Source organism: Bos indicus x Bos taurus, chromosome 16, assembly GCF_003369695.1.
Source record: "Bos indicus x Bos taurus breed Angus x Brahman F1 hybrid chromosome 16, Bos_hybrid_MaternalHap_v2.0, whole genome shotgun sequence".
NCBI lineage: Eukaryota > Metazoa > Chordata > Mammalia > Artiodactyla > Bovidae > Bos > Bos indicus x Bos taurus.
Genome location: NC_040091.1, coordinates 8248700 through 8320788, shown reverse-complemented (window position 1 = coordinate 8320788; position 72089 = coordinate 8248700). Strand labels below are relative to the sequence as shown.

Genomic DNA, 72089 nt, shown 5'->3' with positions numbered 1-72089 from the left:
TTATCACCAACCTAGATAGCATATTAAACAGCAGAGGCATTATATTGCCAACAAAGTTCCGTGTAGTCGAGGGTATGGTTTTTCTAGTAGTCATGTATGGATGTGAGAGTTGGACTATAAATAAAGCTGAGCACCGAAGAATTGATACTTTTGAGCTCTTGAGAGTCACTTGGAGTGCAAGGAGAACCAAGCAGTCCTTCCTAAAGGAAATCAGTCCTGAATATTCATTGGAAGGACTGATGTTGAAGCTGAAACTCCAATACTTGGGCCACCTGGTGTGAAGAGCTGATTCATTTGAAAAGACCCTGATGCTGGGAAAGATTGAAGGTGGGAGGAGAAGGGGATAACAGAGGATGAAATGGTTAGAAGGCATTACCAATTCAATGGGCATGAGTTTGAGTAAACTCAGGAATTGGTGATGGTAGGGAGGCCTGGCATGCTGCAGTCCATGGGGGTCACAAAGAGTCCAACATAACTCAGCGACTGAACTAAACTGAACTGAGCTAAACCATTATAAATTGGCCAAAATTTCTCTGAGGCTTTGGAAAAAAATAATGTTACTATTGCCTCCCTCTGAGAATATTTTGCATTCCCTGCGAGCTGAGCATAACCAGACCTGTGAGAGCACAGAATATCTTTCACCTTCAAGTATGGGGTGTTCCTTCAACAAAAACAGCTCATTTTCTTAGTTTCTTATGGAATAATGAACATGCCTGTTATTTTTTTTTTTCCTATTTTCTCTGATGATGAAAACACATTCAAAAATAAGACAGCACCCAATATTTGTAGTTGGAAAAAATAGTGTAATCTTCAACAAAATTATTAATTTGGAGTTTTTTAATGAGACTTTAAAAGTGTGACATAATCCACAGGAAGAAAAAATGATGTAAGACTCTATTAAGATAAAGATGTAGGAGACATGGGCTTGATATCCTTCAAGAAGAAATGACAACCCACTCCAGCATTCTTGCTTAGAAAATTCCATGGACTGAAGATTCTGGCAGTCTGCAGTCCATGGGCTTGCAAAAAGTTAGACACCACTGAGTGAGCACAGGGCACATTTAGAAAAAAAAAAAAAGACAAGATGCAGCCCAGGCAAAAATAGCTGGAAGATGCCCATTTGTTAAAGGCGTTCAGTTCAGTTAAGTTGCTCAGTCATGTGCGACTCTTTGCAACCCCAGGAACTGCAACACGCCAGGCCTCCCTGTCCATCACCTACTCCCAGAGATTACTCAAACTCATGCCCATTGAGTTGGTGATGCCATCCAGATATTTCATACTCTGTCATTCGCCTTTCCTCCTGCCTTCAATCTTTCCCAGCATCAATAGCTTTTCCACTGAGTCAGTTCTTCACATCAAGTGGCCAAAGTATTGGAGCTTCAGCTTCAACATCAGTCCTTCCAATGAACACCCAGAACTGATTTCCTTTAGGATTGAATGGTTTGATTTCCTTTCAGTCCAAGGGACTCTCAAGAGTCTTCTCCATCACCAAAGTCCAAAATCATGTACTTTTTGGCACTCACCTTTCTTTATAGTCCAACTCTCTCATCCATACATGACTGCTGGAAAAGCCATAGCTTTGACTATATAGACATTTGTTGGCAAAGTTTGATAACAGGGTAGTATCCAAAATATTCACCAGCATTGCTGGTGGCCAGGGCACTGAGGTGATGGGTGTGGTGGAGCTGGGAATGCTGATGGCTGACAGTGCAGGTGGTGGCTGCTGGGGATTTCAAGAAGCTTGTTGAGGCCAATCTTCTCTTTGTTACCTTCTGCTAGCAACAGGCCTGTGGCCTTGTGAAAAGCCTCAGACAGTTCCAAGGCGGATACTGGCCTGGTCATTTTGCTGGATCCAGGCTGTACTGCCTGAATGGTCATGTGGAGTCTGGATTTTTCCCTTGCTGCACTTCTTCCTCTACACAAAGATGCTTAGAAAACTGTCTCAATTTCCAGACCTGGTTCTTATACTTCATCACTCTGCTTGTCGAGGAAGGTGCAATCTGGCTGCTGCAGCCATCATGGATATGGTGAGCATGGGTTTCTGCAATTTGCTGCTAGAAGCTTCTCCATCATAATGGGGACATATATTGCTCATCTGGAGCAGAGGCTGGAGGCAGGGGCTTGGAAACCTTTCATTATTTGATATTAAAATGGCTCTATATGCATGGTGGGCTATTTGTTTAGTGTATGTACTTTGTTTTAAATATTCCTCTCAAGGCTGCTTTAATCTTATCTCTGCCATTTGATTTATTTTTTCATTTTCTGTTATTGCAAAGTATTTCATGTGTGCTTATTTGTGTCTGACTGTTTGTAATTCCATGGACTGTAGTCCACGAGGCTCTGCCCATGGGATTCTCCAGGCAAGAATCTGGAGTGGATAGCCTTTCCTTCTTCAGGGGATCTTCCTGGCCCAGGGATCAAACCTGGGACTCCTGCATTGCAGGTGGATTCTTTACTGTCTGAGTCACCAAAGAAGTTTCACCAAAGAAACTACTTCCGTAAATATTTTCTCTTTGATATGTGAATGAATTAGACCTATTGTTTAGTATTTTGAGATTTCCTAATTATCTTACTGTTGATTAATAATTTAATTCCACTGTGGATAGAGAACACATTTTGTATGATTTCAATTCGTGTAAATTTTTGGAGGTTGTTTTATGGCCCAGGATACAGTGTGTCATATTTTAAATTTGTCAATACTTGAATACATCTTCTGTTCCTTTTCTTGGAGGGTTCTGTGAATTTTGGTTGGATCCTGGTGATGAAATGTGTCCTTGAGATCTTCTATATAATTATTGAATCTCTCTCTAGCTCTCCTATCAATGGTTTTGAAAGGAATATGAAAATCTGTAACTTTAACCAAATATGGGCATCTGTATTTCTCCTTTCAGTTCAATCAGATTTTGCTCTGCATATTTTTCATCTCTATGACTGAGTCCATGCCCACATAAGATTTCCCCATTTTTCTGATGGATTGACACTGTTTACATGATGTAATCTCTCTCCCCACCCAGTGACTTTCTTTGCTCTGAAGCTGAATTTATTTGCTATTAAGATAACTACTTTGGCTTTCCTTTGATTAATGTGTTCAGTGGAAGGAATGATGCTAAAGTTTAAACTCCAATACTTTGGCCACCTCATGTGAAAAGTTGACTCGTTGGAAAAAACTCTGATGCTGGGAAGGATTGGGGGCAGGAGGAGAAGGGGACGACAGAGGATGAGATGGCTGGATGGCATCAAGGACTCGATGCACATGAATTTGGGTGAACTCCAGGAGCTGGTGATGGACAGGGAGGCCTGGCGTGCTGCGATTCATGGGGCTGCAAAGAGTCAGGCATGACTGAGCGACTGAACTGAACTGAACTGAACTGAACTGATAGTGTTTATGAAGGGCTTCCCTGGTAGCTCAGCTTGTAAAGAATCTGCCTGCAATGTGGAAAACCCAGGTTCTATTCCTGGGTTGGGAAGATCCTCTAGAAGAGGGTATGGCAACCCACTTCAGTATTCTTACCTGGAGAATCCCCAAGGACAGAAGAGCCTGGTGGACTATAGTCCATGGGTTCACAAAGAGTCAGACATGACTGAGCGACTAAGCACAGCACACACCTAGTTTCTGAGGGTTTTTGTTTGTACAGTTTTTTTAATGACTGCTTTTCTTTGACTGCATTCAAGGTTTTTCTTTCTTTTTAGTTTTTAGAAGCTTTATTATGAAGGATCTTGTTATGCATGTCTTTAGGTTTTTTCTATTTGGAGTTCACTCAACTTAGACTTGTAGGTTTATAGGTTTTTGTTTCTTTTTTTCCCCAAATTGAAACATTTTCAACCATTATTATTTGAATGTTTTTTAAAGTATATACTATGTATATACGTCTCTTCTCACAGTCTACTGCTGTCATCACTTTACCAGCTTGTTTGAGAAGTTGAAGGCTTCCTTCCATTTATGTACTTTTACCCTCCTTTTCTTAATTAATCATCCTAAATGTTCCCTGTGCATTTATATAGAACCACATCAGGCAGTATTATAATTTTAACTTCAACCACCAAAAGTAATGTAGAAGACTCATGAGAAAGGTATCTGTTATATTCATTACTCATTTGCTAATTGTTATCTTTCTCTTTTCCTGGTATTCTAGATTCTATCATTCTTTTTCTATTTAGAAAACTTCCTGCCATTCCTTTAGGGTAAGGCTGTTGGTAACAAATTCTCTTTAGTTTTCCTTTATCTGAAAATATCTTGATTTATTCCCAAAGTGTATTTTCACTGCATATGGGATTCTGTTGGCAGTTCTGTTCTTTCAACATATAAAAAATACTTCCTTCTGGCCTCCATCATTCCTGATGAGAAATCTACTATTTTCTAATTTAATTCCCATGTAGGTAAACTATCATTTTTGTTTGACTGCATTCAAGATTTTTCTCTTTAGTTTTCAGAAGCTTAATTATAAAGGATTTTGTTATGTATGTCTTTAGGTTTTTTCCTGTTTGGAGTTCACTCAACTTAAACTTGTAGGTTTAGAGGTTTTGTTTTTGTTTTTGTTTTTAATTTTTTTTCCAAATTGGAATGTTTTTGACCATTATTATTTGCAATGCTTTTTATTTTTTTTGTTTTATTATTATTTTAATATAAATGTATTTATTTTAACTGGAGGCTAATTACTTTACAATATTGTATTGGTTTTCCCATATATCAACATGAATCCACCAATGCTTTTTAAATATCACCTTTTTCTCCTTTCTTACAGGTCTCTAAAAGTCTGACAGGTCACTGATGTCCTTTTCTGTTATTCTCTATTTTTTAAATTAGGTAATTTCTAGTTATATTTCCTAACTTCCAATTACCTTTTTTTTTTTTTTCTGTTCTTTTCTTGAGCCAATCAAATGAGATTTTTACTTCTGATATGCTGTTTTTCAATTCTAACTGCTGTATTTTGTTCTTTGATATATTCTCTTATATACTAATACTTTCTTATCTTATTTTTACAAGGGTTCTCCCCCCCCTTTATTGCAAGCATGTTTGTAATTACTCCTTGAACAATTTTTGTGATGACTACTTTAAAATTTTTGTGAAACAGTTCAATATCCCTTTCTTCTTCGAGTTGGCATCTATGATTGATTCATCTCATTCAGTTTGTGATCCTCCTGGTTCTACTTAAGAGAAGATTGAAACCTGGACCTTTCTGCATCATGTTGTAAGACTCTGGATCTTATTTGACCTCATGTTTAAGCTGGCTTCTGCTACAAGCACTTTGGGAAGGAAAGGGGGTACTTCACTGTCCCTAGGTGAAGCTAGAATTCCAGATTCACTACTGGTTTCAGTTGATACCGAGTTAGAAGAGAATTCCACATTACACTTGGGCAGGCCTGGGAACTTGGGATCCCCACCTGGTCTACACAGACAGTGCTTCAGAGGTACAGAGGTAACCTTGTTTCCACTGGGTGATGCTGAAAAGCCTTATTGTTTTCTAGCTCTCTCCCAGATACAACCTCCATGGGGGAGGTTAAGGGCAGCACATTGTATCCAGGTGGGTCTGGAGTTCAAGCTCCCCACATGGTCTCCACTGATATCACAGTGGGAAAAGAATCTTGATGCTGGTAATTGGATGTCAAAGAACAATTTCTTTCCTGGGACTTCTCTGAAAAGACTCTAGCAGTAGCCTTGAGAAGTAAATGAGAGCCTCAAAAGAATGTAGAAATGTAGGCTTATGATTCAGCTCTTGCTGGCATGGGTGGAGAGAATCATGCTGTTTCCTGCGCTGGTTTACTGCAGTAGAGCTGTTACTGACTCATGTTCCTGTCTTGCTATGTTTTACCTATGCTGTCCCTTTATCTATCAAGGGGGTAGGTTTTGTTAGAGGTGCTTGTGTCCTCTGCCCTTTGGCAGGTAACTGGATTCTTCAAGTCCAAGTTTGGACTATATGAAGTAAAAAGAAAACCCAAAGAACTCATCCCCATGTTATTCTGTAGACCCTCAAGTTTCTGCCCCTTTCAGTCATCTTATGTTTGATTTGTATATAATTATTCAGGACTTTCCATTCTACTTAAGAAGAAAGATATGACAGTTCATCTTTTCAGAAGTAGAAGTTCATCTCTTTATTTTTAGTCTATCTTAGTCTTTGTATTTAAAGTAGGTTTTTATAGACCTCATACAGTTATTGTTTATAAGCTCAGAAAATCTCTGTATTAACTATTAATTAGTATCTTTAGACCATTTATATGTAAAGTTGGATTAACACAAACCATGTTGGTAAATGGTTTTTATTTATTGATAGAGGCTTCCTTTGCTCTTATATCTAGTTTTAATTGAGCATTTTATGATTCCACTTTATCGCCTTTCTAGCATAGTGTTGCCTAGATTTTTACAATGTTCATTTTTTACTAATATAACAGTTCATTTCTATTAGTAGAGATACCTTACAACAGAATGTTCCTAATCCTTTCCTCTCATCCTTTGAGTCATTGATGTCATTCATTTTATTAATAATTTGCATGTAACCAATTGTTTCTATTTATGATTTAAAATTGGAGAAGGAAATGGCAACCCACTCCAGTATTCTTACCTGGAAAATCCCATGGACAGAGGAGCCTGGCAGACTACAGTTCGTGGGGTTGCAAAGGGTCAGACACAACTGAAGCAACTTAGCATGCATGCATACATGATTTAAAATAATATTGTATTCAGTGAAATACCTACTTAGGGTCAACAGGATGTTTTTACTAGCTAAGTTTTGGAAATATTTCTCCAAACTACTTTTGAATTTTATTTTGATAAGTGTTTGGGGATCTTATTGACTTGTAACAAATACTATAATTTTTAATGGTTTTGCTTTTATCATGAAAAACTCTGAATCATTTGAGTGGTTTCTCTGGGTACTCTCTGCCATCATTTCTCCAGGAAATGTACTCACTTTAACTATTAATTGGAATGGTTAATTGTTGTGTATGAAACACAAGCATGGCAATTTATTGGTGAGATGCTGTAGGTCTTAGTCTTCACTATGGTCTCACAAATTATAATCCATAACAAAACATTTTCCTAAGGATTTCAAGCCTAAAAAGATGATTCTCCCTGCAGAATCTAATGATCTGTCAATCATGGTCATTCTGCTGGCTGAGTAACATAGGAGAAAGGGAAAATGAGTGGACACTCTTGAGTGACATCTCTTCTATACTATTTTAAAAATATATTTGTCTGTAAACTTTTTTGTAAATCGTGATTATATTTGAAAGGTGAGCATTATTTATAATTTGTAAAATTTCAGATACATATTCAATTATGTAAAGTGTAAGTGACATTGAAAATAATCCCCTAGTTTTATCTTCAAAGTATTTATTTTCATGTTTTAAACCAGCCAATTATGTTAGAGAAATTATTTAAAAAGCTAATTTCATGATTGGAGAAATTATCCTAAATGTAAGATGTCCTCTAATTTTGTAAGAAACTAGCCTGCAGATTTTCATTCCCTTAGGCAATGAGGATCTCATTACTGAGACCACCCATGGATGGTGTGATTGAAATTTTGAACCTGTGCATAATCACCTCCTCATTTTGATCTTTTGATGCAAATCTTTAGACAATCATGGAATTATACTAAAAAAGCCTAGGAAGCTCAATTTTACCCCTAAATTGTTCACATTTCATTTTAGCCCCAAGTAAATCTGAAGCACTGCTAATATGCCTATCTTCTCTCAAGGTTTAAAGCATTGTACTCTAAACTTTCTGTGATTGACATATTATTTTATTTTACACATTCTAGGAAGCTTGAGTATCAGGTAATATCATACGTGGAAAACTCTGATTTTAAATAATGTGTTATCTTTTTGATTGATTTTAAAGTCTTAACTTTTTTTCATGCTTACCAATTCTCTTTTAAATTTACTTTTTAATTGAAGGATAATTGCTTATCATCCTATGTTATTTTTGTCAATGTGTTATTAGTTTGCAAATTAGTGGGATTTTTCTTCATTACCTGCTGAGATGAGAATATTATTTAAAATATATATTTTTTGTTTTATATTAAACCAAATTAGCTTTATATTAAAAGAATTGAGTTGTACCTCTTAACATGCCAAAATATTATTTTAAATGAGGAAAATCATCTTCTACAGACACCAGAGATTACTCTCCCATTTGTTATAATTTCCCTTAATTATTATAGATAGAATTGTGAAATTTTATATTTAAATTAAAAAAAATTGCTTTTAAAACAATCATCACATGTTGGTTTGTTAAGAAATATTTTCAAAATTGTCAATTAGCTGTATTAAAGATTATTATGTAAATGTAGGTTACATTAAAAGTTTAATTACTTTTCAATTCAGACTCAGAATCATTTACTATAATAAAGTCTGTATTATATAAACAACATAAGTGATAGCAGTTTTTATAATTATTATTAAGATAAAATAATTAAATGTAATAAATAACTTCCCTGGTGGCTCAATGGTAAATAATCCTCCTCCCAGTGTAGGAGACTTGAGTTTGATTTCTGGGTTGGAAAGATCCCATGGAGAAGTAAGTGGAAACTCACTCTAGTATTCTTGCCTGGAAAATTCCATAGATAGTGGAGCCTACAATGTCAAAGAATATTCAAACTACCACACAATTGTACTCATTAAACATGCTAGCAAGGTAATGATCAAAATCCTTCAAGCTAGGCATCAGTGTTACATGAACTGAGAACTTCCAGATGTACAAGCTGAATTTAGAAAAGGCAGAGCAACTAGAGATCAAATTGCTAACATACGCTGGATCATAGAGAAAGCAAGGGATTCCAGAAAAATATCTGCTTCGTTGAGCTAAAGCCTTTGACTGTGTGGATCACAACAAACTGTGGAATATTCTTCAAGAGATGGGAATACCAGACCACCTTACCTACCTCCTGAGAAACCTCCATGCAGGTCAAGACACAACAGTTAGAACTGGACATGGGACAATGGACTTGTTCAAAATTGGGAAAGGAGTACGTCGAAGCTGTATATTGTCACCCTGCTTATTTAATTTCTATGCAATGTACATCATGCGAAATGCTGGACTAGATGAAGCCCAAGTGGGAATTAAGATTTCTGGGAGAAATATCAATAACATCAAATATGCAGATGACATCACCCTTATGGCAGAAAGCAAAGAGGAACTGAAGAACCTCTTAATGAAGGCAAAATAGGAGAGTGAAAAACTGGCTTAAACCTCAACATTCAAAAAACCGAGATCATGGTATCTGGTCCCATTACCTCATGGCCAATAGATAGGGGGAGAAAAATGGAAACAGTGACAGACTTTATTTCCTTGAGCTCCAAAATGACTGTGGACAGTGACTGCAGCCATGAAATTAAAAAACACTTGCTCCTTGGAAGAAAAGCTGTGACAAACCTATACAGCATTTTAAAAAACAGAGACATCACTTTGCGAACAAAGGTCTGTATATAGTCCAAGCTATGGTTTTTCCAGTAGTCATGCATGGATGTGAGAGTTGGAACATAAAGAAGGCTGAATGCCAAAAAATGGGTGCTTTTGAACTGTGGTGTTGGACAAGACTCTTGAGAGTCCTTTGGACTACAAGGAGAGCAAACCAATCAATCTAAAAGGAAATTAACCCTGATCATAGGAAGAACTGATGCTGAAGGTCCAATACTTTGTCAATCTGTGTAAAGAGCTGACTCATTGGAAGAGAACCTGATGCCAAAAAAAGAGTGAGGGCAAGCAGAGAAGGGGGCAACAGAGGATGAAATTTTGAATGCATCATTGACTCAGTGGACTTGAATTTGAGCAAACTCAGGGAGAGAGTGAAGGACATGAAAGCCTGGTGTGCTTCAGGTCTTAGGGTTGCCAAATGTGGGACACAGTGTGTGACTGAACAAAAACATGTCAGATCTTAGCTCACTGGCCAGGGATTGAACCTACACAACCTGCATTAAGAGGCAAAATCTTAACCACTGGACCACCAGGGAAATCCCCATTTTGAGTTATTTTTTGTGAATTTTGTTAGCTCTCTTTCTAAATTCATTGCTTTTCATGGGGATATCAAGTTGTTCCATCTTAAAGAAACTTTCTTTGCTCCATGTTATTACCTTTGAAGTGAAAGTGAAATTGTTAGTCACTCAGCCCTGTCTGAATCTTTGCAACACCATGGACTGTATCCCGGCAGGCTTCTCTGTCTGTGGAAGGAATTCTCTAGGCAAGAATACTGGAATGGGTAACCATTCCCTTCTCCAGAGGATCTTCCTGACCCAGGGATGAAACCTTGGTCTTCCACATTATAGGCAGATACTTTATCATCTGAGACACTAGTAAAAGTTCAGTAGTCTCTGTTTATCAGGGTCTATTTCTGTACTTCCTATTCTGTACCATTGATCTCTTGGTCCATTCTTTTGCCAGTAACACACTGTCCTAATTACTGTAGCTTTATATTAAATCTTCAAGTTGGTTTACTGTCACTCTTTCAGCTTTGTTCTTCTCATTTAATATTGTGTTGGCTAATCTGGGTCTTTTGCCTCTCCATATGCACTTTTGTGGCTTCCCTGGTGGTGCAGGCTGTAAAAAATATGCCTGCAATATGAGAGACCTGGATTTGATCCCTGGGTTGAGCAGATCCCTTGGTGAAGGGAACGGCTACCCACTCTAGTATTCTTGTCTGGAGAATTCTATGGGCAGAGGAGCCTGGCAGGGTACAGTCCATCAGGTTGCAAAGAGTAAAGAGTCAGACACTACTGAGCAACTTTCACTCATGTACTTTCATGATGCAGTGGTAAAGAAAACACCTGCCAATGCAGGAGACATAAGAGACATGGGTTCTATCCCTGGGTCAGAAAGATTCCTTTGAGTAGGAAATGGCAACCCACTCCAGTTCTTGCCTGGAAAATTTCGTAGACAGAGGATCCTGGCAAGGTGGCTTGCAGTCCATGGGGTTGCAAAGATTCAGACACAAATGAGCATAAGCATGGATGGAATGTAAGTGGTATTGTGCTTTTACTTAAAATCTCACTTGTTCATTGATGAAACATAGAAAAGCAATTGGTTTTGTATACTAATCTTTATTCTGCCACCTTGCTATAATTGCTTATTAGTTTCAGAAGCTTTTTTCCATCCTTTCTGATACTCTAAATTGACAATTAGAGTCATCTGTGAACAAAGAGAGTTTTATTTCCTCCTTCCCAATCAGAAAAATACTTTTTCTTCATGTCTTATTATCCAGGACTTCCAATACAATGTTAAAAAGGAGTGATGAGAAGGTACATCCTTAACTTTATACATGATCTTAGTAGAAAAGCTTCAAGTTTCTCATGCTTAACCATGATGTTAGCTCTAGATTTTGTTGTAAATAGTCTTTATCAAGCTGAGAATGTATCCCTATAGTACTAGTTTGTTGTCGTTGTTTAGTTGCTTAGTCATGTCAGACTCTTTGTGACCCCATAAACTGCAGCATGCCAGGCTTCCCTGTTCTTCACCATCTTCCGGAGTTTACTCAAACTCATGTTCATTGAGTTGGTGAGGCCATCCAACCATCTCATCCTCTGTTGTTCCTTTCTACTCCTGCCTTCAGTCTTTCCCAGCATCAAGGCCTTTTCCAGTGAGTCGGCTCTTTGCATCAGGTAGCCAAAGTATTGGAGACTCAGCATCAGTCCTTCCAAAGAATATTCAGGGTTGATTTCCTTTAGGATTGACTGGTTTGAAATCCTTGCTGTCCAAGGGACTGAACCTTTTTATGATTAATAGGTGTTGGATTTTTTTCAAATGCTTCTCCTCATCTATCAATATGAGAATTTAGTTTTCTTTCTCGACCTGTTAATATAAGTGATTATTTTAATTTTTAATAATTGAATTAGCCTTGCATTCCTGGGATAAATCTCACTGGGTCATAATTTATAGTTATTTTTATATATCATTAGATTATATTTGCCATAGATGTAATTTGAAAATTTTACATCTATGTTCATGAGAGATGCTGGGTATAATTTTCTTGTGAAATTTGTAATTTTAGTGTCATGCTGACCTCATAGAAAGTGTTAAAAAGCAATTTTTCTGTTTATAACCTCTGAAAGAACTGAGAGAGAATTGCTACAATTTCATCCTTAAATATTTGGTAGAATTCACCAATGAACCGAATTGTTCCTTGTGCTTTCCGTTTTCGAAAACTGTTAATTATTGATTCATTTTTAATAATTTAAGCCTATTCAGTAATCTATTTATTTATTTATTTATTTATTTTGAGTTTTGATAGATTAACTTGCTAGGAATTAGTCCATCTTATCCAGGTTATCAAGTATGTGGGCATAGTTATTTCATTTTATTATTTGTCTCATTTCTGTTGTATCTGCAGTAAACTTCCTTCTTTTACTTCTGATATTATGAAAATAAATTTCTATCTGCTCGCTTTTTTTCTTTGTTAGCCTAAGAGCACATTAATTTTATCAATATTTTCCAAAATATCATCTTCTCATTCCATTGATTTTATTTTCAACTTATACTCAGTTTAAACTTTATTCCTCTTATTTTTCTCCCTCTCTCTCTTTTTTTTTTTCATTGTTTTGTGGTGCAAAGTTCTCCTGTTGTTGGAGTTAAAATTTTTCCTCATTTCTTCTATGTACATTTAATACTATAAATGTTCCTCTAAGCACTTCTTTCTTCCATCCCTCAATTTCTGATAAGTAGTTTTTGCTTTTTAAGTTAATTTAAAATATTTTTAATTTTTTTCTTGAAATTTTATTTGACCTGTGTGTTATTTAGACCTGTGTTGTGTACCTGCCATGTATTTGAGGCTTGTCCAGTTATCTTCCTATTACTATTTATTTCTGGTTTAATGTCAAGTAGTCTGAGAGCAAACATTACATTATTTTTATTATTTTAAATTTTCTGTGTTCTTTGGCCCACAGTGTGGTCTGTCTTTGCGAATTTTTATGTGTGCTTGAGAAAAATGTTTATTCTGCTATAGTTGGATGAAGTGGTCTTTGTATGTAAATTTTATCCAGTTAATTGAGTGTGTTGGGGTTTAAAAATTTTTTTGGCATATACTGCTTTACAATATCCTGTTAGTTTCTGCTGTACAATGAAGTGAATCAGATATTTGCATACATATATCCTCTCTTTTTTTAGATCTCCTCCCAATTTAGATCACCAAAGAGCACTAAATAGAATTCAGAGTGGAGGTGATAGCATTCCAGTTGAGCTATTCCAAATCCTGAAAGATGATGCTGTGAAAGTGCTGCACTCAATATGCCAGCAAATTTGGAAAACTCAGCAGTGGCCACAGGACTGGAAAAGGTCAGTTTTCATTCCAATCCCAAAGAAAGGCAATGCCAAAGAATGCTCAAACTACTGCACACTTGCACTCATCTCACACACTAGTAAAGTAATGCTCAAAAATCTCCAAGCCAGGCTTCAGCAATACGTGAACCGTGAACTTCCTGATGTTTAAGCTGGTTTTAGAAAAGACAGAGGAACCAGAGATCAAATTGCCAACATCTGCTGGATCATGGAAAAAGCAAGAGAGTTCCAGAGAAACATCTATTTCTGCTTTATTGACTATGCCAAAGCCTTTAACTGTGTGGATCACAATAAACTGTGGAGAAATCTGAAAGAGATGGGAATATCAGACCACCTGATCTGCCTCTTGAGAAATCTGTATGCAGGTCAGGAAGCAACAGTTAGAACTGGACATGGGACAACAGACTGGTTCCAAAGAGGAAAAGGAGTACATCAAGGCTGTATATTGTCACCCTGTTTATTTAACTTATATGCAGAGTACATCATGAGAAACGCTGGACTGGAAGAAGCACAAGCTGGAATCAAGATTGCTGGGAGAAATATGAATAACCTCAGATATGCAGATAACACCACCCTTATGGCAAAAAGTGAAGAGGAATTCAAAAGCCTCTTGATGAAAGTGAAAGTGGAGAGTGAAAAAGTTGGCTCAAAGCTCAACATTCAGAAAACGAAGATCATTGCATCCAGTCCCATCACTTCATGGGAAATAGATGGAGAAACAGTGGAAACTGTCAGACTTTATTTTTGGGGGGCTCCAAAATCACTGCAGATGGTTACTGCCACCATGAAATTAAAAGACTCTTACTCCTTGGAAGGAAAGTTATGATCAACCTAGACAGCATATTCAAAAGCAGAGACATTACTTTGCCAACAAAAGTTCATCCAGTCAAGGCTGTGGTTTTTCCTGTGGTCATGTATGGATGTGATATTTGGACTGTGAAGAAGGCTGAGCACCGAAGAATTGATGCTTCTGAACTGTGGTGTTGGAGAAGACTCTTGAGAGTCCCTTGGACTACAAGGAGATCCACCCAGTCCATTCTGAAGGAGATCAGCCCTGGCATCTTTGGAAGGAATGATGCTAAAGCTGAAACTGCAGTACTTTGGCCACCGCATGGAAAGAGTTGACTCATTGGAAAAGACTCTGATGCTGGGAGGGATTGGGGGCAGGCAGAGAAAGGGACAACAGAGGATGAGATGGCTGGATGGCATCACTGAGTCGATGGACGTGAGTCTGGGTGAACTCTGGGAATTGGTGATGGACAGGGAGGCCTGGCATGCTGCGATTCATGGTGTCGCAAAGAGTCGGACACAACTGAGCGACTGAACTGAACTGAACTGAAAATCCTACTTTTTAATTTCTAGAGGAGAAAAAAAAAAAGATGAAAAGGAGTTTTGAACAGAGAGAAACATAAAGAATAGTGAAAATTCCCAGTTCTTATAGAGCTATTAAATAGCTGAAAGACAACACAGTCTCTCTGTCCTTCCTCCTCTGCCCCCGCCACCCTCGCTACAATATTGCTTGCTTTAAAGGTAGGTTTGGGAGATGCAATTCTCTCCAGGGTGGGAGGGATTAGGAGCAAGAGGAGAAGGGGACGACAGAGGATGAGATTGGCTGGATGGCATCATTGACTAGATGGACGTGATCTGAGTGAACTCCGGGAGTTGTTGATGGACAGGGAGGCCTGGCGTGCTGCGATTCATGGGGTTGCAAAGAGTTGGACAAGACTGAGCGACTGATCTGATCTGATCTGATATAGTAGGATCCCATTAGTTATATATTTTTTACCAGTTCAGTTCATTCAGTCATGTCTGACTCTTCTTGACTCCATGAACTGCAGCCCAGCTTCCCTGTCCATCATCAACTTCTGGAGTTTGCTCAAACTCATATCAATCGAGCAGGTGATGCCATCAACCCTCTCATCCTCTCGTCCCCTTCTATTTCTGCCTTCAGTCTTTCCTGGCATCAGATTCTACTCCAATGAGTCAGTTATTTGTATCAGGTGGCCAAAATATTTGAGTTTCAGCTTCAACATCAATCATTTCGATGAATATTCAGGACTGATTTCATTTAGGATTGACTGGTTTGATCTCTTTGCAGTCCGAGGACCTCTGAAGAGTCTTCTCCAACACCACGGTACAAAAGCATCAATTCTTCAGGGCTCAGCCTTCTTTATGGTCCAACTCTCATATCCATACATGAATATGGGGAAATATATAGCTTTGACTAGACAGACCTCTGTCAGCAAAGTAATATCTCTGTTTTTAATATGTTGTCTAGGTTAGTCATAATTTTCTTCCAGGGAACAAGGTTTTTATTTTTATTTTTTTAATTTCATGCCTGCAGTCACCATCTGCAGTGATTTTGGAGCCCCCCAAAATAATGGGGGGCTCTCACTCTTTTCATCGTTTCCCAATCTATTTGTCACCAAGTGATAGGACCAGATGCCATGATTCTAGTTTTTTGAATTTTGAGTATTAAGCCAGCTTTTTCACTCTTCTCTTTCACTTTAATCAAGTTCCTTTCGTCTTTAGGTCTTCTTTGCTTTCTGCCATAAGGGTGGTGTCATATGCATATATAAGGTTATTGATATTTCTCCTGAAAATCTTGATTCCAACTGGTGCTTCATCCAGCCTGGCATTTTGTATGATGTACCTTGCATATATGTTAAACCGGGTGAAATATACAGCCTTGACATAATTCTTTCCCAAAATGGAACCAGTCTGTTGTTTCATGTTTGGTTCTAACTGTTGATTCTTCACCTGCATACATATTTCTCAAGAGGCAGGTAAGGTGGTCTGGTATTCCCATCTCTTGACAAATTTCCCACAGTTTGTTGTGATCCACAGAATCAAATGCTTTGGCATAGTCAATAAAGAAAAAGTAGACTTTTTTCTGGAATTCTCTTTCTTAATGGGACAACAGGTGCTGGCAATTTGATCTCTTGTTCCTGTGCCTTTCCTAAATCCATCTTGAACATCTGGAAGCTCTTGGTTCACATATTGTTGAAGCCTTTCTTAGAGAATTTTGAGCATTATTTTGCTAGTGTGTGAAATGAGTGCAATTGTACAGTAGTTTCAACATTATTTGGCATTGCTTTTCTTTGGTATTGGAATGAAAACAGACTTTTTCCAGTCCTGTGGTTACTGCTGGGTTTTCCAAATTTACTGGCATATTCAGTGCAGCACTTTCACAGCATCATCTTTTAGGATTTGAAATAGCTCAACTGAAATTCCGTCACCTCTACTAGCTTTGTTCATAGTGATGCTTCCTAAGGTCAACTTGACTTTACATTCCAGGTGTCTGGCTCTAGGTGATAATCACACCCTCGTGGTTATCTGGGTCATTAGATCATTTTTTGTATAGTTTTTCTGTGTATTCTTGCCACCTCTTCTTAATATCTTCTTCTTGTGTTAGGTCCATACTGTTTCTGTTCTTTATTGTGCCCATATTTGCATGAAAATTTCCCTTGATATCTTTAATTTCTTGCAGAGATCTCTAGTCTTTCCCATTCTATTTTTTTTTTAACTCCTTTCATTGATCACTGAGGAAGGCTTTTTTTTTTTTTTTATCTATCCTTGCTATTCTTCAATTTAAGTCTAAATTTTGCAATTAGGAATTCATGAACTGAGCCACAGTCAGCTCCTGGTCTTGTTTTTGCTTACTGTATAGATCTTCTCCATCTTAAGATGCAAAAATATAATACAATCAATCTGATTTTGTAATTAACCATTTGTTGATGTCCATATGTAGAGTTGTCTCTTGCGTTCTTGGAAGAGGGTATTTGCTCATTGGAAAAGACCTTGATGCTGGGAAATATTGAAGACAGGAGGAGAATGGGACGACAGAGGATAAGATGGTTGGATGGCATCACCATCTTGATGGTGATGAGCTCCTTTGAGCAAGTTCTGGGAGTTGGTGTGGATAGCCTGTTATGCTGCAGGCCATGGGGTCTCAAAGTGTTGGATACAACTGAGACACTGAATTGAAGTTAACTGAACTCGTCCCAGATGGTTCCATCTGGGGCTGTTTGTTTGTAGCTTCCTCTCTTGTCTGTGGACACCCTAACTTAAAAATTTATATTAACTTTGGAGAAGGGTGGGATTGGAGGGTTTTAGACAAACACTTGAAGCAGTTCTGGCTACAGTGTGACCTTCCCAGATCTTTGGTCTGGTGGCAGATATTAATTTGGAAAAATTATAAATTTTTGTTTAAAATATTTATTTTTTCTCTTTTTTTTCCTCTTTCTGGGACTTGCATGCATATCTTCTGCAGTTGTCCCACAGTCTTTGGAATTATCATCAGTTTTTTTCAGTCATTGTTTTCTTTGCTTTTTAGTTTCTGAGGATTCTATTGATATAGTCTCAAGCACAGAGAGTCACTCCTTACCTATGCACAGTCACCTAAAAATCCCATTGGAGGTAGTATTTTTCTGCCCCACCCCCACTTTTTTAATCTTTATCATTTATTTTGATATTATTTTTAGAATTTCCATTGCCTGCTTATATTGTGCATCCATTTTTCCATGCATCTTGTTTATCCATCTTCTTTTATAAGAAATGGAGTAGTCCTCACAGTCCAAAAAGAGACCGAAATGCAATACTTGGGTGCAAGCTCAAAAATGACAGAATGATCTCTGTTCATTTCCAAGGCAAACCATTCAAAACCACAGTAATCCAAATCTATGCCCAAAACAGTAATGCAGAAGAAGCTTAAGTTGAACTGTTCTATGAAGACCTACAAGAACTTTTAGAACCAACACCATAAAAAGATGTCCTTTTCATTATAGGGGACTGGAATGGAAAATATAGGAAGTCAAGAGATACCTGGAATAATATGCAAGTTTAGCCCTGGAGTACAACATGAAACAGTGCAAAGGCTAACAGAGTTTTGCTAAGAGTATTCACTGGTCATAGCAAACATCTTCTTCCAACAACATATGAAAATAATCTACACATGTACATAACTAGATGGTCAATACTGAAATAAGATTGATTATATTCTTCACAGCTAAAGGTAGAGAAACTCTAAACAGTCAGCAAAAAGAAGACGGAGCTGACGGTGGCTCAGATCATGAACTCCTTATTGCAAAATTCAGACTTAAATTGAAGAATGTAGGGAAAACCACTAGACCATTCAGGTATGACCTAAATCAAATCCCTTACAATTACTCAGTGGAAGTGACAAACAGATTCAAGGGATTAGATTGGATAGAGTTCCAGAAGAACTATGGGTGGAGGATCATTACATTGTACAGGAGGCAGTGATCAAGGCAATCACCAAGAAAAAGAAATGCGAAAAGTTAAAATGGTTGTTTGAGGCAGCCTTACAAATAGCTGAAAAAATAAGAGAAGCTAAAGGCAAAGGAGAAAAGGAAATATATACACATTTGCATGCAGTGTTCCAAAGAATAGCAAGGAGACAAGAAAGCCTTCCTCAGTGATCAATGCAAAAAAGTAGAGAAAAACAATAGAATGGGAAAGACGAGAAATCTCCTCAAGAAAACTGGAGATATCAAGGGAACATTTCATGCAAATATGGGCACGATAAAGGACAGAAATGGTATGGACCTAACTGAAGCAGAAAATATTAATAAGAGGTGACAAGAATACACAGAAGAACTATACAAAAAAGATCTTCATGACCCAGATAATCACAATGGTGTGATCACTCACCTGGAGCCAGACATCCTGAAATGCGAAGTCAAGCGGCCCTTAGGATGCATCATGACAAACATCACTAGTGGAGTTAATGGAATTCCAGTTGAGCTATCTCAAAACCTAAAAAATGATGCTGAGAAAGTGCTACACTCTATATGTTAGCAAATTTGGAAAACTCAGCAGTGTCCACAGGACTGGAAAAGGTCAGTTTTCATTGGAATCCCAAAGAAAGGCATTGCGAAAGTTCAAACTGATGCACAATTGCACTCATTTCATACGCTAACAAAGTAATGCTCAAAATTCTCCAAGCAAGACTTCAATAGTACATGCACCATCAACTTCCAGATGTTCAAACTGTATTCAGAAAAGGCAGAGGAACCAGAGATCAAATTACCAACATCCGCTGGATTGTCAAAAAAGCAAGAGAGTTCCAGAAAAATGTCTACCTCTTCTTTATTGACTACGATAAAGTCTTTGATTCCGTGTATCACAACAAACTGTGGAAAATTTGTCAAGAGATGGGAATACCAGACCACCTTGACTGTTCCCTGAGAAATCTGTATGCAGGTGAAGAATCAACAGTTAGAACCAAACATGGAACAACGGATTGGTTCCAAATTGGGAAAGGAGTATGTCAAGGCTGTATATTGTTACCCTGTTTATTTAACTTATATGTAGAGTACATCATGTGAAATGCCAGGCTGGATGAAGCAAAAGATGGAATCAAGATTGCTGGAAGAAATATCAGTAACCTCTGATATGCAGATGACACCACCCTTATGGCAGAAAGTGAAGAAGAACTAAAGAGCCTGTTGATGAAAGTGAAAGAGGAGAGTCAAAAAGTTGGCTTAAAACTCAACTACCAAAAAAATAAGATCATGGCATCTGGCCCCATCACTTCATGGCAAATAGTTGGGAAACAGTGCAAACAGTGAGAGGCTTTATTAAGGGGGGGGGGGGGCGCTCCAAAATCACTGCAGATAGTGAGTGCAGCCATTAAATTAAAAGACATTTGCTCCTAGGAAGAAAAGCTATGACAAACTTAACATATTAAAAGGCAGAGACATTACTTTGTTGACAAAGGTCCGTCTAGTCAAAGCTATGGTTTTCCATACGGATGTGAGAGTTGGACTATAATGAAAGCTGAGCCCCAACGTATTGATGCTTTTGAACTGTGGTGTTGGAGAAGACTCTTGAGAGTCCCTTGCACTGCAAGGAGATCTAACCAGTCAATCCTAAAGGAAATCAGTCCTGAATATTCATTGGAAGGATTGATGCTGAAGCCAAAACTCCAATACGTTGGCTACCTGATGAGAACAAATGACTCATTGGGAAAGACCCTGATGCTGAGGAAGATTGAAAGAAGGAGAAGGGGATGACAGAGGATGAGATGGTTGGATGGCATCACTGACTCAATGGACATTAGTTTGAACATGGTCCAGGAATTGGTGATTGACAGGGAAGCCTGGCATGCTGCAGTCTATGGGGTTACAAAGACTTAGAGGTGGCTGAGTGATTGAACTGAACTGAACTGACTTTATCCATTAGAGGCCACAGTTTATTAATCATACTTGTTTCCAATTCCCAGTAAATGTATCAATATTTCTGCCATGCCTGGTTCTGACAACTGCCTTTTTTTTCTTTGCCTTTTAGTATGCATTCCATTTTTTTTCATGGTAGCCAGATGTGACGTCCTGTAAAAAGAAACTGCTCTAAGTAGACCTTTAGTAAAGTGCTAATGTGCTGTGAGATGAGAGAAAGCATTTTGTTCTCCTAGAATTGTAGTTTGGTCACTCAGTCATGTACAACTCTTTGTGACCCCAAGGACTGTAGCTCACGAGGCTTCTCTGTCCTTGGTATATCCCAGGTAAGAATATTGCTATGTGTTACCATTTCCTTCTCCAGGGGATCTTCATCACCCAGAGGTTGAAGCTGTGTCTCCTGTATTGTCAGGCAAAATCTTTACCATTGAGCCACCAAGGAAGCCTCTCCATGTCAGCTAGGCTCTGATAAAACCCCAGAGAGTTAGGCTCTGGTTAACTAGTTTCCTCTGAGGACAGGCCTTATTACACAGCATTCAATGTTCTGGCATTTCTCAAGATGGTTCCTTTCCTCAGCCTCCTAATGGAAGTTGAAGGGATTTTTCTCTGATATGTAGAATGGGAACCTGGTTAAGCTTCTAGAGGTAAATTTCACCATATTATGGAGTTTGTTCCTTTGAGAATTGTCTGCATTGAGTCTCCAGCAATTTATTAATTATAGTGGAGATTTTCTTGTGTTGGCACTGGTTCCTGCAGCAGTTCACCTCCCTAGTTTCCAGGGTAAGATGTGCCTGCCCCTGTGCATCTGCCTGTCTCTTCTGTCCAGAAGTTAGTAGTTTTTCCTATGTTCTATCTTGTATTTGATCCAAGAAGAGTGTTGATTTTTTTCAGTCTATTCAGTATTTTACCTGTTAGGGTAGCATGATAAATTCCAAGCTATGTGTAGGCAGAACTGGAAACTGGAGGTTCATCTATTGTTATTGAAAAATTAATCTGTGCAACAATTGAAAAATAATTCCACTAAGGCTATTCTTCAAATGGGCTTTGAGAAAAAAAATATGTTTTGCTTAATTTATCATAGACAATTGTTAAAAAAAATAAAATAAAGCTTTTATTTCCTACATTGGAAACTAAAGAGACATATACACATTGACATAAAAATAGATACGGTGCTTCAAATAAGTTTACAAGAATAATGATGAATGAGTGCCGGGAGCCGGTGAGGCATTCCACTCATGACAAAGGTCATGAGGAAGGAGACTCGGCATACGCAAAGGCGGGATCGAGCCTCAGGAGTCCCCCCGGATATTCTCGAGCATGTTCCCCCCAAAACTAGAGTCTGCCTACTTTATTGCTTTGTGCTCTCACCTCTGACTTTACTGGGGACTGTCCCCTACCACCATCTCGCTCTCTGTCAAAGAGTTAACTTACAGCTCCAATTAATAAAAGTTCCTGGGCAATTAGGAGTGTTTAAATTCAAACGCCTCAGATGGCTCTCTAAGTCATCTGACAAGTTTACCCGGACTCCTGCAGCTATGCATATGATTGTTTACAGTCTCCCAGCCTTGAGAGGCACGGGAAGCTTAAGATATTCAAATAGTTTAGAACCTCTCAGAGAGGTAAAAACTGTCAGAATAAACTAGTAAAGTATTTCATTGATGAGCCAATGTTTGTTGCCAAGTTTTCACATCCCCTGAATTGTATCCTTGAATGTGTATTAATTAATATAGTTGGTCTGTAGAAAAAAATAAGTAGTGGCCTTGGTGTTAGTAACTTTAGACCCTTAAGGTAATAAATTCTTTCCTTTGTTGTAAACCCGTTGCACATCCACCCTATAGGAATGCAATTTTATCTTCGGAAGATGGCGCCAGTCAAGCAAAATGAGTTTCAAAAGTCCTGACATGCAAATCATGAAAGAGCTAGGGTAATATTGATCTCCTTTGACTAGTGGAATGAGCAGACGTACAAAAACAGAATCCTTAAAGACAATGACAAGGGGGCGACAGAGAATGAGATGGCTGGATGGCATCACTGACTCGATGGACATAAGTCTGAGTGAACTCCGGGAATTGGTGATGGACAGGGAGGCCTGGCGTGCTGTGATTCGTGGGGTCGCAAAGAGTCGGACAGGACTGAGCAACTGAACTGAACTGAACTGAAAGACAATGACATGAGGACAGATGCAAGGACTAAATTTGCAGTTCCTTACTCAACGAAGACTGAGTTGTATCTTAGGGGGGGAGATCTTTGTGGTGGACACAAGGGTGACTGCCTTATGACAATTCATTAAGTTCCACCTCTGTTGAGAGTGCTTTTCTGTACACATGTGTGCTTTAATAGAAAAATTATTTTAAAAAAGTATATTTTAAAAATTTAATGAAAAACCTTACATATAAATATTGAACATACAGATAAATGCACAACATATAGATAACACTGTAGAAAATACTAATACTAAATCTATACAACAAAACAACTGAGGCTGTACTAAATGAGGACCCTCAGGAGAGAAGCAGGGAGGCCTCTTATGATCTGGTCCAGATGAGGCTCTTGGTGCTGTGGGGGCTGTATCCCCTGTGGGGTCCAGGATGGGGTCCAGGTCCAGGTCTTCATGGATTCAGATCAGAGCCTGCAACAGCAACACAGGTGATGGAGTCCCTGGGAGGTGCAGAGTCAGACAGAAGAGGGCTCCCTGAGGAGGGTGTGCATGACCCAGAAGACTTCCCAGGATCTAGACTTGGCTTTGGAGCTCAGATCTGCAGGGCACTGGGCCTATTTGATTCTCCTTCCTGAGTGTGTTTTCTGTCAGCAGGGAGTGTTTAGAAATGTCCCACAGGAGCGAGTACACCTGGGCATCCGGCCGGCAACCCTCAACTGATGGGTACCCTGGACAGTGAGACTCAGTCAGAGGAACAGGGGACTCTGGGATCCAGGGCTGAATGCTTGGGTCCTCCCTTCTCTCTAGCCCCTGGGAGGAGCAGGAGGTCAGATGTCATGGGGGGTATGAGAACATATCCACCCATCCTACACTCAGTACAACTGCTCCTGAGACCTGAGCATTGGAAATGGACAGACACCTAGGGTCTATATTTTCCCTAATAATCATTTCCAAGCCCCAGCCAAACTCTCCTGAGGTTTATGATTTTAAACTGTTATTATATTGTTGTAATAAAAAGGTGCATTTTATGTTTAGCATGTTGCAACACTAACCTTTGACAGAAGACACTGATTTTTAAATTATAATAAAATAAGATGTGTTGTTAATGACAGAATCAGAAAAAAATAAAAGGAACATAAGCAACTTGAATCTTGCCACTCATCCCAAGTGTGCTGCTCAGTTCAGTCATGTCTGACTCTGTGCAGCCTAGGATTATAGTCCACCAGGCTCCTCAAGTCACTGGGATTCTCCAGGCAAGAATACTGGCTTGGGTTACCATTTCCTTTCCTCAGGGGATCTTCTCTACCAAGAGATTGAACCTGAGTCTCTTGTGTCTCCTGCATTGATAGGTGGCTCCCTTACCACTACCAGCATCCCAAATGGCACTGTATTGCTTTCTGGTGTGTCTTCAGTTGGACACATACACAGAAGAATCTGCAGAACCTCCAACTTCAGATTAAGAAATGGTGCCTGAAGTGACCAAGGACTCCAGGTTCAAGAACCTGAGGGACCCCAGACTGGACACCTGACTGAGGAAACCTCTCAGGCTGGCTGGGACCCTCAGGACCAGGGAGCACCCACAGGGATGTGGAGCTGCCAGGTGACTCCTGCCTACACGAACTCTGGGCACCTGTGTCTCCTTCACTCTGTTCCCAGGAGCCCAGGACTGGGGAGCGTGGGGCCTCCCCAACCTCTCTCTGCAGCTGGTGATGAACTAGGGGTATCCCCTGCTGCCTTTGGGGGGTTGGGTGGGCAGAGCTGGGTCCTGCAGAGGGGGATGAGGAAGCCTCCAGTGGGGATCTTCAAAGAGAACAGTGGCTCCTTGACTCAGGCACACAGTGGCTCCACAGTGCCCCCCAGCCTCCCTGCAAATGTAACAGCTGCCGGAGGAGCCAGCCCAGAAACCTCAGGGGCATCTGGGGACAGGACCTGTACCCTGGGGAGACGTGCTCAGGGCATCTTCCTCTCATCTGCATGGACGGACTGTTACCACCCTCTTGTCTCCACTTTTGTGGTCACACTCAGCAACAGACCCCAGTGTTTTTGCTGGTGATTCTGAAGCCCCACCAAGTGAGTTGAGGACATGATGCAGACATGTGCCCTTCTCTGCCTCACCTTTTCACCCAGGTCCCACATTCATTCTTGCTTTTCTTGGTCTTCTTTATTATCTTTGATACCCCCAAAAACATTCCTCCAGCAAACAAGCAAAGAGTTTTCTGAAATCTGAAAGAAAGAGATCAGTCAGGCAGGTCCAAGCTCTTTCAGGGCAGGAAAGCAACTTTATGGGGTAACCCAGGGCAGGGCAGACTTAATGCAGGCACTTCAACTGCATGGATCCAGACATACTAACTCCAGCCTCCACTCCTTCTCAGGCCAGTCATAGTGACAAAACCAGGTTGAAGGGTGCAGACATGAGGTCAGGAGCTGGGGCAATGCTATGAGAGTAGGGGAAGAGAGCTGAAGACAGATTCACAGGTTTTATATAAGCTCCCAGGATCCCCCGTGCCTATAAGAAACCAGGTGCTCCAGGAGGATAATCACAAAAAGACGGAAAGTGGAGATGGGGAAGGGTTACAAGGAAGAGTCTATGGATCAGAAAAAGAGAAAACTTTTAAAAATATGAAAGAAGGAAGAAATGACCTCTGTATTCTTGCTCTCTATCTCTGAATCTTTATTATCTTCCATGCATTTTTCTGATGTCTGAGGGTAGTAGTCATGTGGAGAGTCTGTGGGAAAGCAAAGGAGAGACTTAGAGTCAGGATGTGACTGGAGGACCCTGGTGCCCCTCAGAGCCTGACCCTGGGACCCCTGGTGCCTTTTCTCCAGGGACAACCCAGGGCTTCAGTGTTTCACCTCTTCAGTGAAAAAGTGGGTCTCTGAACTGCAGCTTCCTGTCACCACTCTCAACTTGTCTACATGCGAACAGGAATGAGGCCATGTCAACCTGTTCCTCCTCCAGGCGGTCACTGTCTCCATGCATCTCTGCCCATGACCTCACTTCCCTCCTTCTCCCCCTGTTTCTCCTCTACTTCCTTCCTCATTTCTCTCCTATTATCACTGTTCCTTTCCTTGCTCCTTGAAACTCCATCAACCCTAGAGTTCTCCAACATGGGAACATTGGAAGAAGGATCATGGGTGTATGGCCACTGTCTTCTATCAGCCCATTATTTAATTAAATAATCCATCCCTGCCAGGGAGGACTGGGCATGGACCTGAGAGTGTTTTGAGCCCTGGGGGAGGGAAGGACAAAATTTCACATAACAGAGACTCTCCTGTTGCCTTTGGTGATCTGAGTTACCTGGGGGATACTTAATGCTCACAGCAACACCTTAAGTTTTATAGACCCTTAGGACAGAGGCAAACACTTCCAATTCCATTTAGCCAGAATGATGTGACAAGGGTCCTCGATAAACATCTGGTAGCTTCCTGGTTTGCACTAAGACTTGGAAAACTGGAGGGATGAGACCTGGGAAGGTGTAAGGAAAGGACAGAGGATGGGGCAGGCCTCGGTTTGGGGAGAAGGGGCAGGACTGTCTGGAAGCAGCAGTGGGTTCTGAGAGTAGCAGTGACCCCAGGACCTGCTGCCCTGGGACTGCTCAATCCCAGAAGACCAGGTCAGCAGGGCTGTGAAAGCAAGTGTGTGAAGAAGCCCAGTGGACTCTTCACAGAATGTACAATCTGAAGCCATGGAGGTAGGAGCAGCTGGACATGGACCTCTCACATGGAAGCACCTTCAGGACATCAGACTTGGATGGTGCAGAGGCTGAGATGAGCTTCAGGAGACTGAGCCCAGGCAGGGACTCAGAGCCTATGTGCTGTGACTCATCCACCTCTGGGAGTGCCCTCTACTTGAGGGATTAACAGTGAGGAGAAACATGAGAGGAAGTCACAAGTCCTGAAAGTGCAGGAGGAGAGAGTTCACGCCTCAATCACTACCTCACATGCACTACAGGGATGTGGTCTCTAGTGTCAAGTGGCAATGAGAGTTTTGAGCCCATAGGATATGGCCATCATAGTTCAGCATACAGTAGAAAACAGAGTCTGCAATGCGCAATACTCGAGATGTGCTGACCAAAGACCTGGTTTTCATACTAGTCAGTGACAAAAGCAGGAGAGAGCAGCTCTTACAGGAAAAATAATCTTTGAAGAGCAAAGCAAGAAAAGGTGATTATAAACACAGCACAATGCAAGGCCAGGACACAATTTCTCTATCATATCATTCAAATATGAAAAGAGTAATTCACAACTCTACACACATTTCCTTCTTTCTAATTTCATGTTAACCTTCCTTAGCCTGCAAGCAGAGGGTTTAACCCTATATTTTCAGGAGCCCTGTCCTGTCAGGTCCTATTTAAATGTTGTTTCCTGCCAGTGTCCCCTTCCTCACCACCACACCAAATGCTCTCCACAACACATTCCATAGGAACACAACCAGGAGCAACAAGGTGATCAGAATGAATGACCCACCCACTTCTGCTCCAATTGAGGCCCTGCTGGCTCTTACAGCATCACCTTGACCTTTTTCCCAGGGTCATGAAGAGACACCCCACTGTGGATAGCAGATGGCAGTCATCTGTTCTCTGTGCAGTCAGAGCCCTTCAATAAGACACTGATCTCAGTTACAAACCTAAAGACAGGGATGCTGAAAGAGTCAATTTTCAACCTTTCACTTCTATAGGCCCATTAGAGCTCTCACCTTCATGCTAACCTATCTGAAATTGCAAGTATTTTTGACCATTTAAAACATGCCTTTAAACAAACTATAACAGTTACATCCGGCTAGTGGCTACCACACTGTAATTCACAATATCCTCTATATATGTTTATATATGTGTGTGCTTAATCACTCAGTTGTGTTGGACAATTTGTGACCCCATAAACTGTAGCCCACCAGGCCCCTCTGTCCTGGAATTCTCCAGGCAAGAATACTGGAATGGGTAGTTATTTCCTTCTTTAGGGGATCTTCCTGACTCAGGGTTCTAACCCAGGTCTGCTGCATTGCAGGCGAATTCTTTACTGTCTGAGCCACCAGGCAAGATTGAATGAATCTTAAGATCAGCTCCAATGGTTCTAACATTTCTGATAGATTGTGGCAGAACAGTTTATGGAATACCAGGGCACTGTGGTAAAAGGGAGGGCATAGGGCTTCCCAGGTGGCTCAGTGGTAAAGAATCTGCCTACTAATGCAGGGGACATGGGTTCAATCCCTGGGTTGGGATGATGCTTTGGCAGAGGAAATGGAAACACTTCAATATTCTTAGCTGGAGAATACCAGGAACAGAGAAGCTGGGGGGATATAGTTCATTGGATCACAAAGAGTCGGACACAACTGAGTGACTGAACAAATGAATATATATAGAATGTTACCACCTTTCTCTTGGTTATTCCCTCTGCATTTTCTGCCCTTTTCAAGATAGCTGTTTTCCTGTAGATTAACAAAGAAAAGATCTCTGGCCTATGAAAGTATTTAGCCTGAGGGGGTAAGAGAGGGATGTGGCCTTCTACTGGTTTCCATGGTCACCAGTGTAACTAATGAGCCAATCTGCTGTTAATTCCCCCTGTAACTGGTAGATTCCCCATCTCCCCAGAGTGAAGAATATTGCAGCTTCTGTGTTCTGCCTGTCACCTGCTGTCCACAGTAGGTGTCTCTCCAGGACCCTTTTACTTCAGATATATAAGACATTCCATCTATTAAAACTTTGATATCTCTGTAAACTCTGGGACCTTTCTTTGGCCTCAAATCTAGGCAGTACAGGGCTTGCAGGCCTGTGAAGTATAGCCCAACAGCTTCTGCAGGGTATTTGGCTGGCCTGATTTGGTGATTTATTTATGTGTTTCTCCTGGGCTCATGCACACATCCCAGGTACTCATGAGCCTTTGGGACACTGAAACAATGTCAACACCCAGATCTTAGAGGAATTCCCAGCAGGTGCTCCTTTTGAGGGGAAGAGTATGGGCACAGGGCCCAGGGCACCTGTGCTGAACATAATCAGAGAACATGTGCAGAAGAGAAAGAGGGACACTTTGTCTCTTCATGAGATCATCCTTCCAACCACTGACTCTGAAAGATCCAGAGAGGTCAAGGACAAAGTACCTTTAGAAAGCAAACAACCTGCACACTGAAAACCATGAACCATACTGAAAGAATTAAACCAGGCACAAGGAATTGAAATGACATATCATGCTCATAGACTGAAGACTTAGTACTGTTGACATTTCTATGCTACCCAAAGCTAGATAAAAATTCATTGCAACACCAATCAAAATATTAGCATAAATTTCATAGAAATGGAAAAAGCAAATTCAAAAAGATATATGGAACCATTAAAGACTGCTGGGGACCTGCCCCAGCTGATCCAGGGTATTCGAAGGAGAGACGGCCTAGGCGACTATTTATATGCTAATTAGAGATATAGAGGACAATAGAATGAGGATAGCTCAGTAGGAAAATTCAGTGGAGAAAAGAAGCTGAGTAGCTTGGTTTACGCGGGAGACCAATAAAACTTCAAGACAAGAAGTTTGCACCACTGACGTAGGCCGCAGGCGCCCTCTCGAATAGCGGAAGGTGTCTCACCCTAGACACCTTCTCGAGTGGGTCTTAGAAGCCCAGGCATGATTAGTCAGCGTGGTGGGTTCCGCGCTCCAGATGGAGACTCAGCTGGAAGTTAAAAGAAAGAATGACATGGGGAGACCAAGCGTTGGTGAGCAAGGCCCGTAGCTTTATTTTTAACAGGGGCTTTTATACCCTAAGTTACACATAGAGGATAATAGGGGATGCAAAGTCAGCAGTCTTTGGTTCTTATCAAAAACCAAGGTTTCTTTCCTGCAAATGTATCATATACAAATGGTTTAGGTGATTTACATCATCTTCTGGCCAGAAGGCCTACTAACATTTTATGACTCTTGACAAGGACTTATCAACAAAGACTTACTTTCTCTAAGAGTAATTATTTCAAGGTTTGGCACCATCTTCCAAAGATAAAATTGCATTCCTATAGGGCGGATGTGTAATGGGTTTACAACAAAGAAAGAATTTATTACCTTAAGGGTCTAAAGTTACTAACACCAAGGCCACTACTTATTTTTTCTACATACCCACTATTAATTGATACATATTCAAGGATACAATTCAGGGGATGTGAAAACTTGGCAACAAGCATTGACTCATCAATGAAATCCTTTACTAGTTTATTCTGACAGTTTTTAACTCTCTGAGAGGCTCTAAGCTATTTGAACATCTTAAGCTTCCCATGCCTCTCCTGGGAGACTGTAAACAATCGTATGCATAGCTGCAGGAGTCCGGGTAAACTTGTCAGGCGAGTTAGAGAGCCATCAGAGGGGTTTGGATTTAAACACTCCTAATTGCCCAGGAACTTTATTAATTGGAGCTGTAAGTTAACTCTTTGACACAGAGAGAGAGAGATGGTGGTAGGGGACAGCCCCCAGTAAAGTCAGAGGTGAGAGCACAAAGCAATAAATTAGGCAGACTCTGGTTTTTTGGGGGGAAATGCTCGAGAATATCCGGGGGGACTCCTGAGGCTCGATCCCGCCTTTGCGTATGCCGAGCCTCCTTCCTCATGACCTTTGTCACGAGTGGAATGCCTCACCGGCTCCCCGCATCTCCCCCTTTTTTATTTCTTAAAACAGCCAGATGTAGCTCAGTCGCGAGCCTCTGAATGCTCTGCCGAAGAATCCTGACAATACAAGGAAGAATGATTATTAGAAATAAAATTAAAACAGCCAAGGTAGCGTAGCCGAGGAAGGTAGACAGAATATTTTTTCCTGAAATGTAGTTAGAGAAAGTATGGAAGAAATCATTTGCTGTTCCAGCGGCAGTAAAATCTAATCGGGAGTGTTCCAGGGTTGCTATTTGATTGTGAAGTTTCCCTAAGTCTAAGCTAATGTCAGAGCTGTTCCAAATACCTGAAATATGGTTTTTAATCTTTTCCCATTCAAAATCTGTCTCATTTACTTTCAGGGGTGTTACACATATCCACCGGTAGTCAGCATGACAGGACAATGCCATTTTCACCTTTAAAGCCTGCAATTCAGTCCCAATATGTATTACTGCTTCCTCTAGGGCATCTACCCTCATTTCTAATTTCCTGTCTATAGCTTCCTGTGTTGCCAATGCTAAAGAAACATTTTTGGACATAGAATCAACATATTGAGCAGTATGTACTTGTTGAGTCAATGATATTGCTGCCACAGTAACAGAAGTAATTGCACTTATCAAAGCTGCTATTCCCAAGATAAGTAAGCCCACAAACCGTCGTGTTCGCATTAAATCCTGCAGTTGTTGTAATACAGCAAGAGCATAATTCAATAAGTGGTTACATCATAAGATAAGGTGGACGTTGTAACATTACAAAGGAGCAAACACTATATTGAGGATTTAAACAAGATGAGAGCATACATTTGTTCACACCACCACCACAAAGGAGCAAACATTATATTGAGGATTTAAACAAGATGAAACAAGGAGCAGCTGTAGGCATCGGCTCGGCGGAGCAGTGTCCGCAGCATCAGGAGGCAGAACGCGAACGGCAGGCTGTGGGCCGCTGCGTCTACGGCGGGCGGAGGGGCGGGGTTCGCGGACTCGGGCTAGCCGCCGCCGCTTGGGCTCCGGGCGTTTTCCTGTCGCCGGCGGGAGCGCGCTGGTCTGGACTGCATTCCGCGGGCACGCTTTCCTCTCTGGCCCTCACTCGCGCCACACAGACTTCCTTGCTCTAGGTCGCGGGGTGCAGCAAGGAGGGTGCGGGGCGCCGCTGGCGGCGCGGAGGCGAGAGCTGGCTGGGGGAGGGGGAGCGAGCGAGTGCGCGCGCCGCGAACCTGGTCTTTGGGGAATGTGACACGACGAATTTTTCTGAGATCCAAATCAGAGAATCTGCATTCTGTAGAAATATATAAGCATACCCTCTCCCACAAGTTAGCAACACATCTGGCCTTTTACACTCTCCAGTAAGGAGGTCTTTTTACTTGACCAGGGGCCGAGTCGTAGCCTGTAATTCAGGCATCTAGTGTCTCATCATTGTAGTCTGCTCCTGTGTGTTTACCTTTAAGTGATTAATTACAATTTGGACATAACTTTACTATTTGTCCAGCTGTTTTCCTAGGGATATGTTAATTTAGGTCTAATGTTTAGTTTAGGTCTCTGTATAAATTTAAATAATAAATGTATAACCTCCTTATCTCATTTTGGTATACAGACATACCTAAATGTAAAATGTATTTATATATGTATTTATATATGGCAACAAGTATAAACTTATTGACATATAATATATATAAATCAATATATTTGAATTAATCTTTATAATTAATATATTAATTAATATATATTACAGCAATACAACACATACACAGCTAATACCAACCAACACAAACCAGTGTACTGTAATAATACATGTCACACACATACAATTATACAGTATATAGAACATATATCATCACAGCACATCAATCCATACCAATTAATATCAGCCACACACATTATATTACTGCAATATACATTTAATTATACAGTATATATATATGTATATATAGTATACATATTAATTTATATACAAATTAAGTATAGATCTATAAGTAGAATTAGGTATACCTTTATTATATTTTATTTATACCCATACCTAATTAGGCAAACTGTAATTAGGCAAATATATTTATATTATGTATTTATAACAATATATAAAGTATTGTTAAATGTACCACCTGTATAGCATCCCCACCTCACATACCACTTTCTCTAATCCCACCAACTCATTTTCAGTAGTATGTGTTGGCCAGGAGCTGGGCCAGTCTTTCCCAGCAATGCTAAGAGACGTCTGTTCCTGTGTCCAATAGCCCTGGCATTTTATTCTCTGGAATTAAAAGATCTTTTAAAGGCCTTGGAGCTGTAATTTCCTGCACCCAAAAGGCTAGATCACTAGATCCAAATGTTTTGTGGCTCTTAACTTGAGAAGTCAAGTTTTTTCTTGTCTGATAATAAGGTAAAAGCAAAGGCTGTGTTACTCTTTGACCTTTATTAATTTGTACAGTTTTGGTAGGCGGTGATATCAAGACTTTAATTTCTCAATATAATCAGAATCTACTACACCATGCACCACCGAATTTTTTTTTTTTTTTTTTTTTTGAAAAGAAAGCGAGCTATGCCCCAGGACAGATCTTACAATGTCCAAAGGTAGGGGGCCAGCCACTCCCGTTGGAATTGGAGTAAGCGGCACATCAGGGGTTAATATTGTTGCTAAATCCCCTTGCCCTTTCGCTTTTCTCCTAGCCTGGGTGAGACCCCCCGAGGGGGTTTTCTCTAAAAAGCATGCTCTGCATATTGTGCACGCAGTCTGTTTTAAAAGCTCCACTGTTCAAAAAACTTTTTATCTTCCTCAGGCTTAGGCAACGCTTTGAGAGGCTTTGGGGGCAAAATGGGGAACTCCTGGGTCCTGGGAGGCACCAACAGAGGTGGTGGCGATCACCTTAAATCAGAAAGTGGTGGATAAGTTTTTTAAAGGTTTGCGCAGAGGGGGAGGGAGCTCGCCAGGGCGCTCGGCCGCAGCGTCCTGTAAGCCCTCTCCTTCCTCGGGAGGTAAAGCACTTTCTCCCTCCTTTTTTTTTTTTTTTTCCAATAGCAGAAATTATGATCTATGCAGAAAGTGGAGACTCACCACTATCTACCGCTATAGCCTCCCTCAAAGGCTATTTAACAGCCTCATGACAGGGGTCCAGGACATTTTTAATCATATTTCACAGAGCCAATAAACATTTGTCTATTTTTAGATGTAGAGAAACCCATTTTTTTTTAATTTTTTTTTTTTTTTTTGAGAATATTATTATTTATTTTGTACCTTCTTTACCCTATCTAAACTGCAGAGGGGACTAGAAAAGAAGCCTCAAGGTGAGGATCAAATTTATCCTTGGGACTAGAGCAAACCCTTCTCGGGGAAACTCCTAGTGGAGGCCCTTTACCCCCACACGGAGGAGGAGGCATGGGGGGATGGGAGCATCCCTTATTTCTCTTCTCCTGCTCCGGAGATCCTTTAACTGTTTGGTGACTAAATCTTACAAACTGTCTGATCGGGGATGTTTCCCTCAAGCTCCTAGGAGCGGATGGTCTGACAGGGGAAGTTTCTCTTAGGCCTTTTGGGGCATCTTTGTTTAAGAGATGCCAATCTCCATCAGAGTGATATTTAGTTGTTATCTCGCCTAAATTCTCTTTTTCTTTTGGGGAAGGCTGATCTTGTTCCTCATCCCTATCTTTAAGTTGTTCCTGAGTAGTCACAGCTGCTAACATTTTTCTTAGTTGCCGATAGTCAGGCGGGTCTTCGTTTTTCTCATTTTCCTCAGGTTTAACTACAGTTTCGACCTCATTTTCCTCTTTAAAAGTTACTCTTTTAGATTCAGGGGCAGGTTTAGCTACAGCATTTTCTTCACTGTCACTTTTAAGATGTACTTTTTGTGAATCAGGGGCAGGGTCTAAGACATCTCTAATGATATTCCATAAGGAAAAGGCGTCATTAGGCACCTTTTCTGAGCCATGTTCGGCATGGTAAGTTTTTAGCTGTTTTCCTACTTTTTCCCAGACATCTAAGTTAACAGAGCCTTCGTCTGGAAACCAGGGACAGTGCTCTTGTACAAATGAAAAAAATGATTGAATGGCAGATTTTTTAACTTTGATTCCTCTTTTACCTAATAACTGTAAAATTACTCCTATAAAGAGCTGTCTTTCATTTGATTCAGTATTACCCATGTCAGAAAATTAAGTATAGTAAAAGATTTTGCTTTAAGCTATCAAAAGATCAGGCTTTTCTTTGGCCTTTTAACTTCAGAAACTGTTTTCTCTAAGTCTAACTCTTTAACACTTTCAACACTTCCCACTCCTCTCGCCCTGTCTATCCTACAGGGGGGTCCGCGGCACCCTTGAGTGGGGTCCTAGCCGTCCCGAACACTGGAAGAACAATAGGGCTGGTGACCCAGATTGTTCCGGGGGGAGGAACAGTAGGCTGATGGCTCAAACTGTTCCAAGGGAGGAGCAGTAGGGCTGGTCACCCAAACTGCTCCGTGGGGGAACAAGAGGGCTGATAACCCAGTTGTTCCGAGAACGGGGGGCAATAGGGCTGGTAACCCCAATTGCTGGGAGCTTACCTTCGAAAATCCTGTATCGGGCGCCACCTGCTGGGGACCTGCCCCAGCTGATCCAGGGTATTCGAAGGAGAGACGGCCTAGGCGACTATTTATATGCTAATTAGAGATATAGAGGACAATAGAATGAGGATAGCTCAGTAGGAAAATTCAGTGGAGAAAAGAAGCTGAGTAGCTTGGTTTACGCGGGAGACCAATAAAACTTCAAGACAAGAAGTTTGCACCACTGACGTAGGCCGCAGGCGCCCTCTCGAATAGCGGAAGGTGTCTCACCCTAGACACCTTCTCGAGTGGGTCTTAGAAGCCCAGGCATGATTAGTCAGCGTGGTGGGTTCCGCGCTCCAGATGGAGACTCAGCTGGAAGTTAAAAGAAAGAATGACATGGGGAGACCAAGCGTTGGTGAGCAAGGCCCGTAGCTTTATTTTTAACAGGGGCTTTTATACCCTAAGTTACACATAGAGGATAATAGGGGATGCAAAGTCAGCAGTCTTTGGTTCTTATCAAAAACCAAGGTTTCTTTCCTGCAAATGTATCATATACAAATGGTTTAGGTGATTTACATCATCTTCTGGCCAGAAGGCCTACTAACATTTTATGACTCTTGACAAGGACTTATCAACAAAGACTTACTTTCTCTAAGAGTAATTATTTCAAGGTTTGGCACCATCTTCCAAAGATAAAATTGCATTCCTATAGGGCGGATGTGTAATGGGTTTACAACAAAGAAAGAATTTATTACCTTAAGGGTCTAAAGTTACTAACACCAAGGCCACTACTTATTTTTTCTACATACCCACTATTAATTGATACATATTCAAGGATACAATTCAGGGGATGTGAAAACTTGGCAACAAGCATTGACTCATCAATGAAATCCTTTACTAGTTTATTCTGACAGTTTTTAACTCTCTGAGAGGCTCTAAGCTATTTGAACATCTTAAGCTTCCCATGCCTCTCCTGGGAGACTGTAAACAATCGTATGCATAGCTGCAGGAGTCCGGGTAAACTTGTCAGGCGAGTTAGAGAGCCATCAGAGGGGTTTGGATTTAAACACTCCTAATTGCCCAGGAACTTTATTAATTGGAGCTGTAAGTTAACTCTTTGACACAGAGAGAGAGAGATGGTGGTAGGGGACAGCCCCCAGTAAAGTCAGAGGTGAGAGCACAAAGCAATAAATTAGGCAGACTCTGGTTTTTTGGGGGGAAATGCTCGAGAATATCCGGGGGGACTCCTGAGGCTCGATCCCGCCTTTGCGTATGCCGAGCCTCCTTCCTCATGACCTTTGTCACGAGTGGAATGCCTCACCGGCTCCCCGCAAAAGACTGTAAAAAGACAAAATAATCTTGAGAACAAAGATCAAAGTTTTTCCCCTCCTGATTTCAAGGCACATTACAAAGATATAGAAATCAAACCTGTATGATATTGACATAGAAACAGATGCATAGCCCTAAAGCCCAGAATAAGGACCCCCAAGTAAATTCATGGATACATGGTCAAACAAAATTCACCAAGTTTCTAAGACCACAAAACAGGAAAAGTGTAGCCTCTTCAATAATCAATAGGATGAAAAGATAACCCACAGAAAAAATACAAAACATATTCAAATAAGGAGCTCATACTCAAAATGTATAAGAAAATACAACAAATCAAATGCAAAAAAAATTAAAAAGATAAATAAATGAGTTGAGGAGTGTGCAAAGATGGTGATAAAAACCATCCGGAGCTTTTGTCTGGAGGGAATAGTGAGTTCTAAAAAGATCAGTGACCCCGAGTCCTGCTGCTCTGAGTCTCTGACAAGTCTGCTCAGTCCCTGGAGACAAGGTCAGTCGGGCTGTGAGAATATGTGTAAAGAAGTCCAGTGGCCCCTTCACAGTCTCTAGAATCTGTGGCCATGCTGGTCTCTAGAGGCAGCTGAACATGGACTGCTCTCACGTGGAAGCACCTTCAGCACAGCATCCTTGGGGAGGTGTGGTGCTGAGATGAGCTCCAGGAGACTCAGCCCAGGCAGGGATGCTAGAGCAGGTGTGCTTTGACTCATCCAATCCTGAGAGCACCCTTCTTATGAGGAATAAACAGTGAGGACAAACATGAGGGGAAGCCACATGTCCTGAAAATGCAGATGGAGAGGGTTCACGTTTCACCCATCACCTGACACTTATTGCAGAACTTGGTCTCCAGTGTTAAGTGACTATGAGACTTTTGTGCCCACTAGGATGTGGCCATCATAGGAGAATTTAAACACGAAGCTAACGTCCCTGTCCATACTACCCTGCAGGTACTACCCAGAAACCAAGCTTTCATATTTGGTGGTGAAAGGCCAAGGAAAGAGGTGTCTTGTGAGAAAGGCCATTTCTAAATGGAAAAGCAAGGAGAGATGACTATAAGCACAGCACAATATATAGTACATGGACACATAGCTCTATTATATCATTAAAATGTATGAAGAACAAATCACAGTTCTAATACATTTCCTTCTTCTTCCTGAATTTATATTCACCTTCCTTCATCTCCACAGAAGCAGGTGTAACCTGAGTGGTCCAGGAACCCTCTCCTTCTAAATCCCACCTGAGAGTTGTTCCCTACCTGCATTATCTTCTGTATCACTGCTGCTGACACTCTCCAAGAAGCAGTCTGTAGAAAGACAACCATGAACAATAATACAGTTATTATACAAGTTGACCCACCCATTTCTCCTTCTCCACTTTGCTCACACAGCATCTTTCTGGTTGTCCCTGCAGGTTCACAGACCTCCCCTGTGCTTTGTGGAGTCAGAGCCCTTCAACAAGATGGTGATCACAGTTGCAATATTTCACATGAGAGATGCTGAGAGAATCACCTTTCAACCTTACATTTCTACAGGACCAATATAGCTTGCATTCAAGCTTACCAACCTGAAATTTCAACACTTATGGACATACTTGAGATATGGCTAGGGTGACCAGGTAATTGTGTGGTTTTTTGTTTTGTTTTTAATATATCAAGTTAAGTATTGTTTGAAATAGGTTAATTATAAATAGGCAGATCTGACTAGTGGCTACTACACTGGAAAGTTCAGCTCTAGGAACTGCAAAGATAAGGAAAAGGCAACAAACTGCCTGTCCTCATTTGTTCTTTATTGCAGATTTGTTGGCCTAATATGATCATTCATATGTAGGTATACCTGGGGCTCTAGGACACAGGCCAGGCATTGGGAGATTCCTTGTGGACATTCCAATAGAAAGGTAAATACTCAGTTTCAAAGAAAAATCCCCATAGGGAGCTCATTTGTAGGCAGAGGTAAAGGGCATGGCCCAGCACTCCTGTACTACAAGTAACCAGAGAGTAGATACAGAGGGGAAGGAGAAACATTCATTCTCTTCATGAGCCCATCTTTCCCATCCCTGACTCTAGGGCACCCAAGCAAGGCAGTGGAAAAGGCTCCTTAGGAAGTGAAAGATTTGTGCACTGAAAACCACAGGACATTGTTGAAAGAAAGAAAAGACAAGTAATTTCAATGACATACATATTCATAGACTGGAATATGGCCATAGACTAGAAGGTCACAGACTGACCTTCTTATTCTACTAAAAGTGATGTACATATACATTGAAACAACTCACAAAATCTCATGTCATTTTTATAGAAATGAAAAAAAGAATCCCCAATTCTAATACTTATGGAACTCAAAAGAAATTCAAAGAGAAAAAACAATCTTGAGTGCAAAGAACAATGGGGCCTTAAGGCCTCCTAAATTCAAAACACATTAGAATGCCACAGCAGTCAAAATAGAGTTCTACCAGAAACAAAATAGGCAGAGAGACCAATGAAGGGAATCTTGAATAAATTCATATGTGTGTGGCCAAATGATCTTTGCCAAGGTTCTAAAATTACCAAGTGAAGAACGGATAGTTTCCTCAACAATCAACAGAAAGGCAACCTATAGAATGAGAGGAAGTACCTGCAAACTTTGTATCTGAATAACAGGACAATATCCAGAATATATAAAAAAGCAACTGCAACTTCAAAACAACAGCAGGCAAACAATTGAGTTTAAAAAATGTGTAAAAAGCTTCAATAGACATTTCTTCAGGAGAAGGCAATGGCAACCCACTCCAGTACTCTTGCCTGGAAAATCCCATTGATGGAGGAGCCTGGTAGGCTACATTCCATGGGGTCGCTAAGAGTCGGACACGACTGAGTGACTTCCCTTTCACTTTTCACTTTCATGCATTGGAGAAGAAAAGGCAACCCACTCCAGTGTTCTTGCTTGGAGAATCCCAGGGAAGGGGGAGCCTAGTGGGCTTCCGTTTATGGGGTCGCATAGAGTTGGACACAACTGACGCGACTTGGCAGCAGCAGCAGCAGACATTTCTTCATAGAAGAAATAGAAGTGATCAGTATACATAAGAAAAGTGGTCAACATCACTAAGTATCAGTGAAATGGAAAGCACAAGTCAGTCGCTCAGTCGTATCCAACTCTTTGCGACCCCATGGATTTTACAATCCATGGAATTCTTCAGGTCAGAATAATGGAATGGCTACCCTTTCCCTTCTCCAGGGGATTTTCCCAACCCAGTGACTGAAGCCAGCTCTCCTGCATTGCAGGCAGATTGTTTACCAGCTGAGCCACAAGGAAAGCCCAAGAATGCTGGAGTGGGTAACCTATCCCTTCTCCAGTAGATCTTCCTGACCCAGGAATTGAACCAGGGTCTCCTCCACTGCAGGCAGATTCTTTACCCACTTAGCTAACCAAGTGAAAAGATATCACCTTTCAGGATGTGTATTATAAAAATAAAATAACAAGTATTGGCAAGGATGTAGAGAAGTGGAACATTTGTACCCTGTTAGTAGAAATGGAAAATGGTGTAGTCACTATGGAAGTTTAGAAGTCCCTCAACAAATTATTAAGAGAACCATTATAAGATTGAGGAATCACTCTTTTGAGTGTATGTCCAAAGGAGATAAAATGAGAATGTCCAGGAGATATCTACAATCTCATATCCATTGCCACATTGTACACAACAACCAAGATAAAAAAACTACCCAGTGTCCACAGGCAGATAAATCATTACAAAAAATGTGGTGTATATATATACACTGGAATGTGATTCAGTCTTTAATGATGAAGGAAATCCTGTCATTTGCAGCAATGAATGAAGCATGAGGATGTCAGTAAGAGTGAAATAAGCTAGTCACAGGAAGACAAATATTGCACAATTCTATTTACCTGAGTTATCTAAAGGAAAACTCAGGGAAACAGAGAGTAAAGGGTAGTTCCAAGAGCTGGGAAGAGGTTGATACAGGGAATGTCTGTTCAATGACTATAAAGTTTTAGTTGCAAGATGGAAAAGTTCTAGAGATGTACTGAACAACATGGAATTAACAGGACAGACTGAACATTTCAAAGCTTAAGAGGCAAAACTGTACTGAATTTCCTTCATCTATTCCTAGAGGGTCTTCTTTCTTAGATTCCTCTAGAACTGGGTGTGGCCTGCAGGTACCACCAGGGGCTCCCTGAAGAAGGAAGGAGCCTCCCCAGTACTAGGTGCCTTGGGTGAGGGGGGAAGATTCATTTGGAGGCTCTAATAGGAAAGAGTGTGAATGAGGGAAGTGGCAGAGTGATTAATCATGACCAATCAAAATACCATAAGACCTACTAGGAGACAATATTTACAATGGCACCCCACTCCAATACTCTTGCCTGGGAAATCCCAGTGACAGAGGAGCCTGGTAGGCTACAGTCCATGGGGTGGCGAAGAGGCAGACATAACTGAACGACTTCACTTTCACTTTTCAGTTTCATGCATTGGAGAAGGAAATGGCAACCCACTCCAGTATTCTTGCCTGGAGAATCCCAGGGACGGAGGAGCCTGGTGGGCTGCCGTCTATGGGGTTGCACAGAGTCTGACCCAACTGACGCGACTTAGCAGCAGGAGCAGCAAAGGTGTGATTGACCCAGTAAGGGAGGTTCTGAAACAGTTTTGTTCAAAAGAATCCTGTAGGGCCTCCCTGGTGGCTCAGTATTGTAAAGTAGATAAATAAATAAAACTAAAGAAAAAAAAAAAAGAAAAGGTACACATGTTGAAAATAATTTACTGAAAATAAAAACTTTTTTATTAAAGCATAAAAAAAAAAAAAAGAATATACTTGCCAATGTAGGAGATATGGACTGGATCCCTGGACTGGAAAGATTCCACATGTCCCAGAGCAACTAGTCCCATATGCCACAACTACTGCCTGTGCCCTAGGGCCCAGGAGCCACAACTACTGAGCCCACATGCCAAAACTGAGGAAGTCAGAGAGCCCTAGGACCCATGCTCTGCAACAAAAGCAGCCGCCAAAGTGAGAAGCCTTCTCACGACAACTAGGGAGTTGTCCTTGCTTTCCACAAGTAGAGACTAGCCTGCGTAGCAATGAAGGCCCAGTACAGACAATAAAAAAAAATAATAATAAAAGTTAAAAAGAGTCTTGAAAATATTTTCATGGAGAGTAATGGGATTTGTTTTCCAGGTTAAAGGATGTACGCTTGGCATAAAATCAAAGCATACAATGAATGTGTATATACATCCTCATTCATGGTGCAATGGTGATGGGAATTTTGGGGGTGGAGAGTTGACAGTGATATTTAGGGTGACAAAATTTGGGAAAAACACAACACAAAAAATGCACACACACAAGAAGAATCACACTATTCATTACGATTAGGGACATACCCAGTTCCATGGACACAAACCTACATTATTAACCATAGTACAGTTTCTTCCTGGAACTACAATAATCAGCCACATTATTTTACTTGAAAACTACTTTATATCACCAGGGCCCCCGTATTCATTCCCAGCAGGAATTTGGACTCAGTTTCCCTCTACACTAAAACCAGTGAGAAAGCCCTAACGTTCTCATATACAAAGCTTTATCTCCCCAACTGAATGATTGTAGAATACATACCACTTGCACATGCTGAAAGGGCCACCTGCAAGTACAGAAGAGAAGACACTATGAGGGTAAGATCACACAGATGCACAGTCTTTGGTTCATTAGGTGATAGTGGAAAGCCTGATGAGGAACAGTGGTGGAGTCCAGGGAACCCAGCAAGATCAGAGCACACATACTCAGGATGCAAGGCAAGACCTTTGCCTGGAGGATGAAACTTCCAAGTCCACTTGGGTTGGAAATTACAGAATTCCTTTCTTAGAGGAAAACATACTATAGGAGAGAGAACTCTGTACAGGGTGTAATGGATGCTAACAATTTTAATAACTTGTGGACTGAGGCATCATAAGTTGGTAATAAGACTCTCACTCAACATTATCCCAACCAAGGGAATTGTTTCTATCTAAAATGAACACACTCAAAGATTCATAAGTTTATTCTACTGAAAGAGAAACGAAACAATACTTCTATCTCAGACCAGGATAAAAAGAAAAACTTGCCTTGGAGTCACATGGAATCTCTTCTGTCCTGTCACAAGCTGGGTTGACTGTCAGGTCCTTAGTGAAATCTAGAGGGATACAGAGTAGCTGTTAGAAGAGTGGTGAGGCTGCAAAGGAATTAGGAAAAAAGAAAAAACAGTGTTTTTTCCTTTGTGTGAACATGGGGTGGTGTGTATGGATATGGGTGGTTAGTAAGCATGGGCTGAACTTGTGTTCATTCATCCTCTCTGGAGGAAGAAGGAAAGCAAAGGAGAAGAGGAAGGAAATGAAAACAGATCTTTGCCCTCTAGCTAAGAGGAACCTAATCAAAAGGAAATATTTAATCTATAAAAAGAAAAACTCTAAAATGCATGCACTGTTCACTGAAAGAGACCCATGACTCCTCCTGCTCATTTTGAGCTCCTGCTAAATTGCCACAGTCTCTTGATTTTTCCCAGATCACTCTTCCTCCGAGATCCACAGTTGCTGCTACTCTGTTCATCATGTTTCCTATGAGACTTTGCACTTGATTAAAAGTAAACTGTTAGAGGACTGAATTTAATCCTGGGCCATTCTATTAATTCACTAATCACTTGTCTTAAAGAAAATCAAATATACAAGATTTGTAAACACTGAATCCTACCATTTATGCTATGAATAATATCATACTTTTCTGTCAATATTTGTTTATATACACTGTGTACATGTCCACTGAGTCAGTGGCTGTCAATACTCACATATGCTTAGTAGGACAGTTGATTATAATAAAAAGCACAGTTTCTCCACCTCACTGATCTTCCTAGGGAGCTAGAGGGACACAGAGTAGCTGTCAGGACACCAGTGAGGCTGCTCAAGAATCACTCAGCGTTTTTGTTTTGTTGTTGTTGTTTTTGATGAGAACATGGGGTGGAGTGTATACATGAGGGAGATTAGCAACTATGGACTGAGTTGCTGTTGAATCATTCTCTTTGTTGGATGAAAGAGAGCAAAGGAGAGAAGCAGGAAAGGAATAAAACACAGTTCTGCATTTTAACTAGTGATAACCTACACAATGGGGATTAAAGAATACTAAACTGCATTCCAAAATTCAGTGACAGAGACCCACGGCCCTCATGCTTCTTTAGAGCTTCTGGTAAACCACACCTGTCTTCTGGATTTCTTCCTAGATCACTGCCTCCCCAGCATTCACAGTTACAGCTACTGTACTTAACAAGTCTTCTATGAGAATTAGTTTTTGATTAAAAGCAAACTCTGTTAGAGGACTGTATTCAATCTGACCTACCCAAATAGCTATTGTCAGTCATGTGATATTCTTTCCCAGTCTTCATCTTCCAAACAATATTTGCATGTCCACCGAGTCAGTGGCTGTCCACACTCACAGAAGTCATACATTTAGTGGGACAGTTCATTATAGAGAGGAAGCATGGGATCAATGCTGACTATCTTGGACCCAGCTGTGCAGAAAAATTTACATAAACAGTCATGGTCACTAGGCTAACTAACAAGTTCCACTGTGAGATCTATTTGACACCTTCCCTTGAGTGTGTGCTACAGGGTTCAATCAATGTAAGGCTTATTTTAAATTCACCCAGTACAGTGAAATATCTCCCTGAGGATAATCTGCTTTATTGCTTGATTAAGCAAGGACACTAGAACCAACCGATATGGCATACACTGTCTACACAAGGCCACACAACTCTCAGAAACTGTGAGTTGACCAGGAGGATGTGGATTCCGAGGTGCCTTTCCACTAATGACTGTGCCAAAGTTAGCAGTTCATGTAAATTTGGTTGCTCTGGGTTCGGTGACCACTGAGCCCACCTTATAATGGTGGACATGGTCTGGACCTCTGGAGCTGCTAGTACCTCCAGGCATGTACATAGGTGCAGGGACCCCTTTGACCCCCATGACTGAGGATCCCATGAGAGTGATAAGTGCAGGTCAGGGGTCCAGAGCAGTCACACTGGGACCACCCCGAGGTTTTCAGTTTGGCTTTTCCACTTAGGAGGTCGAGAGCAAAGGCTATTTTTCTCAGCACCATCTTCATCTGAACAAAATGAATATTAAACAAACTTGAGGAATGACTGAGTTGAGGAAAGAATCAGGTAATGTATAACCAGTGTGCAGTGCTGATGAGAACTGTTTAGAAAGTTCACAGTTGACTTGTGCTGTGTAAGAGGGAAACATCTCCTGAAGAAACACACACACACAGAGCACCAAAAACATTCCACATGGGCCCACACCTGGGCTCTCAACCCTAATTCAAATAAACTCACAGTATCTAAACAATGAATGTAGTTGTTTCCAGGTACCATAGAACACAGACATTGCTATTTCCTTGGAGATCAGCCTATTCTCTGCACCCCAGGCCCTCAACTCTTGTAGGCATCCAGCATCAGGTTGCCTCTCCAACCAGAGCCAACAAGGGAGCCCCACCTTCATCAACTCTATAGTTCCTCAGAAAAGAAATGATTCCTGAATATTTACCGTGTTCACAGACTGCTCCGTATGCCTGTGATTAGAGAGAAGAAAACAGTGTGAGGGTGTCAGCATCGTGTTTTCTCTCCAGTAAGTCATCTGTTATCTGAGTTTTTTCCTCAGAAAACTTAAACTCTTCAACTCAATGGTCCACTCCAAAAAAGAGAGGAGCCCTGTTGAAAAGCCTGACGAACTTCACATATGCACTCTCAGGTATAACTTCACCAATGATTACAGAATTACTTTTCTTGGGGGAAAAATTTCTACTGAGGAAAGTTCCTAGAGTAGTAACTGATGTCTTTTTTTTTTTTTTTTTAATGTCCTTTTGAATCAGGCATGTACTGATAATAGGTTTATCCTCAATATTTCCCCAGCCAAGGAATTGCATACATCAGTGATAATGCACATTATCAAATTACTATAACTGTATTTGACTGAATAAAAAATAAGTGAAGCAACAGTTCCTATGCCAGAGAAAGACAGAGGAGCTTACCTTCAAGGTACTCAGACTCTGTTCCTTAGCCCAGTCCCGGCAAAGTTCCACCACTGGGTCCTCCAGGGGATCTAGAGTGATGGACACATAGTAAATATCAGGACACAGTGAGGCTGCTCACCAATCATTCAGCATTTTTTTTCTGTTTTTGCTGTTTTATTTGCTTTTTTTTTTTTGATGGGGTCATGGGGTTATCAGTAGTTAAATGCAGAAGCTATAGACTGAGCTGCTATTGAATCATCCTCTTTGCTGGATGAAGGAGAGCAAAGGAGAGGAGCAGGAGAAATGAAACACAGCTTCTGCATTTAACTACTGATAACCTAACCAATGGGGACAAAAGAAACACTAAAGTGCATGCCAGTTTTCAATGACAGAGACCCATGTCCCTCCTGCCTGTTTACAGCTTCTAGTAAATCGCCCCTGGCTTTTGCATTTCTTTCTAGATCACTGCCTCCCCAGCATTCACAGTTACAGCTATTGTACTTAACAAGTCTTCTATGAGAATTTATTTTTGATTAAAAGCAAACTCTGTTAGAGGACTGTATGCAGTCCGACCTATCCAAAAAGCTATTGTCAGTCATGTGATATTCTTTCCCAGTCTTCATCTTCCAAACAATATTTGCATGTCCACCGAGTCAGTGGCTGTCCACACTCACAGAAGTCATACATTTAGTGGGACAGTTCATTATAGAGAGGAAGCATGGGATGAATGCTGACTATCTTTCACCCAGCTGTGCAGGAAAATTTACATAAACAGTCATGGTCACTAGGCTAACTAACAAGTTCCACTTTGAGATGTATTTGACACCTTCCCTTGAGTGTGTGCTACAGGGTTTAATGAATGTGATGCTTATTTTAATGTGACCCAATACAATGAAGTATCTTCCTGATAATCTTCTTTATTCCTTTTTTAGGCAATGACACTACTACCAAGAGTTATGACCTACATTGTCTACATAAGGGCACAAAATTCTCAGAATATGTGATTTGACCAGGAGGATGCAAGTCCCAAGGTTCCTTTCATACTACAGACTCTGCCAAAATTGTCTGTTAATCCATCTTTGGGGCTTCCCTAGTGGCTCAGACAGTAAAGTGTCTGTCTGCAATGCAGGAGACCCAGATTCAATCCCTGGGTTGGGAAGATCCTCTGGAAAAGGAAATGGCAGTCCACTTGTTTTCTTGCACGGAAAATCTCATGGACCACGGAGCCTGGTAGGCTACTGTCCATGGGGTCACAAAGAGTCTGACACGACTTTGTTGCCCTGGTTTTTGTGACCACTGAAAAGTGAAAGTGAAGGTGGAGTCACTCAGTCATGTCCAACTCTTTGCGACCTCATAGGCTATGGCCTACCACGTTCCTCCCTCCATGGGAATTTCCAGGCAAAAGTACTGCAATGAGTTTCCATTTCCTTCTCCAGAGGATCTTTCCAACCCAGGGATCAAAGCTGGGTCTCCCACATTGTAGGCAGATTCTTTACCATCTGAGCTACCAGGGAAGTGACAACTGAACTCCCCTTATAATAAAGGGCACAATATGGACCTCTGGAGCTGCCAGTAGCTCCCAGCATGGCTCACAGATGGAGAGATCCCCATGTGCCATGACTGAGGATCCCAGGTCTGAGTGTCAAATGAAGGTCAGGTGTCCAGAGCAACCACATTGGGACCACACTTAGATATTCAATTTGGCTTTTCTATTTAGGAGGTCAAGAATTTGGACATTTTGTCCAGCACCATCTTCATCTGAGGAAAATGAACATTAACCAAACTTGAGGAATGGCTGAGCTGAGGAAAGAATCATGTAATGTATAGCCAGTGTGCAGTGGTGATGAGAAGTGTTTAGAAAGTTCACACTTGACTTGTGCTAAGAGGGAAACATCTCTGAGGATATACACACATACATACACTCACACAGAGATTCAAAATCACATCACGTGGGCTCACACATGGAACCCCAACCCTGATTCACACAAGCCCACAACATCTAAATGATGTAGTTGTTTCCAGGGACCATAGAACACAGTCATTGTTCATCCTGGGAGATCAGTCTCTCCTCTGCACCCACACCCCTCAGCCCCTTTAGGGACCCAGGATCAGGGCGCCTCTCCAACTAGAGCCATCAAGAGAGCCCCACCTCCTTCTAGATTGTACCTCAGCACAGGGATGATCCCTGATATTTACCGTGTTCATAGACTACTCCATGTGCCTGCAATTAAAGAGAAGAAAACAGTGTGAGGGTCTCAGCATCATGTATTATCTGCAGTAAGTCTCCTGTCATCTGATATTTATCCTCAGATAACTAAAATTCTTTAAGTCAGTGGCCCCAAAGGAAAACAGGGCAGGCACCCTTTAAAAGGCTGGGCTTTTTCACCTAAGAGGTCTCAGTTTCAATTTAACCAATAATTACAAAATTACTTTTCAAGGAGGAGAAAATTTCTCTTCCTAAAAGCACCTACGGTAGTAACTGATGCCGTCTATTTTTAATGTCCTATTGAAACATGTCTGTGTTGATAATAGATTTAACCTCAGTATTTCTGCAGCCAAGGAATTGCATACATCAGTGAGAGTTTACATTGTCAGACTACTATAACTGTATTCAGCTGAATAAAAATAAAGAAGTGATGGAGCAGTCTTTTCCCGGATAGAGAGAGATGAGCTTACCTTCAGCATACTCAGAGGCTGCTCCTCTGCGCAGGCCTGGGGCAGCTCCTCCACCAGGTCCTCCTGGGGTGCTAGAGGGACAGAGCACAGCTGTCAGGACACAGCTGAGGCTGCTCACCAGTCACTCAGCCTTTGTTATTATTTGACAGGGACGTGTGATGGAGTGCATGCATGAGGGAGGTTAGTAACTATGGATTGAGCTGATGTTGAGTCAAGCTGCTGAAGGAAGGGGAGCAAAGGAGAGGAGCAGGAATGAAATGAAACACAGCTTCTGCAATCTAACTAGAGATAATCTAACCAATGAGGACAAAAGAAACACTAAAATGCATGCCCTCTTTCAATGACAGAGATCCATGACCCGTTTGCCTGTTTACAACTCCTGCTAAATCACCCCTGTCTTCTGGAGTCCTTCCTAGATCACTGCATCCCCAGGATCCGCAGTTACAGCCATTTAACTTACCAATGAGCCTTCTATGAGCCTTTATTCTTGATTGAAAGGAAATTCTGTTAGAGGACTGAATTCAACCCTACTATTCCAAATTGCTACTATCAGTCATGTGATATTTTTCCCCAGTCTTCATTTTCCAAACAATATTTGTATGTCCGCTGAGTCAGTGGCTGTCACACTCACAGATGTCAGACAATTTGTGGGACAGTTCATTGTGGATAAGAAGCATGGGTAAAAGATGTCTATGACCCAGCTGTGCAGGAGATTTACAAATAGAGTCATGGTCACTAGGCTAACTATCAAGTACCACTTTGTGATCTATTTGACATCTTCCCTTGAGTGTGTGCTACAGGGTTTATCAATGTAAGGCTTATGATAATGTACAATGAAGTATCTCCCTGGTCATTATCTGCTTTATCCTTGTTTAAGCAATAACAGTAGCACCAACATATTTGGCCTACAGTGTCGGCCACACAACTTTCAGAATTTGTGAGTTGACTGGGAGGATGCAAGTCCTGAGGTGTCTTTCAGAGTGATGACTCTGCCAAAGTTGGTCGTTAGCCCATCTATGTTTGCCCCTGGATTGTGTGACCACTGAGGCTACCTTATAAGGATGGCCATGGTCTGAACCTCTGGAGCTGCTAGTACTTGCAGGCATGGACACAGATGCAGGGACCCCCTTGCTCCATGACAGAGCATCCCATGACTGAGTGATCAGTGCAGGTCAGGGGTGCAGTGCAGACACACTGGGACCATCCCTATGTTTTCAGTTTGGCTTTTCCATTTAGGAGGTCAAGAGCTAAGGCCATTTTTCTCAGTACCATCTTCATCTGAGGAAAATGAACATTAACCAAACTTGAGGAATGGCTAAGCTGAGGAAAGAATCACATAATGTATAGGCAGTGTGTAGTGGTGATGAGAGGTATTTTCAAAGTTCACACTTGACTTGTGCTGTGTAAGAGGAAAACATTTCTGAAGAGACACACATACACACACATACACACACACAGAGATTCAAAACCACATCACATGGGCTCACACAAGGCACTACAACCCTGATTCACACAAACGCAAAGCATCTAAATGATGTAGTGGTTTCCAAGGACCATTGAACACAGTTATTGTTCATCCTGGGAGATCAGTCTCTTCTCTGCAGTCCCACCCCTCTGCCCCTTTAGGGACCCAGGATCAGGGTGCCTCTCCAACCACAACCCGCAAGAGACCCCTGCCTCCATCATGTAGATTGTTTCTCAGCAGAGGGATGATTCCTGAATATTTACCATTTTTGTTGGTTTCTTTCACCTGTAATTAAAGAGAAGAAAACAGTGTGAGGGTGTCAGCATCTTGTGTACTATGCATACAGGGCTTTTGTTCTCTTTTTTATCCTCAAAAAACCAAATGGGAAAGTGTTGTTGAGTCCATGGCCCAAAAACAAAACAGAGAGGATTCCTGTGGGAAAGGTTCATGCTTTCCCTGAAATATCTCTGAAGCCCATTTTGACTAGCAGTTACAAAATTTTATTTCAAGAGGGAAAGCTTTCAGCTGAGACATGTGCTCCCAACCACAGTTTCTAATTGATGTTGTCATTTTAAATAATGTCCTTTTGTATAAGCTTTCTGCTTGAAGACTCAACATTCATCCACTGAATTAAAAACTGTTTGTATGAGCTGTCTTGAATATTGTGAACCCTTATCTGAACTCAACTGAAAAGTAAAGCCATGAAGCAACGCTTTCACCTCAGATAGATTGGAGCACTTACCGCACCGGTGGGCAGGGCCTCTTCCTCCAAATTTGAGGTGGACAGCTCGTCCTCAGGGAGCTCTAGGAGGACGTAGAGGGGTAGTCAGGACACCTGTGATGCTGATTGGAGAGACCGTGCTAATGTGGACACGTGGGAGCAGTGTACGGATGTAGATGGTCAATAAGTGTGGGTTGAGATCTGTTGGACAACCTTCCCGGTAGGTGGAGGAAGGCTAAAGAGATGAATGTTTCAGAAATGAGACAAAGAACCTTTAGCTTTCTAGCTAAGGGGAACCTGATCAACTTGAAATTGTTAGTCTGACAAAGGTAAGCACTAAAAATCACTTTGTTCCAGTAGTCATGTACAGTTGTGAGACTTGGACCATCAAGAAGGCTGAGTGCCAATGAATTGATGTTTTATAACAGTGGTGCTGAAGAGACTCTTGATAGCAAGGAGTTCAAATTAGTCAATTCTAAAGTAAATCAACACTGAATATTAATTGGAAGGACTGATGCTAAAGCTTCAATACTTTGACAACCTGATGTGAAGAATAGACTCACTGGAAAAGCTTCTGATGCTAGGAAAGATTGTGGGCAGAGGAAAAGGGGGTGGGGGCACAAAGAATGAGATGGTTGGATGGCATCATCAACTCAGTGGACATGAATTTGAACAAACTCTGGGAGATAGTGAAGGGCGGGGAGCCTGGTGTGCTGCTGTACATGGGCTCACAAACAGTCAGACACGACTTAGCAATTGAGCATTGTGATCAAAGTTAACCTCCAATTAAAATAAATAAATTTATATTAAAAAAATATACATTCTATTTATTCTTTTCATAATTTTTAAGAATTAAAAATTTTCATAGCATTTTCTACTTTTGCAATGCTGCATACCTATCAAAATCATCTACATCTAAATCTTTTTCATCAGATCGAGTATAACCTCTATACTCATGAAGTCATAATCCACCTTCCCTCTTACCTCCTGGCCTTGGTACTTTGTATTTCCAGTTTCCGTGTGTTTGCCTATTCTGTGTACCCTAAACCAGTGGAATCATACAATATTTGTCTTTCTGTGCCTGCCTTATTTCAATAACCATAATAAATTTTTGTATTATTTGGTCCATCCATTTTGTAACATATTTCAATCCTTAATTCATTTTTTTTTTCTTTTTGGTTTTTTCTTTTTTTTTACTTTTTTAAAAATTTTATTTTTTAATTCATTTTTATAGATGAATAGTATTCCATTCTGAGTATATGTCATATTTCATTTACCCATTCATCACATGATGCTTGTTGGGTTGCTTCTACCATTTGACTACTAAGAATATCCTATGAACACTAATGTACAGATTTCTGTATGGTTCCATAATGGTGATAAATTGTGCATATTTAATTAATATTGTGCATATTTAACATATCATTGAATATAACAATACAAAGTGTGAATCTTAGGTGAACTATGGACTTTTAATTACTAAAAATTTATTATCTCATGAATTTCAATAAATGTACTACACATATGGTATCTGTGAGTAACATATGATAGTTGAAACTGGAGTGATAGGATATAAGAATTTTCAGTATTTTCTGTACAACTTTTTTGTCAATGTAATCCTGTTCTAAATAAAGTCTAATAATTTAAATAAATCATGAAACATAGCTTCAGGGAGGAACATATCACAGCTAATGTTAAAAAATTAGCTAATGTCCAAATCATAGCTAGAGATCATCTTCAGTCTTAAACATGAATCAAATGTTGAATTTTAAATGCATGTTTCCTTCCATACTTAAAACAGTACCAACTGACATAGTTTCAATTTGAACACATGAAACAAAAGAAGAACATTGCTTAGTATTTCCATTTTTTTCTTAAATATGAGACACTGAACATACTACAATATTTATTCATGAGTGAACTTAGAAAATTTCCACAGTACCTTCAACTGGGTCAGTTATAGGGTGCATCCTACTGTGTGGCCAACAACGAACTCTCTTGACCCAGCTGGTCTTTAATGTTCTTGAACTCTGAGGAATGTCTTTTTTGGTCTTCCAGACAAAACATCCTGGGAAAGGCATTATAATGGTGATAGTAGTTGATGTCTTGCCAGCAGAAGAACACATAGAAACTAATAATAATTGATCCACAGTTCAGTCCTCTGGTCCCCTTCATCACCAGATGCCTAGCAGGGCCTCCTGAATCCAAAGTGGACTTCGGAAGATCTGCAGTTTGATGTGCACTGAAAGCACCCAACAGACTGGCTGTGTTTACAAATATGTCTGTTTAGCTGAGACCTAGAAGCTAAGCAGAGCATGGTGACCACACCTGATGGACTGGATTCAGATCCTATTTAGGAGAAGCAGGTACTTGGAAAGATATTTGGATTTCTCTTTGCCTCAGTTTCCTGTACTGAGTTGGAGAAATGTTAATATGGCCTATTTTTAGTATTATGAGGCAAAGAATGATTAAATATAGGTAAAATGTTAGAGAAATGAAGGAGGGATTTACCTGGAAGTCAAGTGGTTAAGAATCCGCCTTGAAATGCAGGGAATAGGTGTTTGATTTCTGGTCAGGGGAGTAAGATCCTACATGCCTCAGAGCAGGTAAGCCCACATGGTGCAACTACTGAGCCCAGGTAGCACAACTAGAGTCAGTGCACTGCAACGAAAGATCTACATGGTGCAACGAAGATCCCATGTACCACAACTAAGACCCAAAGCAGTCAAATGAATAAATAGAAAAGCTTCATAAATGCTCTGTAAGAGTTCAGTCTTGAGTGATGTCAAGAATAAGGTGGACCTTTAGTAGCGGTTGAAAGCAGAGAGGGTATTTTGACGATTCCAGGTAAGTGGGGATGGAAGCTTACTCCACCTTTGTCACAGAAACAAAGCTTTACAGTTTATGGAGAGTATCTATTATCACCTCCTCTGATATCCAGCCTTGTTGGGGAGGATGCGGGGGACAAAGTGGGGGCTGTAACCATATATTACAGTAGAAGGTATTGAAATTTAGAGAGATCAAGTGACTTTCCAAGAGCACACAATGGTGAATGCAACTCCCCCTCTCAAATTCTCATAGCCCTAGCTTTCTGCGGTTGAGAGCTGGATGCCCTGGAGAAGATGACTCATCCTAAAAAAGAACTCAAATCCTCCTTCCACCGTTTGTCTCTGTATTTCCATTTCTGATCCAAAAATACAAGTTTCTTCTGAGGCAAATCTCCTCAGAAGGACCATAGGATTTCAATTCTGTCCATCCTCCAGATTCTTCACATGGGCAACCATGTCACAACAGCCTTTTCAATGTCATCTTGCTGAGTTGACCAGTAGTCTGTTTGGCATCCATGTTAGCTCAGAGCTCAGAATTTTCTAAACCAAAAGCTACATGATGGCTCTACCAAGAATTAACTTTGCTTCCATTGACCAAGTCTAGATGAGGAGTTAATGTGAGTTAACTGGGAAGGTGGTCATCTGTGCTGGGCTTTGGTGTTTTAATTAAGTCTCTGATGCTCAAAGTCTTACAGCTGATCAGAGCACTGATTTGAGCAGCCTGGACAAAGTGCTAGCTAAGAATGGGCAGGACCTTGAGTCTTCCCTCATTGAAATTCTGACTCTATCAGCTCATCATACTCTAGACCCTGTAGTGGAAGACAGTAGAGCCCCATATTCTTTTTGAAAGTCATGTCCATATTCATAGACTAGAGACCTCACCCCAAGATTCTCCTTGAGGATCAACACACAGACCCTCTTTCCCTCAGTGACCAAATGTTCATCCTACTAACCTAGCAGCAAGGCCCTGTCTCATCACACTCCCTGACAAAGGCAAATGGTGATCCTGCTCACATCCACCCATGGAAATTCCACCAGTAAATCCCAGGTTTTTTCATTTTTAAAAGTTTCTGGATTTACATTGCTAGTACTTGTAGATTTGGGAAGCTACATTTAGAAGAGTTGAGCTGTAATCCCCTTTTCCTATAATGTCCATTTTTGGGGATACATCATGGTTCTCCTGCTTCAGTTCTTTCCATCTATTCTCTGGTAGAGTATGTACAAACCTGACACTAGAAAATTGTACATTTTTCTAAATTTAGGAAGATATTTAAGGCTCCCAGCTAACAGAAGAATCAAAAAGTATAAATTAAGGAATAAAGCAAAAGTATATAATATATTTATATCTCTGTAGATAAACTAGAATGATGGAAATTAAAAAAAAAAAGATGAGGAAAAAACTTCAGTAAAAGTTAACCAGCCCATTTGAAGAAACAGCCTTTAGAGGATCAGTAGGAACCTACCTCCAGAACAGCAATTCAAGTTGCCCATTTAAAAAACACTCAAGGTTGAAGATGAACTCTTCTCACTTATGCGAACCTCTCAGCTCACAAAGTGCCAGTTGGTATAGAATGCAGAATGTGTATCATCACATTACCATGGAGACGATTCATCACAGAACTTTCAGAGTGAACTGGACTTTGCACAGGATGAGTCCAAAGGCTGTTATATAGAAAGTGTGTTTCTATGGACATATTTAGCTTTTCAGAATAAACATTTTATTTCAAAACTGAATCCCAGGCTTACAGATTCTTCCCTGATTTAGAAAAATAATTTATATGAGAGAAAATTGCCTGTCCTACAAATATAGATATTTGTGAACATCTCAGGGTGAAGAGGGACAAGGCTAACACGTTGAGAATAAAATGCATCATATTCCTGTAGATATATCATCTCCAATTATTTCTAGTATTTCTAAGTCACCAGAAATTTCTAGATGAAGTAATTTAAAATATGTTCCAGTTGATATAAAAGGTAGCATTAATCAAAATTCAATTGTAAAATGTCATATTCTCTCTCTAACCATATGCTTATTAAATTGCTTAAACCCTTCTCTCATTTTCTACATAAACCACTTTCTTTCCTCTCTATGCACCTAAATTTACAGACTTACTTACCCTTCAATCTCTGCCAATTCATTTAACACTTTGTCTGTTATTGTGTGTTAACCCTGGCTATTCACTGAACAAGTAACAAAAACCAAATCACTGTGTTTTCAACTGCAGGTTGGGTGTAAGTGTAGTTACTGTTTTTCTAAATGAAGAACTTTAAACAACCCAAAACTCTAGGACTAAGAGTGTTCTGGGCCATAATTTAAAACCTAATCACACCCCATTTTGATGGTCATGAACACTGACTATAGGATGATAAGTGACCAGCCCCCTAAACGTAGAAGTGAAAACTTTAGGAGAAAGATGAAAAGTTGTCCTATTAAAACAAAGTATGTACCCTTACAAGACATGGAATGCTGTACTGTATGTGTGCCCCTGGGTGTTTAATCACGTCTGACTCTTTGTGACCCCCATGGACTATAGACCGCCAGGTTCCTCTGTCCATGGAATTTTCAAGGCAAGAATACTGGAGTAGGTTGCCATTGCCTTTCCAGGGGATCTTTCCAACCCAGGGATGGAATTCTTGTCTACTTGTCTCCTGCATTGGCAGATGGATTCTTTACCACTGAGCCATCTGGAAAGCCCAGGTTTAGTACAAATCCTTATCACTGATGAAAAAAAAAAAAAAAAGTGTGAAAGTGTTAGCCACCCAGGCAGGTCCATCTTTTTGCATCTCAATGACTGTAGCCAGCCAGTCTCTTCTATCCATGGGATTCTCCAGGCAAAAATACTGGGGTGGGCAGCCATTCCCTTCTCCAGGGGATTTTCCCAACCCAGGGATCAAACCTGTGTCTCTTGCACTGCAGGTAGATTCTTTACTGTGTGAGCCACCAGGGAAGCCCTTAACTGCTGACTCACCTCACCTCCAAGTATCTGAACTAACAGATTAAGTGGGTCCTTGATGAAGTAAAACAATAATTAAGATGGTGTCATATTTTTTTCCCAAGGGTTACCCAACTGAGATATGACTGAGGGTAGAAAACAACAGGCAATATTACATTACTCGAAATGAAAAATTTTAGCGCTTCCCAGCTTGATGGAAAATGTATGTGTGTGTGTGTGTATGTATAAATAAGGAAGTTGAGGAATAAAATTTAAAAAAGAATTAAGAAATGTATTTATTTTTTAATAGGACTTTTTAATGTATTCAATTTGTTACAATATTGCTTCAGTTGTTTTTTATGGTTTCAGATTTTTTGCTTCCAGGCATTTGGAAGGCAAAGTCCTAACCACTAGACTGCCAGGCAAGACCCTAGGGAATATATTTCCAAATATATTGGAGGAACATCATTCAAAAGGGAGTTCAGACACCCAGTTTTGGAAGGAAATCAGAATGAAGCAGAGGACTCTCCTTTGAGCTACCACCTGAGAATCTATGGTGAATGAAGAGTAACTGAGTAAATGTAGGTAAAGCTCTTAGAAAAATGCTTGTCAGTGTATCAGCACTATCTGATCGTTCCATTAATAAATCTGGAAAGAGGACAAAAACTTAACAGTTGTTACTTCCAGAAACTGAATCTAGAAAGCTACAGAAGAGATAAGGAAGGAAACACAGAATTTCATTTATCTTCCTTTGTAGCCTGTGAATTTTCCACAAGTTTTTTCCACAAATTTTTTCCTTGTCGCTTTTAATATAAAATGTTTTTTATAAACTAACCCTCAATGTCATGGCATGAGACACCTTCTTTGTTTTGCTCATGGTCCCAAGGTGAGGAATTCAGACAGGGCACAGTGGGGATGGTTCTTTCTGCTCTAGATGTTAGGGTCTCAGGAAAGGAGACTTACCAGTTAAGGTTGACACTAACACTAGGAGCTGGACTCCTGTGGAAGTGACGTCACTGCCACATCAGCAGCTGAAGCTGGGTTTGCCGGAGGAGCTTCAGAAAGCCTCCCCGCGAGGCCTGGGCTTCATCCCAGCAGGCAGGACTGCAGAGCTCATTCTTGGTGGTGGAGGGCTCTGTCAGGAGACTGACCTGAGTGGCTCATGGCCTTTTCAGGCTTAACTGTGGACATTACACAGTGTTATTTCCAGGACATCTGTCAGTGATAAGTAAGCCCTCATCACCCTGTATCAACTATTGTTAAAGTAAAGGGCCAAGACCCACAAGAAATTAGACAGGTGTTAAGATTTATACTTGTATTTATCAGTTTAAAAATACTCAATAGCAGCACATGGAAAGGTGCTCAGCATCACTAATCATCAGGGAAATGCAGATTTAAAAAGAAAAAACAAAACACAGTGAGGTATGCAAATAACAAATTTTGGTGAGGATATGGAGAAAAGGGAACCCTCCCACATTGTTGGTGGAAATGTAATTTGCAACAGGCACTACAGAAAACAGTATAAATGTTCCTCAAAAAACTAAAAATAGAGCTACCATATGATCCAGCAGTTCCACTCCTGAGTATATACCTAAAAAAAAAAAAAAAACTCTATTTCAAAAAACACATGGACCCCACTGTTCATAGCAGCATTATTTGCAATTGCCAAGATATGGAAGTAACCTAACTGTCCATCAGCTGATGAATGAATAAAGAAGATGCGATATGTGTGTGTGTGTATGTATGTATGTATGTGTGTGTGGAGAGTGGATTTGGAGGGTATTATGCTCAGTGAAATAAATCAGAAAAATACAAATACTGAATGATATCACTTATATGTGGAATCTCAGTAACACAACAAACTAGTGAATGTAACAAAAAAGAAGCAGACTCACAGATATAGAGAACAAACTAGTGGTTACCAGTGGGAAGAGGGAAGGGTGGGGAAGAATAATGATGGGGAATTAAGAGATAAAGATACCATGCATGAAATAAATAAGCTACAAATATACATTTTACTACATGGGGAATGTAGCCAGTATTATATAATAACTGTAAGTGGGGTAAAACCTCTAAAACTTATGAATCACTATGTTGCACACTGACCAAAGCCTTGTCTAACTCAATGAAACAATGAGCCATGCTGTGTAGGGCCACCCAAGATGGATGGGTCATGGTGGAGAGTTCTGGGAAAATGTGGTCCACTGGAGAAGACAATAGAAAGCCACTTCAGTATTCTTGCCTTGAGAACCCCATGAACAGTATGAAAAGGCAAAAAGATGTGACACTGAAAGAACTCCCCAGGTTGGTAGGTGCCCAAAATCCTACTGGAGAAGAGTGGAAAAATAACACCAGAAAGAAAGAAGAGACAGATGGAGCCACAGCAAAAACAATGCCCAGTTGTGGATGTGACTGGTGATGGAAGTAAAATCTGATACTGTAAAGAACAATATTGCTTAGGAAACTAGAATGTTAGGTCCATGAATCAAGGTAAATTGGAAGTGGTCAAACAGGAGATGGTAAGAGTGAACATTGCCATTTTAGGAATCAGTGAACTAAAATGAATTGGAATTGGTGAAATTAACTCAGATGAGTATTATATCTACTATTGTGGCAAGAATCCCTTAGAAAAAAATGGAGTAGCCATCATAGTCAACGAAAGAGCTTGAAATGCAGTACTTAGGTGCAATCTCAAAAACAACAGAATGATCTCTATTCATTTCCAAGGCAAATCATCCAATATCACAGTAATCCAAGTCTATACCCCAACCACTAATGCCACAAAAGATGAAGTTGAAACGCTCTATGAAAACCAACAAGACCTTATAGAACTAACACCCCAAAAAGGTGTCCTTTTCATTATAGGGGACTGGAATAAAAAAGTAGGGATCTAGAGTATTAGGAAAATTTAGCCTTAGAGTACAAAATGAAACAGGGAAAAGGCTAACAGAGTTTTGCCAAGAGAATACACTGGTCATGGCAAACACCCTCTCTCAACAACACAAGAGAAAACTCCACACATGGACATCACCAGATGATCAATACCGAAATCAGATTGATAATATTCTTTGTAGCCAAAGATGGAGAAGCTGTGTACAGTTAACAAAAACAAGACCCAGATCTGATTGAGTGGTCCATCTCTGGACCTTCCTGACAATTCCGAATCCATAAAGTTCTCTTTAAAATTTTTAAGGCATTTTACTTAAGTTTGGCACCAAAACTGAAATGCAGGAAATTTGACCTGACTGAATAAAGTACATTTATACTTTTTTTTTTTTTTTACTCTCCTCAGACTTTTGTCTCTACATTCTAATGTGTAGTGGTGTCTCATTGTAGATTTAATTTGTATTTCCTAACAATGAACTGTACTGAATACATTTCTGTGTGCTTACATATCTTCTTTGGAGAAATGTTTACTCAAATATTTTGCCATTTCTAAGTGTGCCTTATTTTTAATTTCTAAGATTTCACTATATATTCTGGATATCAGTCTGCTATTAGACAAATGATTTGCAAATATGTTCTTCCTGTCAGTGGGCTTGTCTTTTTTTCTTTTTTAATGTACCCTAGACACAAATGTAAGAGATAAAATTATTTTTAAGAGGATAAAACATAGGATAAAATCTTTATGAGTATGAACTATGAATAGAGTTCATAGATATGATAGCAAAAAGAATAAGTAATGAAACAAAATTTGGTAAATTGGACATTAAAATTAGTTTTTTATTTCAACAGACATTGTGATAGAAATATTTTAAAACTGGATCATGTTGATGATTAATCAACTCAATAATATACTAAAATTATTGAAGTGTATATTTATAGTGGGTGAATAGATGATACATAAATTATACATAAATGTAACTGATAATAAGCAACCACAATCAGATGAGTGTGTGTGTATATTCTGAGTCACTTAGTCATGTTCAACTCTTTGTGAGCCCATGGACTATAGCCCAACAGATTCCTCTCTCCATGGGATTCTCTGTACAAGAATACTAGAATGGGTTGCCATTTCCTACTCCACATGACCTTCCTGACCCAGGGATTGAACCCATGTTCCTGCATTGGTAGGAGAATTTCTTAGCACTCTACCACCTGGGAAGCCCTCATCAGATCAGTAGTTGCCCAGAAAAATAAAGTGAAGGATCTCAATGAAACTAACGGCTAGTGAACAAACTAATGATATAGACAAATCTTACACAAGACACTCAGGAGAACCTGGTTTAAAAAAAAAAAAAAAAACTGGGAACAAAGAGGGCTATAATGAAGGATGGGTTTGCTTTTATTATATGAGAGTGATGTAAGTCACTTTTCCGGTGAACTTGGAAATATTGATGGAATTGTTGATTTCTCCTAAAACACAAATTGGTAAATTAATTCAGACAAGAGTCCACTTTAACACGGGGTCATTGGCTACCACATGGTCTAGGAGCTGGTCACACAGGTGATGGAGGAGAGTAATGGTCCTGAGGCACAGCTAGTAAGGCAGAGAGAGGCATTATGAAAGTGAAGACAGCTGGAGAAGAAAAAGAGGGATGAGGGTGCAGACTGGGCAGGCAGATGAAAGGCAAGCGCCTGTGGCAGGAGGTGGTTGGAGGTCAAGGCCCTTCCTCACTGAAGAGTGCACAGGCAGGTCCCAGCCCCCTCAGTGACAAACGCCCTGCTGAGTGGACAAGGCAATGGCTAGCCTCTCTGAGGTGCCAATGGCCCCACGTGTCAACACTGAATCTTCCCACTCCTATGGGCTCTGTGATTTCACTTCTAAGTGTTTCCTGTATATACCTTGGCCCAGGAGATATAAATCTAGTTTATTTGCACCATTTTCTGAAAGGGAAATGTTGGAAAAGATCCTAAATGTCTCTCAATAAGGATCTCCATGTGGAAATCCATAAACATATCAGGATTCCCTGGAGAGAGAAGGATGGGGAAGTCATCCAACATGTCTTTCTAAGTGAACAGATTAAGTTTTGGGAGAAATTTTTTCAAGTTCTTTGAAACTGCATATTAAATGAGTACAGTGAGCCCAGAACTTGGATGTAGTAAGGGCAGAGCATATGCTGCTGAAACTGCTGGGTTTTAAAGGAAGTTTTTTGGTAGTCTAGAACAAAAAATTCAAGTGACACATACTACATAAAAATTTGAATTTCATCAACCTTTTTGTAATAATTTGTGCAAGGAAAAAAATAGAGTACTATATTTATAAAACGAGCAGTGAGCAAAGAGCTTTTATATTCAGGAAAAGTAAAATCCACATCCAAAGACATGAAAAGTCTTCAGAAAATAAAATACCTAGGAAGACACTGGCCTAAGGACATGTAGTAAGGTCCAATTTGCAGTCATTTTTCAGTTAAGACTTAGGGTTGAAAAGATACACGCACTCCAGTGTTCACTGAAGCACTATTTATAACAGCCAGGACATGGAGCACCAACACATCTTATATGTAATATTTAGGAATAAGGAAAGTAGTGGCAATTAAATGTACTAATTAAATATATGGCATTAAATGCTAATCTTAATTAATTAAATACATACCAATTAAAATGTAATGGATGAAGTCTACCTCACTATTACTGAAGGCCTGAAACTACTCTTGAGGTATTGGTGTTTTTAATTTTTTAATTTCCTTTTTCTACTATCTTTTTCTTTCTTATTCTCAGCCATCATTTTAATTTTTCATGATTGTTTAATTTTGTGGAAGTTTGTTGTTAGCCTTGACTGTGTTGGAGAGAGTGGTTTTACTAACTAGACTTGGAAGACCAATGCAGTACCCCTGGAAGTCGCAGATCCATGTCTTTACAATCATAATGTGGCAGGATCCACCACTCCACTCAAAATAATAACCCACACCACTGCCAGCTGTTTTCAGAGCCATGAAACACATAGCATGTAAACTATCTAGCTTGTAGCTCAATGCCCAGATCCATCTAAATCCTTCTACATACATACTCAGATGAAATTTAAGGGTGATATGTTTTTCTAATTAATGCTCTAAATTTTATGTAAGTGATTTATTTATGCTTTTAATCCAGTTACTGCTTAATTAAAACTACAGGATTAGGTGGGTCTAGTGTTTATAGATTGCTATATTCTACAACTATAAAATGTAAAAGATCACTTAAAGAGTGATTTTTAAAAAACCATGCTGTCTGTGCATGCTCAGTCGTGTCTGACTCTTTGCCAACCCCATGGACTGTAACCTTCCAGGCTCCTCTACCCATGGATTTTTCCAGGCAAGAGTACTAAAGTGAGTTGTTGTTTCTTACTCCAGGGGATCTTCTCAACCCAGGGATCAAACTCAAGACTCTTATATTTCCTACATTGGCAGGCGGATTATTTACTACTGCACCACCTAGGCACCCCTTTAAAATGCATCAGAGCCTTTTTATCATGCTTGGGCTGAGAACATGAAATCCCAAACTAGTCATTTGATATCTTTAGGAGATTCCATGTCGACAAAAGTAACCAATTTTTTTAGTGGCCAATCTTTTACTTTTGTTGTTGTTGCTATTCAGTTCTGTTTTGGTAAAATCTAGTTACCCTTCCAGGCTTCCCAGGTGGCTCCTGTAATGAAGGAGACTCAGGTTCAATCCCTGGGTCAGGAAGATCCCCTTGAGAAGGAAATCACTACCCACTCCAGATTCTTGCCTGGAGTCTCATGGGAAGTCCCATGGACAGAGGACCCTGGCGGGCTTCACAGTCCATAGTGTCGCAAAGAGTGGAACATGACAGAGCCTCTGAGCACAGGACAGTTAGCCTCTCTAAGCCATGCCTTCAAAGAACACTTTCTTCAAGCACATATGATAATTTAAGGAGTCACTTGGAATACGATGCCTTGGAAAGACAGCATACTTTGTTCACTTAGGATGTAATAATTTCCAGTAAACAATTCTCATTTTCCATTTTTTATTTTCCAGTTCTTAGAAACACTCAGTGCTCTATTTTGCTTCATTCATAATTTTTTTAAAGAAACCAAAAACTATTTTAGATACTTCAACCAAAATTAATTAAATATAGAGAAATGGTGCTTGCAAAGCCTATAGACATCTTGGATGAGTTAAAGTCACTAGATTTTTCTTTCTTTTTCTTTTTTTTTCAGTTGTGATCTATATAGTCAGAAATTTTCTCTTATTACACATGTCATAAAATGGTTAGAAATCCCTGCTGATTATGGAGACATCCCTGAATATTTCTGAGGTTAAGTAGATTAACTTGAAGCCCCTATAATGTGTGGTTATAGAGAAAACACAGAAGGGTAAGAAATAATTATATCAAAATAAAAGGAAAATGAAAAGAAATGGGAAAAAAAAATCAACATGGACTCACAGTTTTCCACCTCAGGATTATGATATAGAGTGATATGGAAAATATGACAGAGATTGTTGTCCTTTTATTCAGAGTTTTATAAATATGTTCCAAATGATACAATGTGATAGATACACTACTGAACTCTGGGAATAGCAACATTCTCCTTCTGTTCCCAAATCATAGGGTCTAGAGAAGGCGATGGCACCCCACTCCAGTACTCTTGCCTGGAGAATCCCATGGATGGAGGAGCCTGGTGGGCTGAACTCCATGGGGTCGTGAAGAGTCGGACACGACTGAGCGACTTCACTTTCACTTTTCACTTTCATGCACTGAAGAAGGAAATGGCAAACCACTTCAGTGTTCTTGCCTGGAGAATCCCAGGGACGGTGGAGCCTGGTGGGCTGCCGTCTATGGGGTCACACAGAGTTGGACACGACTGAAGCGACTTAGCAGCAGCAGCAGCAGAGAGTAATACGGAGGTACAACCTAATGCCTTATCTTCATTGGTGATGAAGATATGGGACAAAAATATTTAACTTTAAATTTAAAACCATCAAATTGATATGTTTCAGTTTTTGTGTTTTTCTCTTGTGTAATTCTATATTCTAAGGATTGACTGATTTCTAGGAAAGTTGGGTACATGGATGGATCAATGTTTTCAGGATTATCACTTGGTCTCCATGTTTTCATTCTGTTTCATTCTATAACATATATTATAATATAATATGTATTATATTATATATCATATTATATTATTTCATAATATATACTTTATATTATATATTATATATAAGTATTATCACATATATGATAATTATATAATATATTATATTATATAATTATAATTATTAAATTATAACATTATATAATTGTTATAAATCAGTATAATGTAACATATTATATTGTATTATTAATATATATTATATTGTAATATATAATATATAATTATCATATATATGATATCATATACAAATATATCAGACATATAATATGTCATATATAATATATAATCCTAATTATATACTTATAAATTATTATATAATTACTATTTTTAGTATAATATAACATTATATTATATTGTATTATTAATATGTATTATATTATACTATATTATATATAATTACATGTATTATATATAATTCATATATTATCAGATCAGTCGCACAGTCCTGTCTGACTCTTTGTGACCCCATGAATCGCAGCATGCCAGGCCTCCCTGTCCATCAACAACTCCCTGAGTTCACTCAGACTCACGTTTATCGAGTCAGTGATGCCATCCAGCCATTTCATCCTCTGTCATCCCCTTCTCCTCCTTCCTCCAATCCCTCCCAGCATCAGAGTCTTTTCCAGTGAGTCAACACTGCTCATGAGGTGGCCATAGTACTGGAGTTTCAGCTTCAGCATCATTCCCTCCAAAGCAATCCCAGGGCTGATCTCCTTCAGAATGGACTGGTTGAATCTCCTTGCAGTCCAAAGGACTCTCAAGAAACTTCTCCAACACCACAGTTCAAAAGCATCAATTCTTCGGTGCTCAGCTTTCTTCACAGTAAAACTGTCACATCCATACATGACCACTGGAAAAACCACAGCCTTGACTAGACGGACCTTTGTTGGCAAAGTAATGTCTCTGCTTTTCAATATGCTATCTAGGTTGGTCATAACTTTTCTTCCAATGAGTAAGTGTCTTTTAATTTCACGGCTGCAGTCACCATCTGCAGTAATTTTGGAGCCCCCCAAAATAGTCTGATGTCGTTTCCACTGTTTCCCCATCTATTTCCCATGAACTGATGGGACCAGATGTCATGATCTTTGTTTTCTGAATGTTGAGCTTTAAGCCAACTTTTCACTCTCCACTTTCACTTTCATCAAGAGGCTTTTGAGTTCCTCTTCACTTTCTGCCATAAGGGTGATGTCATTTGCATAGCTGAGGTTATTGATATTTCTTCTGGAAATCTTGATTCCAGCTTGTGCTTCTTCCAGCCCAGCATTTCTCATGATGTACTTTGCATATAAGTTAAATAAGCAGGGTAACAATATACAGCCTTGACATACTCCTTTTCCTATTTGGAACCAGTCTATTGTTCCATGTCCAGTTTTAACTGTTGCTTCCTGACCTGCATATATATTTCTCAAGAGGCAGGTCAGGTGTCTGGTATTCCCATCTCTTTCAGAATTTTCCACAGTTTATTGTGATCCACACAGTCAAAGGCTTTGGCATAGTCAATAAAGCAGAAATCGATGTTTTTCTGGAACTCTCTTGCTTTTTCCATGATCCAGCGGATGTTGGCAATTTGATCTCTGGTTCCTCTGCCTTTTCTCAAACCAGCTTGAACATCTGGAAGTTCCTGGTTCCCGTATTGCTGAAGCCTGGCTTGGAGAATTTTGAGCATTACTTTACTAGCGTGTTAAAGTGAAAGTGAAGTCGTTCAGTTGTGTCTGACTCTTTGCTACCCCATGGGCTTTAGCCTATCAGGCTCCCCTGTCCATTTTCCAGGCAACAATCCTGGAGTGGATTGCCATTTCCTTCTCCAGGGGATCTTCCCAACACAGCAATCGAACATGGGTCTCCTGCATTGTAGACAGACGCTTACTAGCATGTGAGATGAGTGCAATTTTGCGGTAATTTGAGCATTCTTTGGCATTGCCTTTCTTTGGGATTGGAATGAAAACTGACCTTTTCCAGTCCTGTGGCCACTGCTGAGTTTTCCAAATTTGCTGGCATATTGAGTACAGCACTTTCACAGCATCATCTTTCAGGATTTGAAAAATCTCACCTGGAATTCCATCACCTCCACTAGCTTTGCTCGTAATGATGCTTTCTAAGGCCCACTTGATCACATTCTAGGATGTCTGGCTCTAGGTGAGTGATCACACCATTTTGATTATCTTGGTCGTGAAGCTCTTTTTTGTACAGGTCTTCTGTGTATTCTTGCAACCTCTTCTTAATATCTTCTGCTTCTGTTAGGTCCATACCATTTCTGTCCTTTATCGAGCCTACCTTTGCATGAAATATTCCCTTTGTATCTCTAATTTTGTTGAACAGATCTCTCTTCTTTCCCATTCTGTTGTTTTCCTCTGTTTCTTTGCATTGATCGCTGAGGAAGTCTTTCTTATCTCTTCTTGCTGTTCTTTGGAACTGCATTCAGATGCTTATATCTTTCCTTTTCTCCTTTGTTTTTCACTTCTCTTCTTTTCACAGATATTTGTAAGGCCTCCTCAGACAGCCATTTTGCTTTTTTGCATTTCTTTTCCGTGGGAATGGTCTTGATCCCTGTCTCCTATACAATGTCATGAACCTCTGTCCATAGTTCATCAGGTACTCTATCTATCAGGTCTAGTCCCTTAAATCTATTTCTCACTTCCACTGTATAATCATAAGGGATTTGATTTAGGTCATACTTAATGCTCTCGTGGTTTTCCCTGCTTTCTTCAATTTCAGTCTGAATTTGGCAATAAGGAGTTCATGATCTGAGCCACAGTCATCTCCTGGTCTTGTTATATTTTATAGATTATATATTAATATTAATATAATACCACACATTATAATATATAATATTATTATAATTATGTATATTATAGATTACATTATTGTATACTATTTAATTATATTATAATTTATTAATATATTATATAATAAATAAAATATTATATCATATTAAATATAGCTGTAAACTCAAGCCAGTAGCCTCATCTCATGTTCAAATATAGACAGATTTATATGTTTCAAAACTGGAGGAAAACAAGACTGAACTGGGTTGATTAAGAAATATATATAATTAACACATGAATGTGACAGTTGCTCACTTGTGTCTGACTCTTGGGACCATGGACTGTATAGTCCGTGGAATTCTCCAATCCAGAATACTGGAGTGGGTAGTCGTTCCCTTCTCCAGGGGATCTTCCCAACCCAGGGATCGAACCCAGGTCTCCCACACTGCAGATGAGTTATTTACCATCTGAGCCACAAGAAAAGTGAGGAAGAAGAGTATTAATATGTAACCAGTTTAGGTGATTTAATAAACTCTCTACATAATTTTACTTAGACATATTCAGTGCTTTATAAACTGAACGTGTATTTATATTATGAATGAGAGCTAACTTCACTTTGGCTTCAAGCCTTATTACCATTATGAATTCAACAGAGAAAGGAGGTTCTAGTTAACTAAAATGATTTATTTTTATAGGATTTATGAAGTAGGAAAAATATGTTGTCATTTTTTGTGTGCAGAAACATTCATAAAACAAACTTCTTGAGGACTTTCCTGGTGGTCCACTGGTTAAGACTCCACACTTCCAATTAAGGGGGCATGGGTTCCATCCTGATCTGGGAACTAAGATTGCACATGCTTCATGGCAAAGAAAAGAAAAGAAATAGTATTGTGATTTAAGTTAGTTTAAAAGGAGATAACTGGAGAGGGAAATGGGAACCCACTCCAATGTTCTTGCCTAGAGAAGCCTGTGAACAGAGGCACCTGGTAGGCTGCAGTCCATGGAGTAGCAGTCAGATATCACTGAGCAACTATGCATGCATTCATCTTTACCTAAGTAATATATTTAAAATATAGTGTGTGGATTTATTGTGACTATTATTTTTAATGTGTTTTCTTTAAGGGGAAATCATGCTATTTTTTGTTTTGTTTTTATTTTTTATTGGAGTATAATTGATTTATGATGCTGCATTAGTTTCTGCTGTACAAGGAAGTGAATCAGGTATATGTATACATATATCCCCTCCCTGCGAGACCTCCCTCCCACCCCTACCATCCTACTTCTCTAGGTCATGACAGAACCAAAATGAGTTCCCTGTGCTTCTTTATATCATGTTGCCACTAGCTGGCTGTTTTACATGTGGTAGTGTGTGTGTGTGTGTGTGTGTGTGTGTGTGTGTGTATATATATATATATATATACATATACATATATATATATATCATACATATATATATACATATATATATGTATATATACATACATATATATATATATCCCAATCTCTCAGTTTGTCCCACCCTCCCTTACACATACCACTGTATCCACATGTCCATTTCCTATGTCCGTGTCTTTATTTCTGCCCTGTAAATTGAATCATCTGTACCATTTTTCTAGATTTCACATATATTGATTAATATATAATATTCATCTTTCTCTTTCTGAGTTACTTCACTCTATGACAGATTCTAGGTCTCCCCACATCTATTTCCTTTCTTTTTATGGCTGAATATTCTAATATTGCATTGTAGAATACAATGAAGAGAAATGAAGAGAAGAAAAAGGCAAAGGAGAAAAGGAAAGATATATCCACCTGAATACAGAGTTTCAAAGAATAGGAAGGAGAGACAAGAAAACATTCCTGAGTCAAAAATTGCTGAGTGAACAAAGAAATAGAAGAAAACAATAGAATGGGAAACACTAGAGATCTCTTATCAAAAATTAGAAATACTAAGGGAATGTCTAATGAAAAAATTGACACAACAAAGGACAGAAATGGTATGGACCTAACAGAAGCAAAGGATATTAAGAGGTGGCAAGGATACACAGAAGAACTATACAAAAATGATCTTAATGGCCTGCATAGCCACGGTGTGATCACTTGCCTAGAGCCAGACATCCTGGAATGCAAAGTTGAGGAAGCATCATTACGAATAAAACTATTTGAGGTAGTGGAATACCAACTGAGCTTTGTCAAAACCTAAAAGATGATGCTGTGAATGTGCTGCACTCAATATGCCAGCAAATTTGGAAAACTCAGCAGTGGCCACAGGACTTAAAAATATCTGTTTTCATTCCTATCTCAAAAAATGGCAATGCCAAAGAATGTTAAAGTGAAAGAAAAGTGAACTTGCTCAGTTGTGTCTGCCTCTTTGCAACACCATGGAGTGTAGCCTACCAGGTTCCTCCATCCATGGGATTTTTCCAGACAAGAATACTGGAGTGGGTTGCCATTTCCTTGTCAAGAGACCTCCCTGACCCAGGGATGAACCCGTGTCTCCTGCATTGTAGGCAAAGGCTTTACCATCTGAGCCACCAATTAAAACTACCGCACAATTGCACTCATTTCACATGTTAGCAAGGTAATGCTCAAAGTCCTTCAAGCTAGGATTCAACAGTATGTGATCTGAGAACTTGAAGATGTATAAGCTGGATGTAGAAAAGGCAGAGGAACCAGAGACCAAAATGTCAAAATCTACTGTATCATAGAAAAAACAAGAGAATTCCAGGAAGACATCTACTTCTGCTTCATTGACTATGCTAAAGCCTTTGATTCTGTGGATCACAATAAACTGTGGAAAATTCTTCAAGGGATGGGAATACCAGACTACCTAACATGCCTCCTGAGAAATCTGTGTGCAGGTCAAGAAGCAACAGTTGGAACTACACATGAAACAATTGACTGGTTCCAAATTGGGAGAGGAGTATGTCAAAGCTGTATATTGTTACCCTGCTTACTTAAATTCTATGCAGAGTACATCATGGGAAATGCTGGGCTCAATGAAGCACAAGCTGGCACCAAGATTGCCAGGAGAAATATCAATAACCCCAGATATGCGATGGGAATATGAGTTCTTGTCCATGGAACCAATGAATGGAATCTACAAACACACAAACACTCATGGTAGCAAGTAAACAGGCTTTATTAAAGAGGAGGAAATTACAAAGCTCTCAGCATAGACACTGAGAGGGGTAGAGTCCCCCCAAGGTGGAACTTACAGCAGTTTTTATATCCTTGATTAAATCACATTATTTCTAACCAATCAATTTAAAGGTCAAGATACTTAACCTCTTTATGGCTTCTCTTTATCCTTTGGACTGGTTCCAAATTGGGAAAGAGTATGTCAAGGCAGTATATTGTCATCCTGCTTATTTAAGTTTTATACAGAGTACATCATGTGAAATGCCAGGATGGATGAAGAACAAGCTGGAATCAAGATTACTGGGAGAAATATCAATAACCTCACAGATGCAGCTGACATGGCTCTTATGGCAGAAAGCGAGGAACTAAAGATCCTCTTGATGAAAATGAAAGGGGATAGTGAAAAATTTAACTTAAAAGTCAACTTTATTTTTCAATATCCCCTTTCATTTTCATCAAGAGGATCTTTAGTTCCTGGAATTCTCTCGTTTTTTTTCTATGATACAGCAGATTTTGACATTTTGGTCTCTGGTTCCTCTGCCTTTTCTACATCCGGCTTATGCATCTGCAAGTTCTCAGATCACATGGCATCCAGATCATGGCATCCAGTCCCATCACATAATGGTAAATAGATGGGGAAAGAGTGGAAAGTGAGAGACGTTATTTTCTTGGGCTCCAAAATCATTGCAGATGTTGATTGCAGCCATGAAATTAAAAGGTGCTTACTTCTTGGAAGAAAAGCTATGACGAACCTTGATAGCATATTAAAAAGCAGAGACATTACTTTGCCAACAAAGGTCCATCTTCTCAAGCAATGCTTTTTCCAGTAGTCATCTATGGATGTGAGAGTTGGACCATAAAGAAATCTGACCACTGAAGAATTGATGCCTTTGAACTGCGGTGTTGGAGAAGACTCTCGAGAGGTCCTTGCACTGCAAGATCAAACCTGTCCGTCCTAAAGGAGATCAGTCCTGAATATTCATTGGAAGGATTGATGCTGAAGCTCTAATATTTGGCCAACTGATGCAAAGAAGTAACTCACTGGATGCTGGAAGGATTGAAGACAGGAGGAGAAGGGTAGGACAGAGGATGAGATCACACTCATCTCAGGATGGCATCACTGACTCAGTGGACATGAGTTTTAGCAAGCTCTGGGAGTTGGTGATGGATAAGAAAGCTTGGCATGCTGCAGTCCATGGGGTCACAAAGAGTCAGACATGACTGAGTTACTGAACTGAAGAAAACAAATAAGCAAAGTACAAAGAAATGAGCAAACTCAAACAGAAAACAGATTGGTGATTGCCAGAGGAGGGGTCTGGGGGCAGGGGAAATAGAACAAGGTATACAAAAGGTACTAATTTACAGCTATATGGCAATTAATTCTAGCAATATAATGCACAGTAGATGACTACAGTTAATAAAGTACTTTATATCTGAAATTCTAAAAGAGTAAAATTTAAAATTTATGTGACACAAAAAATGTGTAACTAGTGAGGTGTTACATGTTAATCAAAATTATTGAAACAATATATATTATGTATATATTTGCAATATATACATATAACAAATCAGTATCTGTATATCATAAACTAATACAATGCTATATGTCAATTATATATCAATAAAATTGGAAGCTAAAGGCAAAGGATAAAAGGAAAGATATAGACATCTGAATGCAGAGTTCCAAAGAATAAGGAGAGATAAAGAAGCCTTCCTAAGTAACCAATGCAAAGAAACAGAGGAAAGCAATAGAATGGGAAAGACTAGAGATCTCTTCAAGAAAATTAGAGATACCAAGGGAATATTTGGTGCAAAGATTTGCACAATAAAGGACAGAAAAGTTATGGACTGAACAAAAGCAGAAGATATTAAGAAGAGGTGGCAAGAATACACAGAAGAACTTTACAAAAAAGATCTTCATGACCTAGATAATCACGATGGTGTGATCACTCACCTGGAGCCAGACATTCTGGAATGTGAAGTCAAGTGGGCCTTAGGAAGCATCACGATGAACAAAGCTAGTGAAGATGATGGAATTCCATTTGAGCTATTTCAAATCCTGAAAGATGATGCTGTGAAAGTGCTGCATTCAATATGCCAGCAAATTTGGAAAACTCAGCAGTGACCACAGGATTGGAAAAGGTCAGTTTTCATTCCAATCCCAAAGAAAGGCAATGCAATTTCTTCCACACAGGTTTGATGCAGGATACAGAATGCTTGGGGCTGGTGCACTGGGATGACCCAGAGGGATGATATGGGGAGGGAGGTGAGAGGGGGGTTCAGGATTTGGAACATGTGTACACCTGTGGTGGATTCATGTTGATGTATGGCAAAACCAATACAATATTGTAAAGTAATTAGTCTCTAATTAAAATAAATAAATTAAAAAATAAATTAATTAAAAAAAAAGAAAGGCAATGTCAAAGAAT

General features: G+C 40.0%; 1 protein-coding gene across 1 annotated transcript; it reads right to left on the bottom strand.

Annotated features, from left to right (window-relative positions):
- Positions 1-23036: 23036 nt before the first annotated feature.
- Positions 23037-50131, bottom strand: LOC113906375. Its single transcript, XM_027564410.1, has 12 exons — positions 49982-50131; positions 49503-49524; positions 47775-47845; positions 47295-47319; positions 45117-45187; positions 44633-44657; positions 42167-42234; positions 41682-41706; positions 37338-37385; positions 25256-25341; positions 24731-24838; positions 23037-23086 (listed from the first exon to the last, which is right to left on the bottom strand). The coding sequence occupies exons 3-11, from the start codon at positions 47781-47783 to the stop codon at positions 24752-24754; spliced, it is 444 nt and encodes a 147-aa protein (XP_027420211.1). The 5' UTR covers positions 47784-47845; positions 49503-49524; positions 49982-50131; the 3' UTR covers positions 23037-23086; positions 24731-24751.
- Between the last annotated feature and the right edge of the window lie 21958 nt (positions 50132-72089).

What these genes read in the sequence shown, in the direction of transcription:
- LOC113906375 (XM_027564410.1), bottom strand. An exon ending in AGATTCCATGTGACTCCAAG is followed by an intron (nt 41,707 to 42,166) that starts GCAAGTTTTTCT and finishes CTGTACTTGCAG; the next exon opens with GTGGCCCTTTCAGCATGTGC. An exon ending in TGATACAGAAGATAATGCAG is followed by an intron (nt 25,342 to 37,337) that starts GTAGGGAACAAC and finishes GCTTTCCCACAG; the next exon opens with ACTCTCCACATGACTACTAC.